This window comes from Cryptomeria japonica, chromosome 6 (assembly GCF_030272615.1).
Source record: "Cryptomeria japonica chromosome 6, Sugi_1.0, whole genome shotgun sequence".
Classification (NCBI taxonomy): Eukaryota; Viridiplantae; Streptophyta; class Pinopsida; order Cupressales; family Cupressaceae; genus Cryptomeria; species Cryptomeria japonica.
Window position 1 is genome coordinate 502,429,660 of NC_081410.1, and position 72,089 is coordinate 502,501,748.

The following is a 72,089-nucleotide window of genomic DNA, read 5'->3' on the forward strand; positions in this document are numbered from 1 at the left end:
TTATCTATTGCATTCCTTTCCCCCAAAAATCTTTCGGACCTGTTTAGAGTCTTTTTCATCCCTTATATAGCCACAACAGGGTTTACAATAAAAGCGAGAAACATGGAAAAACTCACTTTTCCGCCTCGTGAAGTTTGGCAAAATTATCAAATGAAACTATCTTTTCAAATTCCCAGAAAATAGAGCCTATTGTCTAGAAAACATGAAACGGTTTTAAGAAACAAATTCTTTCTTCCAATCAGAATATGCCATAATGAAGTGCTGGATAACAGTATTATGTGGAAGCCCCACGTGTGCTATATGCTTTTACCACACCTCCTTTTCCTTGGTAACCTACACAACCTTATCAGAGTGACTATCCAGATGTCCAAGGCATAGGAAGAGAAGCGACTCAATTTTAGCGATAATAGTTAGGTCATCTGAGACCAAGCCTTTAGCCTCCTTCACATAGTTAATCTTTTTCTCAAAAGATTTTGTTATTGCTTCAACCGTTTCTAGTGTCCCATCACTTTTTAGGCACTTAATTCCAATGCATAGGAGCTCATTTCGCATGCAGGTGGTTAACTCTGCAAGTTGGTCTGCCAATTTCATGAATTCTTCATATGCCTGTTTTATCAAAGAATTCCTCCATTCAATGTTCTTTTGGTAGACATACAAGATGCTATCATCCAGTCCTGGCATTGGTTTTTCAACCAGGAATTTCATAACTCCGTAAGTCCATACTTCTCGCATCTGTGCAACCTTTGTTTCCCATTCCACCTCTTCATTTTTCCAATTACTTATTTTTGTCTCCAATTCTTTCATTACCTGCATTGCCCCATTATGGACTTTATTCAGGTTCCCAAAATACTCAGATCCAGATTTCTGCATCTACTCAAACCACTCCATTACGGTCTCCATTATTAGTCTACATTTCTGTATTTGTTCCAAGGTTTTCTGATTGGTTGGGGACTTTGGATCAAATGACGTAGGCAGTTGTGACAAGGGTTGAGGATTCAGACTATTATTGCCTCAATGTACTCTGCCATTCTGTGCAACATCTCCTTCATTCGATGTCTGTCCCTTTCATCTTTCCAAGTCCTTGTGATAATCTTCTTAGTTGAAGCTTCAAGATGAAGGACATCTTTCACACTAGTAGCAGTCCCTATATTCACCTTTTCAAGGGCAAAAACCTAAACTATAGGATTTTCTATCTTAGCATCTGTCAATGGATGTGCAATTTCTGCCACCCAATTTCCACCATCAATGTCAAAATCAATTTTTGACACAGTCTTTGATTTCTTGGCTTTGGGAGTCTTTCCCAAACACTTACTCACCATATCCTCTATTGGAATGGAGGTAGGGACTATATTTCTCTTCTTACTGCCAAGCATATTATCCAACCAGACTAGGCCTGTGGAAGCTGGAGTCTTTCCAAAATCAGTTCCTACATCTTTTTCATTTCTTATTATTATGGTAGAGTCCACCTAAAAGTTTCCTATTCTTGTTGGTTGGTGTCCTCATCATCTAGATTTTGTTGCTCTAAACCTGGATTATTTTGAATGGCATCCATTTCAAGATCAACCACTACTGTGTCTGGAGGTGAGGGTTTTCTTTTACTCCTAGCTTTAGAGTGGGTAACCCTAACAGGTGTCAATTGCCCTTTGCTTTGTAATGCCTTGCTTTTCTGCTCACCTTTATCCTTTCTGTGAGAATGACCTACATCACATGATTGGATAAATGTATTAGAAACTAGGCTCTTAGAGGATGAAGTTGAACCCCTCTGCTAACTTTTTCTCAATCTGTGTTGCTTACGCCATTTCTCCATTCTTAGTATGACCATGAGGGTTCTAGTCTGAATATCTTCCTCCTCATTTTTCTCCCAATTTATCTCCGAGATTACCTCGGGCTGCCTATCTTCAACAAACCATGAATTAATTAAATCTTTTCCATTATCCACAACATGAGCAGTGTCCATTTCCAGACCATACTCTCTTACTTTTTGCACAGTGAATCTTAGGTGGGCTCTTCTTTGGACTTAATACTCAGCCTCACAGTCTACCTAGAAGTCTTCTAGATTCGGCATATGCTAAAAATGTTTCATAATTGTAAGATGAGCCATTGCAAAGCCTTTAATATCAAAGTTAGTGCGAGGAACACATAGTTTTAAATTGAACTGTTTGAACTCTAGTTCAAGGTTCAAGGCATCTGAAACACTATTGCAAGCATAATATGTTAGTTCAATAGGGAAAGAAACCCCTGTTTGATGCTTTTCTCTGTATTTCTTTTCTATATAGGCAAGCTATCTACTTACTTCCATTAGCACCTGTCTATCGAAGACATACCTTAGCAATTTATAGGGTTCTCCTTCAAAGCCACCAACCCTCAGATAAGTGAATCTAGAAAACTGAATGTAGAAACTGCCATAGGTACTTATAAATTGCATAGCTTCCTCGGTCAATCTTTTATGCATGTCTCCTCTTAATTCAAATAGTATCCTGCCCAGAAAAATATTTTGAACTTAATAATAATTTTCTGCTACCTTTTTCTTGCTGTAAATGTGGATGGTACTCATAAATTTTCATATCATCCTGCCAAATTTCATGGAATAAACCTCTCCATTGGCGTATACAAGCTAAGCAATATATAACATAGGAAGACATATAAAAATTCTTGTTTCCAAAGCAGCTTAAGCACTCATGCATTCTCTCTACAATTAACTCGGCCCAGTCTATATATCTTTTCTCACCAAAAATAACCTGAACAAAGAAATACATCCAATCTTCCCCAGTAATAGGCAATCTGATTTCACTGCACCCTATGTAAGAGAATGATTATATCCCTTACTTCTTGAATCATGTGATCATGGGTTAATGGGCTTGGCAACCTAGAACTCCCTTTTTGGAATTTCAACGGCCAATTCCTGGCAATAACACTTCGGTAATAGGCCCTTTTTTCTAAGAAAAGCCCTTGTGACTTAAAAATAGTCCAGTCCTTATATTGTTCTTTCTCAGGAATTCTCATTATTGTGGCAATGGTCTGCCAACTAATTACCAGAAAACTTTTCCCCTTTACATCCCTAATACACCTCTCGACAGGGTCATATCTACTCATACATTTTAAAACTAATTCTGGACATGATATGGCAGGGGAAAATGCTGTAGCTTCAATTAACCCACTATCTAGAATTTTTTGCATTAAAGGGGTATTGGCAAAATTACGTGTTCTTTCATGAAATTCCTCTAAATTTACTGACAGAAAGAAGGTGTCTCCTATGTCCGGTAGGGAACAAACTAAGCTAGATTTTAGGTCCGGCTGAGGTGGTTTCAGTCTCATCTTTACTCAATAACCAAGAAAAGTGTACAACAAGAAGAAATTACTGAACTAACTGAAATACTGAACAACACTTTTCAATTTATGCAATTTAACAGGGAGGAAAGAAGAACTTTGAGCTCACCTTTCATGCAGAACCGAAAATTCACACAAAGTTGAGAAAAGAAACTACCGCCGCCGCTATTCCCCTACTGACTGATTTGAACAAACAATAGAGGCCAATAACTTATTTTCAAAGAAACAGACTCATACCATAACCTGAAATGTTGGCTCCACGACTCTATGATTCCTGCATGCATGATTATCCATGCCAATTGTGCCGAAAGGATTTGATCCTGACACCTTATTAATTCCCGCATACCTTCTCCTCCATGCCAATTGTGCCGAAAGGATTTGATCCTGACACATTATCAATTCCTGCTTACCTTCTCCCTTCATATCTTTTCTCATCATGATTATCTCTAGTACGGATGTCATTATCATTCATTACCTTTGAGGTTCATCTTTCAAATCCAGAATATTTATTTATATGCTAATACTTCATTGCTTTGTCTTCAAAATTATCTATCTTCAAACTTTGAACCCTGAACCATTAAAAAAAAGTAGTTCGGAGGTTCAAGTTGAAGACTGCACTAGAGAACAAAACATTCAGTCAAACAAGGACTCACACTTTACGAACATGACTCACAAGGACTTAATACAACATGTTTGAACCTTGAATGCTAAACCTCCTTTTAAAAGGTTCAAAGGTTCAAGTTTAACAACTATTACAAAGTTTATTGACGCCCTATTGAACACAAAGCCATTACTTCATAAACCGACTTTGAACTTTGAACCACTTTTTGAAAGGTTCAAGTTCAAGAAAGACCAGAAAATGAAAAATTTCTTTGGATGCCAAAAATTTAAAGGAGCAGACTAACAAGTCTGACATGCATTATCAGAGATATTATTCATTCTAACACTAATGAGTGGTACTACTACGCAGGGGGAGTAATCAGCTTTGAGATTTAGAGGTTTATATTCTTGCTTTGATATTTTTGTCATATTTCTAGCATTAATGTCAAAGGGGGAGTGATAGTGATGTGAAAAATAAATACAAAACTTTACAATGATATTATTCACAGGGGGAGATTTATTGATATTCAGGAGATTATTGGTTGTCTTCCACAAGAGGAGACTTGTTTTGCATTTCTTGGTACTTAGATGTTTTTCACATCTAGTGTTTCCATAAATGCCAAAGCAAGATATTATTGGCAATATGGATGAATTGATTATGTGTTGCATTGATGTTTTGTCATTGATGTCACCACTACCTATTATGGTTGGTTATCAGGAGATAGATTTTGGTTACTGGCAGAAGATCTAGTGTTATCGACAGAAGGTACTATCTATTGGACACTTCCGGCATGTTTGGATCAATGAAGTATGATTGATTTTATGTGTTACATGTTCCTCGAGTATTTTTTGGTTATTTTGTATTGACTTGGTGATCGGATGTTATCATACACTCTTGTAAACCCTTATCGAGATGGGTTTAAGGTTTTATCGACAAAGCTTTCATTGAGAATCTTGGATAGAATGCTAAGTGGTGTTGGTGCGGCTTCTAGATGGATTTTAGGATGCTGAAGATGTTCTTTGATCATTCCTCAACTGATTCAAGACATGTCTTTGGCATGGTGGACCTAGATTAGGTCTTGTACCTATCTAGGTTATGGACTGGTATCATGTTAATGCGTTCTCTACATGTTACCACGATGATTTATGGATTGGTTATTGTTGTTTTGGTCTAAATCTGACATGACATATCATTGTAATATGGATGTATGTAATGATCTTATTGTAATATCTTTTAGGTGGCCGACCTAATTGGTTTATGCCTTAGGGTTGGTATAAATTGATGTAAGATCTCATTCTAGATCATGTTCATGGTCATGGAATGTAATATCATATGCGAAGGACATTTGGATGATCATAGGTGATCAAATTGGGTTTAAGGAAGAGCTAAAAGGCCTCTGGTATTGAGCTTAACAAGGACTGTAATCAGGCATAATTGATGTTATCTCTGGCAGTTCATTATTCTAGATTGTTGTCCATTTATCTTGAGGTGGTTATAACCTCTCTGTAGTCAGGGAGACTCTTTTGTAATGAATTGTACGCTCTAGGGAGTGTGCCTTCCTACATGTGCAGGGCCCTCATTATATCACATACTTTCCACAGAAGTATCATCTGACTGTGGGTAGGCTTCCCACCATGGTTTTTCCCTTTCTGGGTTTTCCACGTACAAATCATCATGTTATGTGGTATGGTTGCATTGTATTAATTCTTTGTTTAATTCTTAAGTTTTAATGCTTACCGGTATCAGTTTCTGCTATTCTGGTATTCAATGTTTATGTGATCTGGTTAAAGGTTATTAAGTGGTTTAATTGATATAATATGTTAACAGTTGATTCACCCCCTCCCCCCCCCTCAATTCTTCACTGGTTATCCTAACAATGTCCCCCTATGGATGACAAGCAATGATCTCCTGCATATAGCTCCGAATATCAATATCTCTCCCTTTGTGAATAATATTTCTCCCCCTTTGACATTTACTTTTGTACATCGATATCGGTCCCCCTTTGACATCAATGCTAGAAATCTAACAAAAATATCAAAGAAAAAACATAAGCCTCTGTTTATCAAAGCTAACTACTTCCCTTGAGCAGTAGCATCCTACATCATTGCCAAAATGAGTAGTATCTTTGATAATGCATGTCGGATTGATGCCAAACTGCATCAACCAAGTCTCTACCGGAGGGGCATAAACTCCCAATCTGTCTCTCAAGTACTCAAATGATTCCTTAGATAAAATTTTAGTGAAAATATTTGCAATTTATTCTTTAGTGTTCACATAAACCAGTCTAACTTCATTTGTTTCCACCTTCTCCTTCAAAAATTTATACTTGATAGATCTGTGCTTTGTCTTAGAATGAAATACCGGATTCTTTGATATATCAGTAGTAGCAAAGTTATCACAATGAATAACTACTGGTGCATCACAATCCACCTTTATATCCTTCAACATTTTCTTCATCCATAAAACTTGTGTACAATTAGTAGCAGTAACAACATACTCATCTTCAACAATAGATAAAGAATTACATGACTGTTTCTTGTTGATCCATGAAACCAACTTCTTTCCAAGAAAGAAAGCTCCATCGGAAGTACTTTTCCGGTCATCAACATCTCTAGCCCAATCATCATCTGTATATGCACATAAAGTAAAGTTATCATCCTTAGGGTACCACAAGCCTTATTATGATGTACCTTGCAAGTATCTAAAAATCCTTTTCACCACCATCTCATGATTTTCTCTAGGATCACTCTGAAATATTGAAAAAATACAAACAACACTCATAATGTCAGGCCTAGTCTTAGTTAAATAGAGAAGACCTCCAATCATAGATTTGTATCTTGTAGGATTTACCAGTGCATAAACATCTTTTCTTGTCAATTTCTCACTTGTAACCATAGGTGTACTTACCGATTTATAATCTTCCATACCAAATTTCTTCAACACTTCCTTAGCATATTTAGTTTGAAAGATAAAAATACCTTTTTCAGTCTGAGTAATCTGCAAACCTAAGAAAAATTTCATCTCACCAATCATAGACATCTCAAATTCTTTCTCCATATTCTTAGAAAATTCTATGCATAACTTATCTTCACCTCCAAAAATAATGTCATCAATAAATACTTCAACAATCAGTATATCATCATCAATTATTTTATAATATAAATTACTGTCAGCACTGGGCCCTTAGTAAAATGAAGCTTCAAAAGATATTTATCCAACCTTGTATACCAAGCTCTAGGTGCTTGTTTCAATCCATATAAATCTTTCCTTAACTTGCAAACCATATATGTATCATCTGATAGTGAAAAACCATCAGGTTGCTCAATATAAACTTCCTCATCAAGATCCTGATTAAAAAATGCACATTTGACATCCATTTGATAAACCTTGTAGTTTTTATAAGCAACATAAGCAAGAAATAATCTTACAGCTTAAATCATAGCTACAGGTGCAAAAGTTTCTCCATAATCAATTCCTTCCTTCTGAGAATATCCTTTACAAACCAATCTAGCCTTATTCCTTATAACTTGACCATCTTCATTCAATTTATTCCTAATAACCCATTTAATTCCAATAACATTTTTATTTTTAGGTCGGGGGTGTTATTTTTCTCAATCTGATCTAATTCTTCTTCCATAGCTTTTAACCAATGTTCATCTTTACATGTCTCAATTACTGATATCGGTTCAACTTGTGAAATTAAACATACCTCATTAGTTTTTAGTCTTCTTCTTGTCATCACTCTATTTCCTTTATCCCCAATGATTTGATCTTCGGAATGATTTAATCTCACATACCTACGAGTCTTCTAACTCTCTATTCCTCTTCCCTGTTCTAAAGTTACTGTAGAATTCTTTGATGTTTCTGGAGTAACTAGTTCAACTTTCTATTTCGGTAAAGGTGCTACCGGTTTAGATATAATCATTTCCACTGTCGGTTCCTTCTCATAAAGTCTGATTTGACTTTTGTTCAGTTCATCTACTTTGACATTAGCACTCTCCACAATTCTCTGCAATCTCTTGTTATAACATCTTTATCAAAAACATCTATATGCTTTGCATTCATTGGAATAACCAAGAAATATGCCTTCATCACATCTAGGATCAAATTTCCAATAGTATCATCTCTCTTGATATAACATTAACTACCCAAAATTTTGAAATACTTAACTGTAAGTGTATTGCCAAACCATAATTCATAAGGCAACTTACTAGTTTCTCCTTTGATATGTAAGTTATGTTGAATGTATAAACTGTTGTACTCACTACTTCTCTCCAGTAGATATAAGGTAGATTAGCTTCCATCATCATGTTACTATTTACTAAGTGGTCATTAGTTTTATGTTCAAAGTCATCCTATATACCCTAGTTGGTTAATACTACAGAAAGATTTAGTCGGTAAGCAGTAAGGGTGTCGGTTACAGAAGAAAGGCTAGTCACCGAGGTGATATATACCAAGCTGTCTACTGAGTAAATTACCTATGTACACCGAGTAGAAAAGAAGGTACACAAAGTTAATTTGAACCAAGTGGAAACATGTTACTAGAATCAATGAACCTAGACACATATGTGGAAACATGTTACAAGATTTGAGAACAAGGAACCGTTATTTCATAGGGAATTGCACTTGAAGATTTTGTATGATTTTGAGGAAGTTTATCCAATGAAATAATTTCTATGTTTATTCATTTGATAAAACATGTTTGTATAATCGATGTATGAACAAGATCTCCGCCTTACAGATGTATATAAAAAGTGATTTGAGTATCTAACAAAATATGGTGAGTTGAAGATAAAATCTTGTGAAAAGATAAGATGTGATGATTGAGCAGAGGTATTCAGAGGTCACCGAGAAGATTTTCAGAAAATAGTTTAAGGGATAGAGAATACAGAAGAGGTCACCGAGTTGATCTATCAATTACCGAGGTATTCTATGAGCATGGTAATTTCATATTGAGCACATAGAGTCTGCTATAAAATTTCAGATGTAAAGTTACAAATATTTTGTAAAAGATTTTGAGTTGTGTTAGAAACCTTTAACAAGGTAAAAGACTCTAACAAGGTTTGTAAATTGTAAAGCTCTAACCAGGTACAACATTTTGTAAAAGTGTTTGTTAAAATCCTTTAGCAAGGTAGATCTAAAGATCTTGATACTCCTAACAGAGTAAGCTATCAGAAATAGCTAAACATGTAGCTCTAACCAAGCAACCTTTATTATTGTAGTAGTGAAGTTGTGGGTGCCATCCCCACCGCATTTTTTCTCTCTAACCAAGAGTTTCTATGTAACCAAAATCTTTGTGTTGTGGAGTGAAATGTGTATGGATGTAATTTCTATGATTGTGTTTTGGCTTTAAATATTATGAGATCAACTATATACAATTTATGTTTATCAGTAATATTGTTTTTAAAGAAAAGTTTTGAAGTACTGATTCACCCCTCCCCTCTCAGTATATTAGCTTTCATTGTTGAACCTAACAATTGGTATCAGAGCTATACTCTTGGAAAAGGGTTTTACAGCCTAAAGAGAAAGATCTCATCAATGGAAGGCTATAAACAATCACATAGAACTGTGAATCTCCAAGAAGAATTGGATCATGCTAATCAAGTGATTGTAGACATGCAGAGACAAATGCAAAAATCACTAAAAGTAAGAAGAAGATTGTTTGATGAATTACAGGACTCATAAGAGTTGGTGGAACAAATTGAGACATCATCTGAGAATAGCATATTAGAAGAGTCTGAAGAAATGATTATAGAATTGAAAGAAAAGAACAAAGCACTGAATGATCAGCTTAAAGCAATGAGAAGGGAACATGAGTATTTCAGCACACAGATGACTGAAAATCTTGATGCATTGAGAATAGCTAAAGATAACATAAAAGGTATAGAAAGAGAAAAACAACAGCTGGAAGCATTGGTATCTAAAAAGAATAAATGAAATCACAAGGATGACTAGAATTCAACATAATCTATTTGATCAATTGGGTCATGCATATCATGAAGCAACTCTGAAAGAAAATGAGACCCAAGCATTGAAACTTGAATTATCAAGATTGACTGATGAACTTGAAGCAGAAAAGAAGTCAAAAGAAACACTAAAGAAAAGTTATGAAGCGTCAAGAATGTTGGATGAGCAACTAAACACAAGATCACCCAATAAATCTACCAGACTCATTTACAAAAGAAACAACTCTACCGACAAAGCAATCAACACCACCAAGAAAGGAAAATCATCAAGGAAGGCTGGAAACAAAGATAAGTTGAAATATAACAAGCCTATTTGCAACTACTGTAGAAAACAAGGACATACTGCCAACATGTGTCGAATCAGAAAAGGTAAGCTACCAAATGTCACTAGGTCTAATAGTTATTGTTACAATTGCAATAAGTATGGTCACAAATCTAAACAATGTAGAACAAAGTCTGTCACCAATTATCAGAAGGCAAAATTCAAGGGATTTTGCAAAAACTGCAATAGATATGGACACAATACCGAGAAGTGGTGGTTTAAGAAGAAAAACTACATGTGGTCTCCACACCGAGCAAATGATAGAAGCTACCAAACTCATAGAGATCTCAATTGACAATATACTGTAGTACCATGGGATTACAATACAAGAATATGGTGTGAATGATGTGGAAGGTATGGACATATAAGTGCAAATTTTATGATAATGTTTGGAATGAACAATCAGAGATCATGGAGAAATCCTGGAATGGCATGATTTCATTGTCATAAAGTTGGACACTTGGCTAAAGATTGTAGAGATCAACCCAGAGGAGATACTAAAGAGATAAGAATCAAATTACAGAAAATCTGGAAAATGAAGGAAAATGAATCAAATAATGAAGAAAGCACCTTACCTACCGAGTTAGGTGCATCTACTTCCAATTAATCAATAAAGGTATGAAGGGATTGTGCCTTCACAAGGTTAGATCTTAATAGTTCCTATTTTAATCATGGAAATAACTCCAAAATCTACATAGCTAAGATGTATTAACATTTCTGAAATTGTATCTAGTCCTATGATTTACCAGTGAAGTTGGTAAATATAGTAAACCTGTCTAGTCGGTAAAAGAATTTAAGCAAGTTAGTCGATAAAGTGTAAACAAGTGCATTTAATGCTTATCTTACCTAACCGCACGAAGCCTGATAAGGTAAAGGGTGTATTTAAAGTTCTTTGTGCAGTCATTTTACACTTACCAGTTTTCAAAGAGCAGAGCTAAGAAAATCAAAGGTGATCAAACATTTCAAAGAGAATTCAAGGTATTTTCACACAATCTTAAATGCATTTTCAAGCAAGTTAACCGATCAATATCAGTTGTGAATATTTGCAATATATTTACTAAGTCAAAAGCATTTTTTGGTTAGTTGAAACCCTAAGCTATTTTATTAGTAGAAATCCAAAGTTTGAAATGGCTCCCAAGATGCAAAAACCAGTTGTAGTTGAGACTATTGAGAAGCCCTCGCTGAAGTATTCCTTACCTCCCAAAGTGGCATATGAGCTCGGTGAGAAAACTGCATTTTCTCTTATTCTAAATAGGGTTCTATTGGTTGAAGATGTCAGATTTTATACTAAGTGCCATGTAGAAGAGCTAGGTCATACCAAAATTAAGGACATGTATGATGAACTTTGCACCGATGGAATCCTGGATAGTAAGTATGAGCATATCAAGGTTAAGGGATTGACCGAAGCCCTAACCTATCCTTGATTTTTCAAACCCCAATGGGTCAAATTTGTTTTGAGCAGAGTGCATGATGAATTTATGTGGTTAGAAGACCAACCATTCAAGATCACCAAGGATATTATTCACATAATCACCGGATACCCTATATACGACCATGACCGAGCACAGAAGATGATTTCACAGAAGGAACTGATAACCTTAACCGGAGTTGAGTCTGATTGCAGAGGTCTTAAGTTGAATAATGTAATAGATATAGAACTAAAGTTTGCAATTAGAGTCATCGGTTATTGTTTCTTTCAGTTGGTGAGAGAGAACAGTGTACCATGTGCAACTATGGATTTGGCCTATAAATTTGTGAAAAAGGGTATGAAAATTGATCTATGTGAAGTATTGTTGAAGAATCTTATTGAGAATCTCAACACAATAAGGAAACCTAAGAAGAATAACTCTGCTAACACACTAAAGTTTGGGTCACTCTTAGTGTGCATGTTCTTCTATTTTTAGAAGTTCTTTCCCTCAGTCGGTAACATTGTTTGGGAACTACACCAACCGATCACCCATCAGATAAATGATTTTATCAATCAGCTAGGTGATAACTTCAATGACATAATGGATGACTACCTTAATAAATTTCAGGAAAAGATGCATAACAGGTACAGGATCCCACCTCAGCTAGTGGAGAAATATAAGGATACTATATGTTTTGAAGTGGACACCAACTATTGTTATGTCAATGCAGTAGAACCCAAAACTCAATCTTTACCGCCTATGGGTTATGAGATTGATTTTGAGATCACTCAATAGCAGATAGATGCCTTTTTGATAGTTCCAAGGCACTCGGCCGAGATTGATATGGTACCTATGAAGAGGTAAAAGAGAAGGTTAAAATGAGCATAGTTGTACCAAAGGCTACTAGAAAAGCCACTAAAATGATAAAAGAATTAACTGAGAAATTTGGAGAAGGTTCTACCTCCACACCTACTAAGCCAATAGGTAGGAAGGATGATCAACTTTCAATTGAGGAAGAATCTAAAGCTCAGGAAGCAACCATCACTCTGAGCACGGAGTTACCAAAGGGCAAAATATTGAAAAGGAAGAAACAAGATACATCTAAGGTATCACTGACTCCACCAGTGAAACGACCTAACACTAGATCATCTGCAGTGTCACCCGGTAAGAGGCAGAAAAATGTTGAATTGCCTAAATTTATAAAGACTTATAGAAAGTTGACCAGGAGACTCATTTTGAATAAGGAGTCAAGTGACACAGAATCTAAAGACAAAAATAAATTTCAGATTGTTAAAAGCAAAAAGGAAGATGTACACAGTGTTGACAACTTTTGTGCCAAATTGAAACAATATGGAGGATTCGGGTCAATTAGGTATGTTAAATATGACTCCCAGACAAAAGAAGAAAAGAGACAAATAGAAGAGTCGGTTGTATGTACACTTCTCAAATTCTGAGTAGTTCCATTGGAAGTAAATAACTTTCTTCCAAATGCATTATACTCTCACATTGACAACAGATGGAAATATGCTATGGACTCGGAGAAATAGATAAGAGAAAGAGTTTTAGTACATCTCTTTCCATACATGTTGGTAGATGATCTTAGAAATCATTTGAAAAACTACCAGACAAATTTTCAAGTGAAGCATAGAGCCTTGAAAATGGTGAATGGACTTTATCTTGAAGCTGAAAAGGAAACCAAAGAAAAATGGCAAGAAATCTTCAGAATTCAGACTGAAGAACCTCAAGGTGAAGTAGAAATAGTTGACATTACCGAGCAAGATCCTACTTCAACTATTCAACAAGATGAGGATGTCATGGACACTGAGGTACAGGAAGGAGAAATGATAGAAGGAAATGCCCATGCCAAACAAGTAACTAGTGAATTAGTCTTGGAATAGGTTAAGTCCTATCCTCCGGTAACTCAACAAGTGACAACCGAGATACCTCAGGACACAGAAAAAGGCAAAGAGGATCATAAGGATACACAAGGTGAATCTACCTCTCAGGCCACAAGCGAGAAAACTTCTCAAGCTCCTGCAAGCACTGAAACTACTACCACTGAGACCCCAAGTAAGGAATCACTGAAGGCTACAATAGAGGCTATAGAAATTGATAAAAGTGTTGCTCACATCGAGCAACATACTGAGGAAGATCAAGCCTTCAAATCCATTGTACTCATTCAACCGGTGAAGGCATCATCATCAAAGGAGAAGAAAGAAAAGAAGCATAGTTTCAAGATAGATCTGTCAAAGCCTATTGTGCTACCAAATGTTGACATTTCCAAACTCAAAGGACAAGCACTTATTGAATTTGGTGAGTTGTGCAAAGCCAAAGCAGAACAAGAAAAACAGATAGCCATTCAAAAGAAGAACTGAGTACTTCAAAAGGTTAAAGAATTATTGGCATACATGCTACCTGAAGCTACTGTAAGTAAAGATGCAGCCATCCATATGCAATTGGATGAACTACTCACTCAATTGGAAACATCAGGAATAGAGGCATCAAAATACCTTAGCAAATTAAAAGACAAAGAGCTAACCGCCAAAATGATTGAATAAGTGCAGAAAGCCATTGCTATAGGTAAAATCAAGCTTGTTGGATTCATTGCTGAGTTGTCCCCTCAACTCAAGCACATTATTTATTTATTCCAGATATTATGTACATTTTCATTATTTATTAAGGATATCAAGCAGAAGACCAAAGCCATTGAAAAAGAGATTATCGATCTCTCAAATAAATTGACGATCGAGATAGATTCTACTCAAAAAATTTATACCAAGCTACAAACTTTTATGGCTCAACAGTTAGAACTTAGGAATGAAGAGCACAAAATAAGGATGGATATTATGACTCTTCAGACATTATTTATTCCCCATCTGTCATCAGTACAAGAGCAGATCAACTGAGCTACCCAACTATCCACACAAGCAGAGGGAAGCACTTTAGATGGTTCGATTTCATTGTTAGCTGATATTAATGCTCAGAATTCTTTAATGGAAAGTGTCAAGAGTGTACTTACCAACGCTCTCAATGATGCTCATACTAAGTATAAATCTATTTTTGATTAGTTGCCCCCACTAAATGGTAACTAGTTTTGATGTTTGTCAAAAAGGGGGAGTGTACCGAGTATATACAGAGTATCCGAGTGTACAGATGAAATTGTCAGGGGGAGCATGGAACATCAGGGGCATGCAAATCATTTTTTTTTCAACATATTGATAAGGGGAGTATGTATTCAAAGTATATATTTGAACGAATGTATATACTGTCATTTCAGTCACATTTTGTCAGTATATAGATTTTGTGTTATGACTTTGAAAGGAGTTTTGTCAAACATACCAAACTAATGTCAAAAGGGGAGATTGTTACTATTTACTAAGTTTTCATTAGTTTTATGTTCAAAGTCATCCTATATACCCTATTTGGTTAATACTACAAAAAGATTCAGTCGGTAAGCACTAAGGGTGTCGGTTACAGAAGAAAGGCTAGTCACCAAGATGCTATATACCGAGCTGTCTACCAAGTAAATTTCCTATGTCCACTGAGTAGCAAAGAAGGTACACTGAGTTAATCTAAACCAAGTGGAAACATGTTACTAGATTCAATGAACTTGGACACATATGTGGAAACATGTTACAAGATTCGAGAACAGGGAACCATTATTTCATAGGGAATTGCACTTGAAGATTTTGTATGATTTTGAGGAAGTTTATCCAATGAAATAATTTATATGTTTATTCATTCAATAAAACATGTTTATATAATCGATGTATGAACAAGATCACGACCTTAGAGATCTATATAATGAGTGATTTGAGTATCTAACAAAATATGGTGAGTTGAAGATAAAATCTTGTGAAAAGATAAGATGTGATGATTGAATAGAGGTATTCAGAGGTCACCGAGAAGATTTTCAGAAAATAGTTTAAGGGACAAAGAATACAGAAGAGGTCACTGAGTTGATCTATCAATTACCGAGGTATGCTATGAGCATGGTAATTTCATATTGAGCACACAGAGTCTGCTATAACATTTCAAATGTAAAGTTGTAGATATTTTGTAAAAGATTTTGATTGAACTATTTTGAGTTGTGTTAGAAACCTTTAACAAGGTAAAAGACTCTAACAAGGTCTATAAATTGTAAAGCCTCTAACTAGGTACAACATTTTGTAAAAGAGTTTTTAAAAATCCTTTAGCAAGGTAGATCTAAAGATCTTGATACTCCTAACAGGGTAAGCTATTAGAAGTAGCTAAACATGTAGCTCTAATCGAGCAACCTTTATTATTGTAGTAGTGAAGTTTTGGGTGCCATACCCACCACAGTTTTTCTCTCTAACCAAGAGTTTCTGCATAACCAAAATCTTTGTGTTATGGAGTGAAATGTGTATGGATGTAATTTCTATGATTGTGTTCTGGCTTTATATATTATGAGATCAACTATATATAGTTTATGTTTATCAATAAGATTGTTTTTAAAGAAAAGTTTTGAAGTACTAATTCACCCCTCCCCTCTCAGTACATTAGCTTTCATTGTTGAACCTAACACATCATTTTTCTAGCAGCATCCAAGATAGTTTTGTTTTTCCTTTCCACAACTCCATTCAGCTGAGGTGTTTGGGGAGCAAAAAATTGCCTTCTTATACCATGATTGTCACAAAAGTTATTAAACTCACTGGATGTGAATTCTCCACCATGATCTGATCTCAAACATTTAATCTTCAATCCTGTCTCAATTTCCACTTTTGCCTTAAAGATTTTAAACTTTTCAAATACTTTAGATTTTTCTCTCAAAAAAGTAACCCACATCATTTTAGAATAATCATTAATGATTAGCATGAAATATATATCACCATGAAAACTTTTAACTCTAGCAGGGCCACACAAATTAGTATGAATAAGATCAAGAACATCATTTTATTTATCTTGTATACTCCTAAAAGAGATTTTGACCTATTTACCCATTTGAAATTCCTTACATACCAGATTATAGGGCTTCATAACCTTAGGTATATCCCTAACTGTCTTAGTTGAATTGATGTTTACAATGCAATCAAAATTCACATGAAACGACATTTTATACGATAGCCAACTTTCATCAATCTGTGTAATCAAACATGTCTTCTCACCGGAGTTCCAATGAAATATGTTACCTTTTGTCTATGTATCGGTTGCAATCTCCAAGCCAAATCTGTTAATGATTTTGCATTTTCAATCCTTGAACTGTAATTGAAATCCCTTATCTACCAATTGTCCTACGCTCAAAAGATTATGCTTCAAACCTTCAACATAATAAACATTGTCAGTATTGTTCTTACCATCCAATGATATAGTTCCTTTTCCTTTGATCATACACGCCTTGTCATCTCCAAATCTAACTAGTCCACCATCAAATTCTTGCAAAGACAGAAACTTTCCTTTATCTTTAGTCATATGATGTGAACAACCACTGTCAATTACCGATTCATCCTTGTCATCAATTTTAGTAGCAAGTGCCTTCTCTTCAAGTACATTCTCTTCCACTGTCAGATCATCTTCCTTGATAGATAGGAACACCCATTCCTTCCCATTATCGGATCCACTAGCAGATTCTTATGTCAGTTCATCATCTGAATCAATAATGACTTCCTCATCTTCTATGTAGCATGATTTGTCTCTGTTTTTCTTGTATTTATACTTGTTCTGATATCCAGGGTTAGTCTTAAATGATCTTTTAACTCTTTCTTCAAATCTTGAATTCCTTTCAGGACATCTAGATGCAAAATAACCAATTTTATTACATGCAAAATATTTAAAAGGTTCTTTTCCTTCATACTTACTTCCTACCGGTCCTTTTAGTACTCTTCTAGCAAATAGTGCCTCAATTTTCTTAAACTCATCATCTTCTCTCTTCATATCTTCTAACTCCTTTGTATATAAAGCTTTCCAGTCTTGCTTACTAGTTGTAGATGATGCATGAAAAGTGGGTTCAGTCTTCATAGCTCTATAAGGTCCAAATTCCTCAAGCTCAAAAGAAGATAGTTTCCCAGCCCAAGTATCTCTGTTGACAGATGTATTATCCACTATTATCAATTCATTAATAGTAGTAGCCTTCATTTTGTAAGCCGATGGTAGGGCTCTTAGGACTTTAGAAGTAATTTCATCTTCACTCAGAGTTCCACCACACCATTGAATTCACATAACAATCTCATTTACCCTTTCCATGAATGCAGTAATCCTTTCATATTCTTCCATCTTTAGGTTTTCATATCTCACCTAGTAACAATTAAGTTTAGCAATATTCAATGTAGGGTCACCTTCATTTAGAGTCTCCATCTTATCCCATATAGTCTTTCCAAATGATTTGTCTGTTAATCCCATTATTTACTGACTAGAAAGTGCACACAAGAGGGCTTATCTTTCTCTACAATCATTCTCAAGCTCCTTGTCCAGGTTTGTCGGAGGAGGATTGCCAGATCCCAGATTATAGGGTGTGACACCATTTTGTGTGATCTCCCAAATCTCCTTGCCAAGACATCTTAGATGAGTCTCCATTTGAATCTTCCATATTGTGTAATTTTTTCTATCAAGCCTTAGAATATCCCTTCAAAAGATAGCTCGAGAAGAACTGGATGAACTTGAACTGTTAGTTGTCATAGGATCTTCCTCAAGCAGTTAATATTTCTGTAGAGAGGACCAAAGCTTTGATACCAATTGTTAGATAGTTCAGATAACCGGAAGACAACTGAGAGGGGGGGTGAATCAGTTGTCTCATATTATAGGAGCATTCAACAATTAGAACTTTAATACCAGAACCCAAAACATTAATATAAGAATAGAAGTTAATCCAATTAAGCATAAACAACAATCACAAAATAAAATCCATCTACACAACACCAAGATTTGTACATGGAAAACCCGATAAAGGTAAAATCCATGGTGGAAAGCCTACCCACAGTCAGATAATACTTCTACAATAAATATGTGAATTACAATGAAGGTGCCTGCACTTGCAGGAATGCCAACAACCTAGAGCACACTGCTCATCACAAAAGGAGCCTCCTTGACTACATATAAATCCAGACAACAATCTAGAGAAGTGTTGAATTGCAAAAGATAACATCTCCTATGCCAGAGTACAATTCTTCTTAAGCTCAATACCCGAGGACTAAATCCTCTTACATAAACCCAATTCGATCTCCAATGATTGATCAACTCCTCTGCCTAAATGATATTACATTATTCGCACATTACATTCCTTGACCATGACCTCTTACATTAACCACGATGATCTACAATGAGATCTTACATCTTATTTATACAAACCCTCAACCATAAACAATAAGGTCGGCATGATACAATAAACAAATTACATAATTACAAACCATGTCGGCCTTAGACCAAACAAGTAATATCAACACATAAGACATCCCAGAAATACATCAATATGTCCTTTCCACACATTACATTAAAGTCGGTCCATAAACTAGATCAATCAGGACCAAGTATAGGTCCACACACTTCAATAATGATCTCCAAATGCTATCTCAAACATGATAACAAACAACATCCTGAAACTCCATCAAAAACTACACCAACACCACTTACGTAACTCATCAAAGATCTCCACTAAAAGCTATGTCAGTGAAACCCTCATCGGAACCATAAACCAATCTTCAAAGCAAGCAAGATAGCATCCAATCACTAGACCAAAACCAATTGACCAAATATGGGTTTGAGTATCATGAACAAGACAATTCCATCACCAGATTATATTGGAGCCTACCGAATCATGTCGGATCCAAGTTAACCAGAAACCACTCATCCTACCGGGATGAGAAGGCTATGGGTAAAGCATCCAAATAACTAGTGTTGACATCAATGACAAAACATAAATGCAATACATAATCAATTCCACCAAATGGCCAACAGATCCACTATGGCCGAAGCAAGGAACCTGAGAATGGCCCTTGATGATTATGAGTCAGCTTCTGGTCAGATGGTGAATAGGTAGAAAAGTTCCTTATTTTTCTTCAACACACCGAAGCCTAGGCAAAATAAAATGACCAAAATTATTCAATGCAGAATTGAAGCTCTACCCTCTATTTATCTGGTTCTACCTCTAGGTCTTAAGCCCCTTGACTCCTTTTGGAATGCATTGGTTGACATATTTAGTTAAAAGATAGCTAGTTGGAAGGGTTCTCTTCTCAATCAAGTAGGTAAGATTAAACTTCTTAAGGCTACACTCCAAAATTTCCCAATCTATTCTTTGAGTCTCTTTAAAATCTCAACTAAATACGCAGAGGTCATTGAAAAAATTAAAACAAAAACTTTTTATGGCCCAGATTGGAGGAAAGGTAAAGAATGCTGCTTATTAGTTGGGATTCGGTCTGTAGACCTAAAGATTCTAGAGGTTTGGGTCTCAGGAAAATTAGAACCATGAACAGGGCTCTCCTTACAAAGAAAATTGGGAGAACCTTTTCTTCTAATAGTGAATGGAATAGAATCTTAAAAAGAAAATATTTGGCCAATAATGGATCTCTTAAATCCTTTCTTGAGTCCACTAATTTGCCACGTGGGTCAGATCTCTAGAATGATATGGTAAGAGGAAGGAAAATTATTGAGATAGGTACAGGCTGGAGTATTAGAGATGGGAATCAAGATAGGTTTTGGGAAGATAAATGGATTATGAAGGAGCCCTTAAATTCTTATGAGAGCTTCTCGACATGGGTCTATACCTACAAAAATTTATTTGGATTTTAGGTCAAGGATTATTGGAGGAATGGTGGGTGGGTGTATCTCTACTAGGTCAACATGGACCTTTCTCCTATTCAATCCACTTTGTTGGTTGTTAAAATTGGGTTGAGTCAATAGGGGGACCATTTCGTCTGGAGGCCAAACCCCTCAAGCTGCTTCTCAGTGTCTTCAATTGTCTCTATGATATCCTTTTCTTCCACCCCTCCCCATGTATGGGCTAAATATTAAATCAAAAACCTTATTCCTAAGATCAATATCTTCTTTTGGATTTCTCTTCAGAATAAAGTGTTGATAGTTAACAATCTTTGTAAATCGGGCTTTCAAATCCCCAACCGATGTTACTTATGCAATGAGGTGGTGGAATTGGCTAATCATATCTTCTTCCATTGTTCGTATGTGGCTTCTATCTGGGGAAGAGTTACATTGTTCTCTAGAATTTATCTTGGGTCTTTCCTGGATCGTTAGAAGACCTGTTTGTCCAATGGTATGCTCCCTCTTTAAATCACACTATTCATAGATTGTGGTCTTTTACCTCCCCCCATGTTGTCTGGGGAGTGTGGAAAGAACAAAATAAGAGATTATTCATGAATAAGTAGGATCCAGAGAATATTGTGTTTGAAAGAATATACAGATTAATCATGGAGAATGTGAACAACATACCTTCTAATGAGAATAAAATAGAGATAGTTGTTTGTACTTCCTATGATCTTAATATGGTGAGAGAGTGGCATATCAAAGGGGATATCTCTAAGGCTGCTAGACAAGGAATAATGGATTGTGAAGGTGTTAGTTGGATTCATTCCCCTAGAGGATGGATAAAAGCTAATTTTGATGGGGCAGCCGAGGGCAATCCTTGGCCTGCTGGGAGTGGGGTGGTGTTAAGAGATCACCATGGTAACTTTGTTTTGGTTGTGGCACTCCACTTGGACTCTCACTCTAGTCACATAGTAGAAGCCATAGGAGCATTCCAGGTCATTGATCTTGCTAGAAAATTGAACATCAAACATATATGGATTGAGGGAGACTCAAAAAACATTATCGAATGCCTTCTATAAAATTCCCCCACTCATGGACCATTAAAAGTTGGATCGATGAAGCCAAATACCTTCTTTCAAACTTTGAAAATGTTAAAATTTCCCATGCATTTAGGGAAGAAAATGCAATGAATGATTATTTTGCCAATGAAGGATTCAAGCTCACTGGTTAGCGGATGTCGCACTCCTATAATAATTTAGATGTGGATGTTAAAGCTTTATTTGGCTATAATGTTATGCATGGAAAATTTGTTATTTCAAATAATGATTAAGTGGATCAGAGAAGGGTATTCTTTCATCATTGGTTACATTTACAGTGCCTTAATTACCTTTACAAGTTGTGAGGAGTGACACATTTTTTGGGTGCCTTCGTTCTATTGTAGGATTTTTGCTAAGTTTCTGCTCTGCTATTGCGAACAGAGAAGTCTCTGAAAGAATGGGGGGTAAAAGGAAGAGGGTGGAGCCTAAAAGTTGTGAAAATCACTAGAAAAACCAAAAGGTATGAAGGAAAATTGATAGAGGAGGTTTGAAAGCTTTCCTTAAGAAACTTCATGGTGCTAACCCTGACATTGTGAAGTATTTTGTCAAAAATTGGAAGGAGGAAGGGATCATTCTCTCTAGAAAAAAAGTGATAATTAATGAGGGTCTTACTAGGGAAGTTACTGGCCTTTCAATAGAGGGGATGAAGTTCTTTCATGATAGAAATATCTTTGACGAAGCGGCTATCAAATTTCTAAAAACCGACGAGGAAAGGGAATAGCTTGCCAAAGTTTTGACTAACTATTTTGAGGCCAACATCATTAAGAAGTTCTCGAGGGAGGTACTCAGGGTTGTAATGGAATACATTATAGTGGACGAGAGATTCACCAGAGTCTATGGTTACCATTTCGTCCTCCTCAACCACTTTTGGCACAAGGTCAGGGTTTCTTTCCCCTACTATTTGTTGTTTTATCCAAAACATTATATTCTGGAACACCGTAAAAGCCCTAGGAATTTCTCTACCCTACATGTTGGTCTCTGGTGCAGGAGCATCCTTCCAAACTCTTCCTCTTTCTTTTTTTTTTTGGTGTTATGCTTCTTTAGAAGCCATTGTACATGAATAAGAGCCATGAGCCCATGTGTGCTAGACTAGGTCCTAGTTTTAGGCCCTTAGTGTTTTTGTTTTGATTTCTTATGCAAGAGAGGTTGAGTGTGCATGGAATGTGTGTTAGGCCTTATTGGAATGTTGATGTCCTTAGGATAGCCCAAAATAGGCTTAGGAGTCATGAAAAGAAACAATGGCAAAGTTGCTCAAAAGATGAAAAAGTTTCATGACAACTTTTAAAAGTTGTCAAGCAACCTTTCCACCCAAAATGGTCATAGACCCTTGTTGTGTGTGGAGAGCCCTAATTTTGGCACACCAAATAAGGTATGGGTAGTATAAGTATTTGGAAACCCTAAATTAATGGGTTGGATGTCAGACATTATACAACCCTAGCAAAAAGACCAGACTGAGACTGTAAAACTGTTACCAGTCAATTTGAATGAAGCAACCAAGCAAGTTAATGGATTGAGATACGTCCAAAACTATTTGGAATGTCTTTCATGGTGTAAATAATTTCATTTCAAGCAATTAGTTTAGGTGTTTATTTGCAAATTGAGTGTGTTTGTAAATAGTTTGTAAATTATCTTCTTACTGTCCATTTTTGGATAGGATTGTGTAAATGGCTGCATAACTCCATTTCCCATTGTGGAACCACCATGAAACCATGGGGAATGAGAGTGAAAACCTTGTACCATATTGAAAAACAAGTAGGGCCCTTAAAAATGCAGGTAGGCCAAGCAAAGACCCACTCCTAGGAAAGAGTGGACAGTGCCCGGTTAGGAGAGGTTAAGTGGCAGAGGTCTTGGAGAGCAAGGTTGGATAGAGGAAAGTACACCCTTTGGAGGAGGTGTAGAGGAGTGTTTGAAGCATCATTGGTGTGAAGGAGGAGCCTCCACCAATCCAGAAAAAGTGGCTAAAACATGAAACACTCATTGTGACCCAGGCAGACTACAAAACCCTCACAAAACCCTTAAAAACCCCAAAATTTGCCCAAGGCACTGTACGACCACTTGGAGGCCCATAACCTAGAAAATCCTTGAGCCCTTGCCAATTGAATGGTAGTCTATTTTGGGAGTTTGGGTTGTGTATGCAGAATTTGTGAGAGAAATCCCTAAAGGGCCGGGTAGGAGGCCTAATTAGTCCTAATCCTTGTAGCCCTGTTTTGTAAGCAAAGACACAAAACAGTGAAATCAGTAGAAAGGATGAAGGTAGAAACTTCTTGGGGGCACATGGAGGGATGTAAAACATGGTTTAAGACCTGATTTAACCTTGCTAAGACCTTGGAAGGTGTGGAACAAGCCTTAGCATTTATTAGCCATAGTAAGGGATTTTGAGTCTCATGAGTAGATGAGACCTTAGGAGCAGCATAGAAACTCATTGGTGGGTGGATTGGGCAAGGTCAGGGGATACCTCAAGAAAAGGAAGTCCTAGAGACCCTAGGGTGTGAGGAGAGCACTAGGTGATCCAAGGAAAGGATCCAAGAGCATAGACTAGGCTAGTCTATCCCAAGCACCAACCCATCAGATTGGTATCAGAGTAAGTAAAAGACTTGTTGGACTGTGTATGTCTCTATATACTAGTGAATCAGTAGGGGGGAGCAGAATGGTCAATAATGCAGAGCTAGCTAGAGAGGTGGAAGAACAAAGGGAGAATAATAGACTCCTTGAAGAAGCTATGAGCGCGATAAGGGATAAACTGCAAGAAGTGGTGGATCAGAGGACACAAGGACCTTGGGATGAAGACACCAAGGGTAAAGGAAAGAAGACTATAGACATAGATGACATTATCCCTGAACCAGATCCCTTGTTCAATGAAGAACCTTTTGTGAAGGCTATTAAGGCCTTGAACACCAAAGCCTTTGAAGGATTGCCACATTTCAGTGGAAGAATGGACATAAACACTGTTATGGAATGGATTGAGGGCATGGAAAACCACTTTGAGTGTGAAGGAGTGACAGAGGCTCAAAATGTTAAAGTTGCCAAATCAAGATTAAGGGGAGCAGCTTTGATATGGTGGAAGTACCTACAAGAAGAAAGAGTTAGTATGGGAAAGCTACCTATTGTAAATTGGAAAGCTATGGTGAGTAAGATTAAGGAGAACTACTTACCAGAGGATTATGAAGTCCAACTTCATAAAAAGAGAAAAGGATTGAAGCAGAAGGATCTTGATGTGACCTCCTACATAGAGGAGTTTCAAAAGCTATGTCTTAGATCAAAGGTCCAAGAAGATGAATCTATTAAGGTGGCTAGGTATCTAAGCGGCCTAAAGTGGAACATTCAAGAGGAGATAAGCCTATGGACTCCTACTACTATTCAAAAATGTCATGAGCTTGCTACCAAGGTAGAAGAGAGGAACAAAAGGAAAGGAGACTCCAATAATAGGGGTAGAGGTAGAGGTAGAGATCAAGTGAATCACCGAGGTGGTTATCAAGGCAAGACAAATGAGCAAAGGAACCAAGGAGAAGCCAAGTTGACTGAGCATGGCATTGAAGCCAATCTCAGAGGAGGACATTCTAGAGGAAGAGGTGCACAAGGTGGTCCAAATAGGGGTAGAGGTACTGGCAGAGGGAACTCCTATTTTGCAACAATGAAGTGTTACAATTGTGGACAATCGGGACACCTGACATATAGATGCCCTGACAAGCCTACATCATCAAATAGTGGAAAGAGGGTTGCATATGCACATGAAGACTCTTCAATAGCAAGATACCTAAGGTGGACCATATTGAATCGAAGATTGGAGAAAATCTAATGTTCAATAGGGTCTTGATAAGATAGCCAGAGAAGAATGAACCTAAGCATAGGAGAGCATTGTTTAGGGTGAGGTGCAAGATTCTTGGTAAATTTTGCAAGGTGATAGTTGATTCAGGCTCAACTGACAATATCATATTAGAAGAGGCAGTCAAGAAGTTTAAACTCACAAGGATACCCCACACTAACCCATACAAGGTGACATGGTTGAATCATGAGCAGAGTGTTCTAGTCAATGAGCAGACTTGGGTAGAGTTTTCTATTGGAGGATACAAGGATAAGATCCTTTGTGATGTGTTACCTATGGATGCATATCACTTATTGCTAGGAAGACCCTATCAATTTGATAGGAAGGTGATCTATGATGGAGAGGAGAACTCCATTTCCTTTAAGAAGGACAACAAGACCTTCAAGATTCAGTCTTTGACAGAGAATGAAGAGGGAACTTCAAGAACACCTAGTGTTTTATTGGCTACTGGTAAAGAATTTTTAAACTTGCTACATGAGAAGGAGATAGTGAAGTGTGCCATCTTTGTGAAGCCAAAGGAGGGAGAAGAAAAGTTGTAGGCAGAGATACCCAAGGAGGTGAAGCACATGTTGCAAGAGTATAAAGACATAGTGAGTGATGGAGCACCTACAACACTCCCACCAAGAAGGTCTATAAGTCATCAAATAGACTTTGTTCCCAATGCATCCTTACCTAACAAGGCTATATATAAGCTTACACCTGATCAGAATAAGGAGGTAGCAAGGCAAGTGCAAGAGTTATTGGAACAAGGATTGATTAAGAAGAGCATCAGCCCATGTGCAGTCTTGGTAGTGCTAGCATCAGAAAAAGGAGATAAGTGGAGACTTTGCACTAACTCAAGAGAAATCAATAGGATTACCATAAGGTATAGGTTTCCTATTCCTAGAATAGAGGATCTAATGGACTGTTTAGGAGGGGCTATGTATTTCACCAAGCTAGGCCTTAAAAGTGGTTATCACCAGATAAGAATTAAGGAGGGTGATGAGTGGAAGACTGCTTTTAAAACCACAGAAGGGTTGTATGAATGGCTTGTGATGCCATTTGGACTCACCAATGCTTCGAGTACCTTCATGAGGTCAATGAATAAAGTGTTGAAGAATTTCACAGGCAGATTTGTGGTGGTGTACCTAGATGACATTCTCATCTATAGCAGAACCAAAGAGGAGCACCTTGAGCATTTGAGGTTAGTCTTAAAGAGCTTGCATGAGGAGAAGCTATCCATCAACCTAGAGAAGTGTGACTTCCTAAAGCAAGAGCTGGTCTACTTAGGAATTGTGGTGTCTAAAGGAACCTTGAAGATGGATCCAAGCAAAGTGGAGGCAATCTTGAATTGGCCTGCACCTAAAACAGGGATTGAGGTAGAAGTTTCCATGGATTAGCTCAATTCTATAGGAAGTTTGTGAGGAACTTTAGTGGCATATGTGCACCAGTCCTTGACACCATCAAAGGAGGCCTTAAAACTAAGTTTAAATGGACTGAGCAGGCTAACAAAGCATTTCAATTGTTGAAACAAGAAGTAGCCACAAAACCTATCCTTCTCCTACCTACGTTTGATAAGCTATTCACTTTGGAGTGTGATGCAAGTGGAATTGTAGTAGGTGGTGTGTTGAGTCAAGAGGGAAGACCCATGGCATTTTTCAGTGAGAAGCTTAATGAAGCAAAGAAGAAGTACTCAACCTATGACCTAGAGTTGTATGCATTAGTGCAGTCACTAAAGAAATGGAGGCATTACCTACTCCCAAAGGAATTTGTAGTGTTCACAGACAACTAGGCATTGAGTTACATTAACACTCAAGAGAAGCTAAGCAATAGACATCTGAAATGGATGGAATACCTCCAATCCTTCACCTTCACCATCAAGCATAAGAAGGGGCAACTTAATAAGGTGCCAGATGCATTAAGCAGGAAGTTGTTGATAGTTCAAGAGTTACAGTTGTAGAGCATAAGAATAGAAGGTTTCAAAGACCTCTATGAAGGAGATGAAGACTTCTCATCAGCTTACAAGGTTTGCAAAGAGTTTGAGAACCATTTCCATGGTGAGTATGCAGATTACACTCTCCAAAATGGTCTCTTGTTCAAGGGTAACCAGTTGTGTGTACCTAGAGGATCCATGAGGGAGAACCTCATCCAAGAAAAACATAATGGCAATTTAAGTAGACACTTTGGAGTCAACAAAACCTTGGATTTAGTACAGAGGTACTATTATTGACCAAAGTTGCAAAGAGATGTAAAGAGGTATGTAGAGCAATGTGGATTATGTCAAAGAGAAAAAGGAGGATCAAGCAATGCTGGTCTTTATCAACCATTACTGGTCCCTAACAAACCTTGGGAATGTATAAGCATGGAATTTGTAGTAGGACTTCCCAAGACTAAAACAGGTATGGACAACATCTATGTAGTAGTAGATAGATTTTCCAAGATGAGTCATTTTATACCATGTAAGACTACACATGATGCTAGCTATGTTGCACATCTCTTCTTCAAAGAGATTGGTAGGATTCATGGACTCCCTTTAAGCATTATTTTAGATAGGGACAACAAGTTCATAGGTCATTTTTGGTAGACATTATGGAGGAGACTAGGAACTAACTTGTCATTTAGCTCAGCTTACCATCCACAAATAGATGGTCAAACTGAAGTCATCAATAGGGTGTTAGGCAATTTGTTGAGGTGTCTAACTAAGGAATATGGTCAGACATGGGACCTAATCATTCCTCAAGTAGAGTATGCATATAATGACAATGTGAATAGAACCACTGGTAGAAGACCTTTTGAGGTTGTGTATGATAGACATCCAAGGGGAGTATGTGAGTTGAGAGACCTTAGTACTTTGGAAATGAAGAGCGGGCAAGTAGAGGACTTCACTCAAACCATCAAGGAAGTTCAAGAGCAACTTAAGAAGGCCATCCTTGAATCCACTCAAAAATTGAAGGCCAAAGTGGATGAGAGAAGGAGAGAAGTTCAGTTCAAGGTGGGTGACTATGTGATGGTACATTTGAGCAAAGCTAGGATGAAGAGAGTAGGACCTTGTCAAATTCTAGCAAAATATGGTGAGAACGCCTATAAGGTTGATTTACATTTAGACTTAACCATTTCACTAGTCTTTAATGTTGCTGATCTGGTAATGTACAAGGGAGAGATAGTGGGGCAGACTGAGAACCAAGCTAAGGTATTACAAGAATTGGATGTAAATACCTTACCTCAAGTGAAGAAGCCCAAAGTAGAGGAGATCTTTGAATCAAGGGTGAAGAAGTCTACTAGACACCAAGTCTACATGGAGCACTTAGTGAAATGGGCAGATCAACCAATATCTGAAGCTACATGGGTGGAGGAGAGTAGGTTCAGGACACTTGGGATAGACCTGGCTCTCAACTCTTCTTCTATTTCTTAATTGTGTGCAGAGGGGGAGTATGGTGTAGGAGCACCCTTCCAAACTCTTCCTCTTTATTTTTTATTTTGGTGTTATGCTTCTTTAGAAGCCATTGTACATGAATAAGAGCCATGAGCCCATGTGTGCTAGACTAGGTCCTAGTTTTAGGTCCTTAGTGTTTTTGTTGTGATTTCTTGTGCAAGAGAGGTTGACTATGCCTGGAATGTGTGTTAGGCCTTATTGGCATGTTGATGTCCTTAGGATAGCCCAAAATAGGCTTAGGAGTCATGAAAAGCAACAATGGCAAAGTTGCTCAAAAGATGCAAAAATTGCATGACAACTTTTAAAAGTTGTCAAGCAACTTTTCCACCCAAAGTGGTCATAGACCCTTGTTGTGCATGGAGAGCCCTAATTTTGGCACACCAACTAAGGTATGGGTAGTATAAGTATTTGGAAACCCTAAATTAATGGGTTGGATGTCAGACATTATACAACCCTAGCAAAAAGACCAGACTGAGACTATAAAACTGTTACCAGTCAATTTGAATGAAGCAACCAAGCAAGTTAATGGATTGAGATACGTCCAAAACTATTTGGAATTTCTTTCATGGTGTAAATACTTTCATTTCAAGAAATTAGTTTAGGTGTTTATTTGCAGATTGAGTGTGTTTGTAAATAGTTTGTAAATTATCTTCTTACTGTCCAGTTTTGGACAGGATTATGTAAATGGCTGCATAACTCCATTCCCCATTGTGGAACCACCATGAAACCATGGGGAATGAGAAGGAAAAACTTGTACCATATTGAAAAACAAGTAGGGCCCTTAAAAATGTAGGTAGGCCAAGCAAAGACCCACTCCTAGGCGAGACTGGACAGTGCCCGGTTAGGAGAGGTTAAGTTGCAGAGGTCTTGGAGAGCAAGGTTGGATAGAGGAAAGTACACCCTTTGGAGGAAGTGTAGAGGAGTGTTTGAAGTATCATTGGTGTGAAGGAGGAGCCTCCACCAATCCAGAAAAAGTGGTTAAAACACAAAACACTCACTGTGACCCAGGTAGACTACAAAACCCTTAAAAACCCCAAAATTCGCCCAAGGCACTGTACGGCCACTTGGAGGCCCAAAACCTAGAAAATACTTGAGCCCTTTCCAATTGAATGGTAGTCTATTTTGGGAGTTTGGGTTGTGTATGCAGTGTTTGTGAGAGAAAACCCTAAAGGACCAGGTAGGAGGCCTAATTGGTCCTAATCCTTGTAGCCCTGTTTTGTAAGCAAAGACACAAAACAGTGAAATCAGTAGAAAGGATGAAGGTAGAAACTTCTTGGGGGCATATGGAGGGATGTAAAACATGGTTTAAGACCTGATTTAACCTTGCTAAGCCCTTGGAAGGTGTGCAACAAGTATTAGCACTTATTAGCCATAGTAAGGGATTTTGAGTCTCATGAGTAGATGAGACCTTAGGAGCAGCATAGCAACTCATTGGTGGGTGGATTGGGCAAGGTCAGGGGATTCCTCAAGAAAAGGAAGTCCTAGAGACCCTAGGGTGTGAGGAGAACACTAGGTGATCCAAGGAAAGGATCCAAGAGCATAGACTAGGCTAGTCTATCCCAAGCACCAACCCATCAGTCTCATTCACCTCAGTCATGAGCACTTTGCTAATATGCCTACTCCCTCTAATCCCATTTCTACTTTGGACTCAGAAGGCTATGATACTGAAACTAGTCCGTCTGAGGGTAATTCTGATGGTTACTTTGATTGGGAAGAGGAAATTACTCCCCCTTCTAAGAAGGCACCTAAGAAATCTCCTTTTAGTAGGCCTTTGGGCAAAAAAGAATTCTCTATGAAAACCCATTCCAAAGCTAAAAAGAAGGTGAAGGCCCCTCCTAAGAATAAGTCAATTTCTTACTCCGAGGACTTGTTGGAAGACTCCTTTGATACCTCTAATCCCTCTGAAGGACCCCACTCTTCTCACCCTTCCACTAATAGAGAGAATAGGCCTAGATTCCCTAGAGACCTCAAACCTGAAAACCATTACTTTAAACTGGACAAAGAATTTCTAGATGATATCTGGGCAATTGCCAGAAATGGCACAGTGGACCTCTTTAGAGTTTTAAAATGGGTCTTTCCTGAAATTAAAGACATTAACCTAAAGAACAGGGTGGTGTCTAGCAAACTAGATGATTTTAGAGAAAAAGGGAAGCCTCAGAATGCTAAAGGGGCGGTATGGATTGAAGAAGAGAAGTTGTCAATGGCAGATTGTCTTCAAAGAACTGCATGGAACATGGAAAAGATGAAAAAAGAAAATAAGAAAAAGACCATGAAGCTTAAAGGGAAAATCAGTAAAATTGGGGAAACAATGAACACAATTATGAAGCAAAGACATAAGATTGTGAAGAATTCTGTGGCCACTATGAATACACTGGTAGATAAGTTGGACAAGTCCCAGCAGGGTTCCTTGATCATGGACCTCGATGCTGATAGAGAAAAGGGCTAGGAAGAGGAGTCATGTCCCTCCAAGAGAGCCAAACCCAACTTGAAGAGAAAGGTAGAATCTTCCACTCGGGAGTTCTAGGACCTAAAGAAGCGGCCCAAGAGATGAACATTCTAGAAACTGAGATAGCTGAGACTTTAAAGTCTTTAGGTTAATGTTTCCTTGGTTTTAGCTTTTGTTGTCTTTTGGTTTGGTATGTTGTCCTTTTGTCTATTTGACAGCTTTTCTGTTATGGTGAACTTTGTATGTTTATTTTATTTTATCCTATAACTCTATGGTTTGGGGTCCCTATAAAACCCACTTTTTCCCTAATCAAAAACATAAATTTATAAATTTTATTTGATTTCAAGGAAAAATAGAAATCTATAATATAATGTGGTCAAAGAAAAAGGTTGATATGCTATTAATAAAGAAATTGTACATTTCGTTAAACACTATAGAGTTTCAAAACAAACAAAAACATATATCTAGACATAGAAGCTTGAAATTTATAAAAACTTGAGTCATTCAATAGATCGCCAAGGTTCAGAATACTTTAACAACTTTGAAATGGATATCTTTGAACATGATATTATAGCTTGACAAATAAATAGCATTATTGGCTAGATTTTTTTAAGATAAAATGTATGAAATTTCTTATTATAAATCAAGGATAATAAGATTTATTTCATTGTTGAGGTTCTTTTGTTGAACACCTATGTTTATCTTTATACTTTTTCACATTGATAACTCTACATCTTCATAATAGTTGTACATTTGTTTTTTTATTATTACTATCACATTTTTGTAGCTATCAAAATTTGATAGCCATCAAAATAAATTCATGTAGTATATTATCAATATTGTAAATATTTAAGAAAAGTATCCAATATTGTATATGAAGCAATAATTACAAGGGTGAAAACTAGTTGGCTTTTCTTGGGGCATTCACAAAGATGTTATATTGCAGATTTTGGCTTGAAGTTTTCAATTCACCTCTATTTTTATATGAGCAGTGTCGCCCTTTCCCCCACTCCCACAACCACTCCACCATGATCCCCTGACCATCCCATCACTATCCCAAAATTTGGGCCCTTGGTCTCTTGGTCCCCAAACCTCATCCCTGCATCCCTCTATTCCCCTTGTTACTTTTACTTTTATGGCAGTGTGGTTTATATTTACTTATATAACAAGTAAAAAAAAATTAAGTACTACAAACAAGATCAATAATTTTAGTCATGAAGTTGAATGACTTGTAAAGAGTTTATTAGAGACTCAACCTTGTTGAGTGTAACACCCATGATGTATTAAAATAATGGAATTGAAATTGTACTCCAAATGACTTCAAATAAAATATATGTACTTCTATCCTTACCCTTAATTAGAAGAGATTGATTATTGATATAATTTAAATTCATACAGCTAATATAAACAAACTAGAAAAAAAATTAAAATTAAAATAATTGTCAACTCTCCTATAACACTTGTTCCTAATTACAATGCCCCCGTTCTCTCGACATGACAGCACATCAATAGTATATTTTTAAGTGCACAAACGTTGCGTAATTGATAGTTTGTGTGTCGTGGGTTGAGTTTGTAAGCCTGCATCGCGCTGCCTTATGACACCATTTTTGCTTGACTTTTTCTTATAAAATTAAATAATTACTATCAATAGCAAATTGTCATGTTAAACAGTTTTATAATTACTATCATTTTGGCAACTTACGAACCAGGGGAATGTTTAATTGTCATGTTAAACAGTTTTAAAATTTCATTGCCTAATAATAGCTTAATACTCCACCTATTCTCTCCTAAAACCTCGGATCTCGTATCCATCTTGAACGTGCTCTTCTTTTACAAAAAATGGTTATTGCCTTTTAAGAGCAATTGCAGTCTTAAAAATAGGTCCACGAGATCTTTGATTTATGAGCTTCATCTTCCACTTGACAGCCCAAATACAATTATCAATTCACTACACCAGCCATTCTTCCAATGGGGTGAATCCACTACAAAAAGAAATTTATAAAGTATTGCAGAAACAAAAGTCTAAGATTCTTCCGAAGCAGTAGGGAACTTCAGTATCATCTGCATTTAGAGATAAATGTTTAAGTAATGGAGAAAATAAAGTCACAGATTCTTCCATCACACTATATAAATGCTTACTCTTGGTGTTGTCCTTAACTATTGAAGCGACCTCTGCTATTGAGTTCTCCTCTCATTCTTTAGCAGAGAAGCCCGATCGATTTCTTATGATGGGGTTCATTGAAAGGTTGGGATTAATGGCTTTGCTTATAATTGCAGTCTTTGCAATGATAATAAGCAATGTAGAAGGAGAAATGGCAACGCCGTATTCAAGGAGGGTATTAAGGAGCAGGTTTCTTACACAACAAATATCAGCAAAGAGTGTGTCATGCAGTGAGTACAAGGATACATGCAAGAAGAATAATATTGCAGGTAAAAATAAATCCATGTGCTGTGAAAATCGCTGTTATAATTTGCTAATAGATCGCAACCACTGTGGGTCATGTGGTGCCGCTTGTAAGTTTGGATATACTTGTTGTAACGGTAAATGTGTTGATTTGGCCAAAGATAAAAAGCATTGTGGCAGCTGTGGTGTTAGCTGCCCTAAAAAGAAAAAATGCAATTATGCAATGTGTTCTTATGCTTAGCTACTTAAGCTACTTTGCTACTTTGTAATAATCTGTCACTCACTTACTGACAGTTGAATTGGTAAATAGGATGAGGCTTTCCTGATCTAATTAACATCTCCTCTCCTTTGTTGTTAATTAGATTTGTTTGTAATGTTTATGCGTCGTAAGTGTAAGCAATAATTTTTTTTTTGCATTTAAGAAGCAGGTGGGCAATGGATTGAAATAGTTTAGTGTGAGCTGTTTCAATAATGAAACAATTATGTGGGTGGTAAAGGCTGTTCATCATAAAATCAAAATTGACATTCTAGTATGAGATATCTTTCATAAAACATTTATTTTTTTATTTTTTTGAGTCATTTATCATCCTGATGATGAATCATAGAGTGTGATTCAAAACATTGATGTAAAAAATAGAATCATAATCAAATCCAGAAATTGCAAGAAGAAAAAGAAATACTGTTTATTTATTGTCATACTCAGAAAATTTAATCAAAAGTTTGTTTGAATTGTTTATAATATTTAATTTCCTTTATAAAGCCATCCCACAAAATGAAATATTTTTAATATTCATCTTTGAATATAAGTGTATATACAAATTGTTTTTAATTTATATTCTCCTATATCTAATCAATTCTATTAAATAATCTATTAAGATTTTTCTGTTTTTGAATTTGTAGGATAAAAAATGTAAAGATTATAAGAATGAAGAATTTAAAATTTTGAATGCATAGAATTTAACAAATATGCATCATTAATGAACACACCAAAAACAGATGTTATAATCTTATTTTTTATTTTTCTTATATATCATTTGTTGCACTTTGAACATCTCTACATACTTGATTATAAAACAATTTAAGTTAACATTTTTATCTATTAAAATAATTAATAGTAATTAAAAAATTATGTACTTAAAAAGAAAAGAATGTGAGAGGACCTAAATTTTCATTTCCCAATTATATCTTCATACTCTCACTATTCCAAAAACTATCAGGTGCATGTTTGAAGTGTTCTTTTAGAAAGTGGTAATTTACTTTTTAGACGGACTCTAGTTTAAAATCTTTATTCCCATTCCAATTGATAGCCAATAATATCAATAAACAATTATGATTTCATCACACAAGTCATTCCTCCAATGGAGTGGTTCCACCGGAAAAGGAAACTTATAAATTATTACAAAAACAAAAGTCACAGGTCCTTCTGAAGCAATACAGAGCCTCGATGTAGTTTGCATTGAGAGATAATCGTTTAAGTAGTGAAGAAAGAAAAGTCTTTGATTCATCCATCTTAGAATTTTGGGACAAGTTTCTTAATGATGTTGCTCTTTTCACTTTATAATTGTGGATTTACTTCATTATGTAAGAAAGGAATTCAAAATAATAAATGAAAATAGTAACAAAGTATATTTATTATTTTAGATAATTGTAAATTGAATAAGATTGAGTTAAATAGAATTCAAACAAAAATAATGTCATGAAATGTGAATCTTATTGTTGATGTATAGATGAGTTCAACAAAATCATATTGTTTATCTAAATTTATATTGAAATATCTATTTATCAAATATGGTAGACTTCTTTTTGAGAAGCTTGCAACATAATTTATATTTTTTTAAATGTGAGATGAATCATGAGGTAGGTTCATTAAATGAATCTATGGTTGAGATTGGTGAGGGGTTTTCCTATATTATAGAAGGCATGATGAGTGGTTAAATAATATAAATGGTGAAAATGAAATGTGATTAAAATGATTATGATAATTAATTATTTTGTTACAACCATAAAAAAGGTAATAAATATTTAACTACTAAAATGAAGGGTTGAGATTAAAGGTAAACAAATGGATTGGTGTTATATAATATTATTAAAAAGGGTAGAAATGGGTTTGTTTGTGTATTAAATGAAAAATGTGAAATTGGGAAAACATATTTATTTTTAATTTAAACATGGGATGCAAATTAAACTAATTAAATAAATAGCAGAGCGATAAGAATTTAATTAGGTAAATATTGTATTTAATTATTGAGGATGATTTTAGTATGGTTTAGTCAATTAACATTGTGATATTTAAGAAACATAATGAATGATCTTAAAATGTCTCATTAGGAATGATGACAAATTTTAGATGTCTATGTTTTAGGCCACTTCAAAATGTTATTGCAACTTCCAAGAAGTAATGAAATTTTAAAGGAAGTAAATATGCAAACTGTAGTAGGATGATAGTGGCGATAAGTTTTGATTAGATTAGCATAGGAAAGGGCACAAACGTATTACATAACCACCATAAAGGAAAATAGAACAAATCTTACCAAGAATGAGATTAACCTAAAACAAAAAGAAGAGTGTTTACATCAAAATAGACAAGAAACAAAATGTAATGCCCTTGTAATTTTCTTTTCAGTATTTGTACTTCCTAATGTGGATATGGTTATGTGCCTATGCTTGTGCCGTTTGGATTTGGGTGTAAATCATTTTGTGGAGCTTTAATTTTATTTTGGATTTTTCATTTGTTGCAGTGTGTTACCTTGAGTGCTTATCTTATGCTCTGTTTGATATATGTTTCATGATTGTTCAGGACTCGTAATATGTTGGTCTATTTTTTCGATGATTATGATTGGAATGTAAAAATCTTGACTTGATTGGTTGAATTAAAAGTAGGAAATTATGGTTATGTTATTTTATTTGATTAAAAATATTAAATGTTGCTTAATGCAATTGATGATATTTATGTTAGATTTAGTGGGATGACATGATGAAGATGATGCTATGATGTTGACTATTTGGGGAGTAATTATAAGTTTATTGTTGCAATTATATAATATTGATGTGGTTAGTTAGTGTAGTTAATTAGATAAGATTGTTATTATTTTATTTTAATTGTTGATGATAATAGTGTTAGTAGTAATTAGGTATGTTCTATTTGATGATGTTATATTCATTTGATGAGATATCATTTTACTAATGATACTACTATGTGACGCCAATAGAGGAATGATTAGTTAAATTTTAGTTATGATATATTATATATGTATGCATAGGTATATGTATGTTTTGGTTGATGCGGGTACAAATCATCGAGTCCACCTAGTTCCATAGGTCTAAGTGTGCCCACATCTCTAATGGTGGTTATAACAGATAGCACAACTAGCCATTAATGTCACCCAACCAAAGCCATCATTCCTAATTTGGACAATTTTCCTTTATTCATATGATTATACCTCTTTTTACCATTTTTATAATGTCTAATTACCCCAATGCATATTTGTGAATTACCAGTAATGAAATTTGTTTGCGCATAGGTAGTCATATGTGAATTATCATCAATTAATGTGAATATATTTATGATATTTTAATATTACTATGTTAATTTAATATTTAATTGTGAAATATGTCTTACAAGTATTCTTTTTAATTGGAATTTTCCCAATTGGACATATGGGTGACTTTTGGGGTTAAATTTGGTCTTCTAGAGTATTTAAATTAAAATTTTAATTTATTTTATGTTGCTATGAATTTTAATTGTTTAATGGTTATTTGACATTTTTGAAATATTTTAACAAGGCTTATTGATGCCTCTTTTTTATGAAATTTATTGGGGTGAGTTTATGAATGTGCAAGAATTAGTCTTACTTGGTTGTTTATTTATTTTATAATTATCCTTTTTGGGGTCGATTTCTATAAAATGGCTCAACGTCCTCTTCAATTTTTCAGGATGCTGCCTTTATGGAGATCATGGAGACCTTGTTGGGGGATACCTTCCTTCATGTAGAGCATACATATGAGACCAATGTTGACATTATGTCAATGGTTGTTGTATGGGGTTTGAAATTGGACCGAGATGAAGAGGAGATAAAATTGGTCATGAGAAATTGTGTTCATGAAGACTAGACTCACAGGTTGTGCTCAATCTTGGAGTAGGCTATTTCAGGCGAAGGCTTTGACATCCGTGAGGGGGTAGAGAGTGATGAGAAGGTACACAAGTTGTTTCCCTTCATGCATTGGGGGATTGGAAAAAATCAAGATGAAAGGTAAGCTCAACTAGAAATTGGATGGGATTCACTCTATTTCTTTCTATAGGAAAAGATGATGACATCGAAGGATGGTACAATAGTGGCAAAGAAGAGCTCGGGAGGCTTAGGGAAGTGGAAGAATATAGGGAAGGTGGTTGTAGGGATGGGTGGTGATTTTGGGTGATGTGTCTAATGGTTCTTTTTTCTAGGTGTTTGTAATTGCTGGGCAATTCTCATAGCCATGTTTGTATCTTAAAATATTAAATTTTAGCATTTACAGATTGTGTATTGATCTAGCCTTTTTGTGTTTAAGGCTGATTTTGGAGTAGGGATTTCTATGTTTTTTGTAATGTTGGATGCCATGGGTGTGATACTTTCGAAATGATGGCATAGGCTTGGATGGGGTGTTATAGTGCTAGGGTATTTTGTAGTACTGATATGCATGTCATACATATTCAAGCAATTTGGATACAAATTTTATACTCTTTCATTTAATACTAATAAAATAAAACTATTACTAACCAAAAAAAAAGCTAGATACAAAAAATTTTCTACTATAATTTAGAACTTTAAAATTAATATAACTAAATCACTATAGTCAACTATAATTTCTCTAAATTATCAAATAACAATAAAGGATCAATATTTCTCACTTTTGGAATAGAATATAATGGTAAAATAAAATTCATATAAATAATATATAATTACTATAAAATAAGAAAAAAACACATTTAAAAAGAGGTTACACATTTAAATTAAAAATATAGATTACAAAAACCAACTATCACATTTCCATAGGTGGATATTTAATAATCATTAAAAAAAAATGTTGCGTAGATTATCAATATTGTAAATACTTGTAAAAAACCATCAATATTGTATATCAAGGTAAAATTGTACAAGGCCGATGATAAGAAATTAGATAAGTATTTTCCTTCTTTTCCAATTCTATAAATTGATTACAAGAATATTTAAATTCAATACATTTCATATATTGTTAATTTTACTAACTTAACAATTCATGAGAGATGGGCGGGAACGTGTAAGATGTTGGGAATGGACGAGCTAGGGTTTCTATGGGTGAAGACTCAAGTGAAGAGGATGAGGACAATGATGAAGATGGGCTGGGGGAAGGTCTTTTCCTTTTAGCTTGAGAGTTTTGTTTAGCCCTGCACGTCGGTTTTGCTTAAATTGGTTGCAATTTTCTAAAGAGTTGGGTTGTCTATGGTGGGGAAGGAGGTGATCTATTCCTCCATTTTTCCCCCGATCTCCTTGGTAAGGGTTTGGGACTACAAGCTCATTTTGGGTGCTGGAGGTGGGGCTATGTCTGGTTACAAAAAGGTACGACTGTGTTGATGGGTGATTTTGGCTTTTTGAGTGAGCTAAATGTTGTGCAGCTTTGGAGATGGAAGCCCGAGTCTTTTCAGGTTGGGGTTTTCTATTTCTGTGGTTGGTCGGCTATGAGTTTCACTATTGGCCATTTGCAGGAATTGATTATGTGTTGCATTAATATTTTGTCATTGATTTCAACACTAGCTATTTTGGATGCTTTACCGACACTCTTCTAGTCCCAGTAGGTTGTGTTGTTTCTGGTTGATTGGATCTGGCATGATCCGGTATGCTCTAATATGTTTGGGTTATGGAATTGGCTTATTCATGCTACTCATGTTCATATTCAGTCAGTTGTTTTAAGTCGGGTGATTGGATGTTATCTTGCTTGTTTGGAAGCTTGGTTTGTGGTTTTGGCGAGGGTTTCACCGGCAGAGCTTTTCAATGAAGATATTTGATGAATTGTATAAGTGGTGTTAGTGCGGCTTCTGGTCAAGTTTTCAGGATGCATGGTGATCATGTTCAAGCCTTGGTGGATTGGGATCATTTCTTTGGCGTGTATGGACCTAAATTGGATCCTGGTGTTATCTAGGTTATGGACCAGCTTAATGTAACATGTGGATTGAACCTCTCAATGTGTTTCCGGGATGTCTTATGGGTTGGATATTATTTGTTTGGTCTAAGGATAACACGTTTTTTAGTTATGTAATTGTTTTATTGTCTGTTTGCCAACCTGATTATTTATAATCGAGGGTTTGTATATATATGATGTAAGATCTCATTGTAGATCATCATGGTCATAAGAAAGGGATATGGATATGTAATGTGTGAATTATGTAATATCATTCAGGCAGAGGATTTGGTCGATTATTGGAGATCTAGTTGGGTTCATGTAAGAGGACTTAGTCCTCCGGTATTGAGCTTAACCAGAACCGTATTCAGGCATAGGAGATACTATCTTTGCAGTTCAGTCACTCTTCTGGATTTTTGTTTGGATTCCTATGTAGTTAGTGAGACTCCTTTTGTGATGAGCAGTGCGCTCTAGGCTATTGGCCTTCCTCTGAGTGCAGGCCCCTCAATTGTAATTCACATAATTACTACAAAAGTATGATCTGACTGTGTGTAGGCTTCCCACCGTGGTTTTTCCCTTTACCGGGTTATCCACGTATAAATCTTGGTGTCATGTCGATGGTATTTATTCTCTATATATTGTTTATGCTTAATTGGTTTAAACATTCCAGTATTAAAGTTTGGGATTCTGGTATTAAAGTTTTAATTGCTAAAGGTTCTGGTAATTTGTGACAACTGATTCACCCCCCCCTCTCAATTGTCTTCTAGTTATTTGAATTGTCTAACAATTGGTATCAGAGCTCTGGTCCTCTTTGCAGAAAGCTTAACCACTTGCGAAAGATCCTATGGCAACTAACAATTCAAGTTCATCTAGTTCATCTGGAGCTATCTTTCGGAGAGATATTCCTAGGCTTGATGGAATAAATTACATGGTATGGAAGATTCAGATGGAGATTAATCTGAGATGTCTCAGTAAGGAAATTTGGGAGATCACACGGAATGGTGTTACACCTCATAATCTGGCATCTGGAAATCCTCCTCCAGCAAACTTGGTTAAGGATCTTGAGAATGATTGTAGAGAAAGAAAGACCCTCTTGTGTGCACTTTCTGATCAACAAATAATGGTATTAACTGACAAATCATCTGGAAAGGCTATATGGGACAAGTTGGAGACTCTCAATGAAGGTGACCCTACTATGAAGATTGCTAAACTTGCTGTTTACCAAGTTAGATATGAAAACCTAAAGATGGAAGAATATGAAAGGATTACTATATTCATGGAAAGGGTAAATGAGATTGTTATGGGAATTCAATGTTGTGGTGGACCTCTGAGTGAAGATGAAATAGTTTCTAAAGTTCTGAGAGCCCTACCACTGACTTACAAGATGAAGGCTACTACAATTAATGAATTGAATACAATAGCTAATAATTCTATCAACAAAGATACCTTGGTTGGGAAATTATCTACTTTTGAGCTTGAAGAATTTGGACCTTCAGGAGTTGTGAAGTTTGAACCTATTTTTCATGCATCTGCATCATCAACCGGTAAGCAAGATTGGAAATCTTTATATCCAAAGAAATTGGATGATTTGAAGAGAGAAGATGATGAGTTTGAGCAACTTGAAGCACTATTTGATAGAAGAGTACCTAAAGGACTGATAGGAAGTAAGTATGAAGGAAAAACACCTTTTAAATGTTTTGCATGCAATAAGATTGGTCATTTTGCATCTAGATGTCCTGAAAGGAACTCAAGATTTGAAGAAAGATTTAGAATACCTTTTAAGCCTAATCCTGGATATCAGAAAAAGTATAAATACAAGAAAAATAGAGATAAATCATGCTACATAGTGGATGAGGAAGGTGTTACTGATTCTGATCATGAACCGATAGAAGACTCTGCTAGTGGTTCCGGCAATGGGAAGGAATGGGTGTTCTTGGCTATCAAGGAAGATGTTTCGGCACTAGAAGAGAATGTGAAAAGAAGGCACTTTCTGCTAAAATTGAAGACAAGGATGAATGGGAAATTGACAGTGGATTTTCACATCATATGACTGGAGATAAAAGGAAATTTCTATCTTTGCAAGAATTTGATGGTGGTTTGGTTATATTTGGAGATAACAAAGCATGTATGATCAAAGGAAAAGGAACTATATCATTGGATGGTAAGCATAATATTGATAATGTTTATTTTGTTGAAGGTTTGAAGCATAATCTTTTGAGTATAGGATAATTAGTGGATAAGGTATTTCAATTACAGTTCAAGGATGGAAAATCCAAAATCATTAATAGATCTGGTTTGAAAATTACAACCAATACATAGACAAAAGGTAATATATTTCATTTGAATTCTGGTGATAAGACATGTTTGATTGCACAAGTTGATGAGAGTTGCCTATGGCATAAGAGGATATGTCATGTGAATTTTGATTGCATTGTAAAGATTAGTTCAACTAAAGTAGTTAGAGATATACCTGAGATTATGAAGCCGTATAATCCAGTATGTAAAGAATGTCAAATGGGAAAATAGGTCAAAACCTCTTCTAAGAGAATACAAGATAAATATAATGATGTTCTTGATCTTATTCATATTGATTTGTGTGGCCCTAGTAGAGTTAAAAAATTTCAAGGTGATAGATATTTCATCCTAATCATTGATGATTATTCTAAAATGATGTGGGTTACTTTTCTAAGGGAGAAATCTGAAGCTTTTGAAAAGTTTAAAGTCTTTAAGGCCAAAGTGGAAACTGAAACAAGATTGAAGATTAAATATTTGAGGTCTAATCATGGTGGAGAATTCACATCCAGTGAGTTTAATAAATTTTGTGAGAAGCATGGTATACAGAGACAATTTTCTGCTCCCCAGACACCTCAGCAGAATGGAGTTGTGGAAAGGAAGAACATAACTATCTTGGATGTTGCTAGAACAATGATGATGGAATCTAGTCTACCTCATATCTACTGGAGAGAAGCAGTGAGTACAATGATTTATACATTCAACAGAGTATATATCAAAGGAGAAACTGGTAAGACACCTTATGAATTATGGTTTGTTAATACACCTATAGTTAAGTATTTCATAATCTTTTGTAGTAAATGTTATATCAAGAGAGATGATATCATTGGAAAATTTGATCCTAGATGTGATGAAGGCATATTTATTGGTTATTCTAATGAAAGCAAAGAATATAGATGTTATAGCAAGAGATTATAGAGAATTGTGGAGACTGCTAATGTCAAGGTGGGTGAGCTGAATAGAGATCAAATTAGAGTTTATGAGAAAGATTCAGTGGTGGAAATGATTATATCTGAACCAGTAGCACCTTTACCAGAACATAGTATTGAACCATTTACTTCAGTAGTATCAAAAAATTCAACAGTAACTAAAGAACCAGGAAGAGGAACAGAGAGTCAGAAGACTCCTAGGTATGTGAGATTGAATCATTCAGAAGATCAAATCATTGGGGATAAGAAGAATAAAGTGATGACAAGAAGAAGATTGGAAACTAATGAGGTATGTTTAATTTCTCAAGTTGAACCGGTATCAGTAATTGAATCATGTAAAGATGAATGGTTGTTGAAAGGTATGGAAGAATAATTCGATCAGATTGAGAAGAATAACATATGGACTTTAGTTCCTTGGCCTAAAAATAAGAATGTTATTGGAACTAAATAGGTTTTTAGGAATAAATTGAATGAGGATGGTCAAGTTGTAAGGAATAAGGCTAGATTGGTTTGTAAGGTATATTCTCAGAAGGAAGGAATTGATTATGGTGAGACTTTTGCACCTATAGCTAGGATTGAAGTTGTAAGATTATTTCTTGCCTATGCTAACCATAAAAACTACAAGGTTTATCAAATGGATGTTAAGTGTGAAGTTTTGAATGGGGATCTTGATGAGGAATTTTATATTAAGCAACCTGATGGTTTTTCACTTTCAAATGATACAAACATGGTTTGTAGGTTAAGGAAAGATTTATATGGATTGAAACAGGCACCTAGAGCTTGGTATGCAAGATTGGATAAATATCTTTTGAAGCTTGGATCTCCTAAGGATAATGTTGACAATAATCTATATTATAAGGTCACTGAAGATGATATACTAATTTTTGAAGTATTTGTTGATGACATTATTTTTGGAGGTGGAGATAAGTTGTGCATAGAATTTTCTAAGAATATGGAGAAAGAATTTGAAATGTCTATGATTGGGGAAACGAATTTTTTCTTACGTTTGAAAATTACTCAGACTGACAAAGGTATTTTCATCTGTCAAACTAAGTATGCTAGGGAATTGTTGAAGAAATTTGATATGGGAGATTCTAAACCGGTAAGTACTCCTATGGTTACAAGTGAGAAATTGACAAGGAAAGATGTTTCTACACCACTAAATCCTACAAGATACAAATCTATGATTGGTGGTTTTCTTCATTTGACTCGGACTAGGCCTGACATAATGAATGTTATTTGTATTGCATCATCTAGATATCTGAGTGATCCTAGAGAAAATCATGAGAGTGCAGTGAAAAGAATTTTTAGATACTTGCAAGGTACATTTGAATATGGTACCCTAAGGATGATGAGTTTACTTTATGTGCATATACAAATGTCGATTGAGCTAGAGATGTTGATGAGCAGAAAATTACTTCCAGTGGAACTTTCTTTCTTGGAAAGAAGTTGGTTTCATGGATCAACAAGAAACAAGCATGTACTTCTTTATCTACTGTTGAAGTTGAGTATGTTGCTGCTACTACTAATTGTACATAGGTTCTATGGATGAAGAAAATGTTGAAGGATATCAAAGTGCATTGCACTAGATTGGTAGTTATTCACTGTGATAACTCTATTGCTATTTACATATCAAAGAATCTGGTATTTCACTCCAAAACAAAGAACATATCTATCAAGTAGAACTTTTTGAATGAGAAGGTGGAAGAAAATGAAATTAGACTAGTTTATGTGAACACCAAAGAGCAGATTGCAGATATTTTCAATAAAAATTTGCCTAAAGAATCATTTGAGTACTTGAGAGATAGGTTAGGGGTTTCTTCCCTTCTAGTAGAGAACTGATTGGTGCTTTTGGCATAAGTCCAGCATGCATTATCAAAGATATTATTCATTCTGGCACTCATGTGGGGATGCTACTACTCTGGGGAGTAGTTACCCTTGTGGTTTAGTGGTTTATGTTTTTGCTTTGATATTTTTGTCATATTTCTGGCATTGATGTCAAAGTGGGAGAGATATTGATGTGAAAAACTTAAGGAGTTGTATATATTATGGGGGAGAGATATATGTGAAAAACAGAGCTTTATAGAGATATCATTCATAGGGGGAGTTTGGTCTTTGTTTCAAAACTTCATTGCTATATCCTTATGTGGGAGATTGTTGGTTGTCTTCCATTTGAGGAGACTTGTTTGGCATTTCTTGGTACTTAGATGTTTTTCACATCTAGTGTTTCCATCAATGCCAAAGGGGGATATTGTTGGCCATTTGGAGGAATTGATAATGTGTTGAATTGATGTTTTGTCATTGATGTCAACACTAGTTGTTTTGGATGCTTTACCGACACTCTTCTCATCCTGGTAGGTTGTGTGGTTTCTGGTTGGATTGGATCCGGCATGATTTGGTATGCTCCGATATGTTTGGGTTATGGAATTGGCTTATTCATACTACTCATGTTCATATTCAGTTAGTTGGTTTTGTTCTGGTCATCATATGCTATTCTACTTGTTTGGAAGCTTGGTTTGTGGTTCTGATGAGGGTTTCATCAACAAAGCTTTGAAGAATATCTTTGATGAATTGCATAAGTGGTGTTGGTGCGGCTTCTGGTGGATGTTTTCAAGATGTTGATGGTGATCATGTTTGAGACTTGGTGGATTGGGATCATTTCTTTAGTGTGTATGGACCTATATTGGGTCTCGGTGTTATTTAGGTTATGGATCGACTTAATGTAACGTGTGGATTGGATCTCTCAATGTGTTTTTGGGATGTCTTATGGGCTGGATATTATTTGTTTGGTCTAAGGCCAACATGTTTTGTAATTATGTAATTGGTTTATTGTCTCGTGACCGACCTAAATGTTTATGGTCGAGGGTTTGTCTATATATATGAGATATAAGATCTCATTGTAGATCATCATGATCATAGTAAAGAGATATGGATATGTAATGTGCAAATGATGTAATATCATTCAGGCAGAGGATTTGTTCGATCATTGGAAATTGAGTTCAGTTTATGTAAGAGGATTTAGTCCTTCGTTATTGAGCTTAACCGAAACTGTATTCAGGCATAGGAGATGTTATCTTTGCAGTTCATTCATTCTTCGAGATTGTAGTCTGGATTTCTATGTAGTTAGTGAGACTCCATTTGTGATGAGCGGTGTGCTCTAGGCTGTTGGGCTTCCTACAAGTGAAGACCCCTCAATTGTAATTCACATAATTACTACAAAAGTATTATCTGACTATGGGTAGGCTTCCCACCGTGTTTTTTCCCTTTACCGGGTTTTCCATGTATAAATCTTGGTGTCATGTGGATGGTATTTATTCTCTAATTATTGTTTATGCTTAATTCATTTATCTGTTATTTTGGTATTAATATTTTGGGTTCTGGTATTAAATTTTTAATTGTTAAAGGTTCTGGTAATCTATGACAACTAATTCACCCCCCCTCTCAGTTGTCTTCTAGTTATTTGAACTATCTAACATCACTTTCTTCAGGTTTTGTGGGGCTTCCACTCTTGTGGGTGGTTTGGCTGTTTTGGGTGGCATGTTGCTTCTGTTCGTTGGTTTTTTTGTGTGGACCCTCTATTCTCTCCTAGTTTATTCCTTGGTGAGGTTTTTTTTTCTCTTCCTATCAGTTCTCATAGATCTCTATATGAGGTGTTTTTATCTCCTATGGAGGTGGAGTGGTAGCATGGGTTCTGGACTGTGTTTGAGTTGTCTGGGTAATCGAGATGCTCTCTTTCTTGTCCTATTGAGGTGGCCCTTTCTCCTATTAAGGTGGAGAGTAGTTGTGGGAGATTTTCTTAGTTTCTTTTGTTCGCGTTTTTGGTTGAAGGAGCCGGTCAAAACACTCATGGTTTCCTTTGTAGACAATTCTAGGTTTACAGGTTTTACAATGTTTCCCAAAAGGGTTTGCTAGTTGTGGGAGGCTGTAAAAACCCTCTTGGCCAGATTGCTCTTTCAGGACAAGATCTTAGTTTTTGGGCCTCAGGAAGTTGTGGGAGCTTTATAAAACCCACTTTCTTATTGACGTGTGTTCCTTATTGTCCCATTGAGGTGGTCCTTTCGCCTATTGAGGTGGAGAGTAGGTGTGGAGGACAATGTTCGTTGTTGCAGTTCATGTTGCTGGTTGAGGGAGATGGTCTCAAACCTCATAGTGGTCTTTGTAGATGGTTCATTCATAACCATCCATAAAATTCTTCTATTTATAAATATACATACCATCAATATTGTTATAGAAACTTGAATACTCCTCTCACGAACCGTATAATAGGGATAGCATCCTTATACCTCTCATAATTTATCAATTTTTTTCACTACATTAAAACATCGAATAACCTAATGTTTAAATCTCATCACTCTATCTAGTTCTATAGCTTTTAAGTGACGAGTCATGTTAAAAAGATATTACATAAACCAACATTCAACTCAAAGTTTAGTTAATAAATATATAGGCATAATGGTTCAGTCCTTTTAAATAAGAGAAAGCTAACTAAAATTAAGATTTAATTATTGAGAAAATACAAATAATAATTATAAGTTACAGCCTATTGATATATCTATTTAGTCTATATTTAATTATAGAGCAAGGATGAAAAATAATTTTCTAGATTTGAAATTTTAACGACTCGTGAAGAGTTTATTAAAAATTGAGTCTTGTTGGATATAAGTGTTAGGAATCGGGAAGGACAACTGAGAGGGGGGGGGGGGGTGGGTGAATCAGTTGTCAATAAATTACAACCCAAAATAAATTATTCCAACTTAAAACCCACTATCGATAAAATGGATTAACAGTTTTATTAATACCGGTATAACTTAATGTATGAAACAAAAAGAGAAACAACATCCACAACACATGACACACATATTTTGACGTGGAAACCCTGTAAGGGGAAAAAACACAGTGGGAAACATTACCCACAATCAAATGATACTACTATAGATAGTAAGTGAATACAATAATAGGGTCTGCACATGCAGGAAGGCCAACCACCTAGAGGTCACTGCTCAATCACAAAATAAGAGTTACACTGACTACACAGTTGGATGGTTAAATCCAATAACAATGTACTACTTCAATAAAGCATTTGCAATGCTGGATTCAGTAGCGATTTAAGCTCTGACCATGAGTGCAAAACACCTTCATAACCTTTCCTTCAACTTTCAAATAATATCTATGTGATTCGCTCAAGGATCTTCATATTTTCGGTCTTCACAATGATCTTCAATATTCGCACACACTCACAATATGATCTTCAATAAGATCTTACAATTATTTATACAAAACCTAAGACCTCATCATTAGGTCGGCTCCCTAAAGATATTACATTTAAATCAATTTACAAAATAAGCCTTGATGCAATACAATATGTTGGCCTCAATACATTTACACATTATCCAATCAATAAACCATTTCCAAAACGTGTCATGCAGATCTGGAACATGATATGTTGTATTAGTCCATAACCTAAACATATCTGCCGGTAAAGGCAAATATGTCAACCCGATCAGACCAATAAGCAAAACACCAAATGTAAACATCCAATCCATATCTTTGACATAACCAAATGATCTCTAGATGATAACAAGTCATTATCAACTTCCTGACCTACCGGTGACTGTGCATAAGCCAATATCCATGCTGGGAGCACAATTTGTTGGTTCAACAACAAACCAATATAACCAGAATGTCAAAACAACAATGTAAACCTCCATGAAGATAAGTGTTGACATCAATGACAAAACCAATGCAACACATGATGAAGTCATCCATAATACCAACAATAAGACCCATGATATATTAAAGAGATAGGATTTGATTTGTACCTTAAATGACTTTAGATAAAATGCATATCTTTCTATCCTTAACCTTAATTGAAAAAGATTGATTATTCAGATAATTTAAATTCATATTACTAATATGAAAAAATTAAAATGATAATAATAAAGAATAAGTAAATAAATCATCCTCTTAAATGTGTCATAAAAATAACCTTATTGAAAAACTTCCCTGTATATGTCAAGTCTTCCATAACACTAGTTTCTTAATTACAATGCCCCTGTTCTCCCAACATGACAGCACATCAACAGTATATTTTAAAGTGAACAAAGGTTGCGTAACTGTTAGTTTTCTACTTTCATTCTTTATGTGTCGTGGGTTGATATTTTTTAGCCTGCATAATGCTGCCTTATGACACCATTTCAGCTTGACTTTTTCTTCTCAAATTATATAATTACTATTAATAGCAATTTCCGCTATTTATGAACACAGAGAATGTCAAATTGTCACTAAATAGTTTTTAAATTTCATCGCCCAATTATAGCTTCATACTCCATCTATTCTTTCGTAAACCTAGGATATCATACGTGCTCTTCTCTTGAAAAATGGTTATTGCCTTTTAAGAACAATTGCAGTCATAAAAATAGGCCCACGAGATCTTTGATTTATGAGCTTCATTATCCACTTGACAGCCAACAAACAATTATCATTGGTAAATGTGTTGATTTGGCCAAAGATAAAAGCCATTGTGGCAGCTGTGGTTTTAGCTACCCTAAAAAGCAAAAATGCCATTATGGGATGTGTTCTTATGCTTAGCTACTTTGCTACTTTGTAATAATCTGTCACTCACTCACTCACTCACAGTTGAATTGGTAAATAGGATGAGGCTTTGTTCTATTTTCTTAGATCTAATCAATTTTATTAAATAATTTATTTAAAAAATTTAGGATCAAAATATTAAGAATTGTTAGGATGAATTTTAAGTTTGGAGTATATATAGGATGTAACAAGTATGCATTGTTAATAGACACACCAAAAATAGATGTTATAATTTATTTATTTTCATTCTTCTATGTCGTGGGTTGCGATTTTGAGTATCTCAGTATGTTTGCTTTTAACATAATTTTAGTTGACATTTTTATCTAATAAAATAATTAACAGTAATGAAAAAATTATATATTCAAAGAAAAGAAAGAATGTCCTTCACAAATAAACTTGAGGGGACCTAAATTTTCATTGCCCATTTATTTATGTCTTCATACTACTGCTATTCCATAAACTATTAGGCGCATGTTTGAAGTATTCTTTTAGAAAGTGAGTATTTATATTTTTGAGTGATTATATTCTAAACTCTTTATTCATATTCCAATTGATAGCCAATAAACAATTATGATTTCATCATACAAGTCATTCGTCCAATGGAGTGAATCCAGGAGAAAAGAAAAATGTATAAAATATTACAGAAAGAAAAGTCATTGATCCTTTTGAAGCAATATAGAGCCTTGATGTAGTCTACATTTTGAAATAATTGTTTAAGTAATGAAGAAAGAGAAGTCCCTAATACATCCATCTTAGAATTTGGGAGACTTTTTTAATGTTGTTGCTCTTTTAACTTTTCAACTGTAGATTTGCTTCATTATGAAAGCAAGGAACTCAAAACAATAAATGAAATTAATAACAAGTATATTTTTAATTTTAGATAATTGGAAATGGAATAGAATTGAGTTAAATGGAATTCAAACAAAGACAATGTCCAAATTTAAATCTTATTGTCAATGAAAGATTAAAGTTATGCTAATATAGGTGTTCATCTAAATTCTAATTGAAATATGTACTTATCAAACATGATAGACTTCTTTTTGAGAAGCTTGCAATACAATTTATATTTTTTTAAATGTGAGATGAATCATGGGGTAGGTTCATTCGATGAATCTATGGTTGAGATTGTTTAGAGGGTTTTCCTATGTTATAGGAGGCATGATGGATGGTTAAATTTTTTATTTATTTAATGTGAATGATGAAGAAACAATGTGTGTAAAATGGTTATGATAGTTAATTATTTTGTTACAAGCATAAAAAAGATATTAAATATTTAATTACGGAAATGAAGGGTTGAGATTAAATAAATAAATGGATGGTTGATATATAATATTATAAAAAGCGGAAATGATTGTGTTTGTGTACTTAATGAAAAAGGTGAGATAGAAAATGAATGTTTATTTCTATTTTAAACATTAGATGCAAATCAAACTAATTAACTAAATAGTGGAGCGGTAAGGAATTCATTAAATGTGTTACTTAATTTCTTAGGATAATTTTTGTATGGTTTAGTCAATTAGCATTGTAATTTTGAGGAAAAACTATGAATGGTGTTAAAATGTGTCATTAGGAATCATGACAGCTTTTAGATGCTTATGTTTTATCCCACTTCAAAATTTTATTGTGACTAATAGGAAGTAATGAAATGTTAAAGGAAGTAAATATGCATGCAATGATTGGATGATAGTGGTGATAAGTTTTGATTAGATTAGCATGGGAAAGAGCCCAAACCATTTACATAATTGTTATAAAGGAAAATGGAATGAATCACACCAAGAGTGAAATTAACCAAAAAATAAAAAGTAGAGTCTTTAGATCAAAATAGACAAGAAATTAAAAAATACAGAACCAACAAGCTACCAGCCAATAGATTAACTATTAATAATGAAATTCAATAGCTTCATTTCTTGCCATTCTTTCTAAACCATATCCAATTGGTCCTTGAAAAAGTAGTGTTTAGAATCTAAATCCTAAATATAACTTGCACTAACTAGGCTCTACACTGACCTAGGTTGGGGAGTTAGGAAATTTGATAAGATATTTACATTTCTTATGTCCCTGATTTGGAAGGCTACTCTGACCCACAAACACCACTTCTCTCCTCCTCCTCTTCTTCTCATTATTCTCCTTCTAGCACTTGAGTTCTTGCTATAAAGCTTCAATGGTGAGGTTCATTATATTTATATAATCCTTCTACTAATCTATTAGCTCTTTTATGTTACTCAAGTGGACCTCCTATTTTTGTTTTAGTTTGACCACTTTAGCTTCCAATTGGGGGTTCTTAGCCTATTGCTTTATGATTTGAATTTCCTTTGTCATAACCTTGTAGAATTTAAATCTCTCAGTGATTATTCTAGTTTTTTCCCCAAGCATTATTATCAATTTATTCATTTCATCATTCCTAGGCTTTCTAAAAAACTATCTTTTCCAACACCCAAATTTTGTGTTTGGCCTAATGAATTTGAGTCATTTACCACTTCAAGAGATCCATGCGAGTGTTTAAGGCCTTACAAACCTCCTTAGTATTTTATTACAAAACTAATACATAGGATACATTGTCTGTGAGTTGGTTTGAAGATTAGCACCTCCTCTGGCTTGGTGGATTCCTCTACAAGGGGTGAAAGAGGAGGGGGTTGTTGAGAACAATTTTGGTTAATGGAATCAAAATTTTCAAAGGAGATAGAATTATAACTAGAAAAATTGTCATAATACTCTAAATCCAACACATGCTCAAAATCCCAACTCAAGGGTTCATAAAACCTCAACATTTGTTAAATCTTTTTTTTTTTGAGCCTCAATGGTGAGGTCGACCATAATGACCAAGGAAGAAGTGGAAGCCCTAAGGGATAGATTCAAATTTGGAAGAGGGGCCAAATTAATGTAAGAGGAAGTAGTTACTAAGGTAAGGAGTTTACGATTGGTATATTGCACAAGAGTAGATTGATTAACAATTATATGTATAGGGTTAATGGCTATAGAAAGAGCTAAATTGTACTAAAACAGACACATTCTTAATCCTTCATGAAGCAGTGGTTTCCTAGACCAAGCAGTTTTTTATATTGACTCTTCTAAAGAAGTAAAAAACTAGAAAGAAAAAATTAATTTGATTTGATGCTAAAAGTGGTTAAGGATTAAAAATAAGGAGGCATGAAACCTATTGTACCTACACTCTAGGGTGAGATAGTGCATTAAAACCTCGGCAACTCTTGAACAAGCCTTTAAGACATCCTCACAGTTTAATCAACTTTACAAATGGTTTGCTTTCTCACCATTTCTAAGAAAAATACACATAGCCTCCTTATAGTCTCCTTTGATTTTCAAGGGCAAGAACACTCCATCATTTGGGATGCTCGTTGCTGGTGCAACTAGCCTCCCTTAAGACTTTGAATGAAGTTCCACACACCATGATACACCCTTCTTCCATGAACAAGAAAACTCCATAGATAAAGTAAGGTCAAAAACTTGCTTAGATAGGATATAGGGAGTAAAGTTTCATGCATCCAAAATATCCTAGACTTGCTAACCTTTATCAACATTCTCACGCTCTTTTGGCTCAATTTGAACCAAGTTGCTACCCATTTTTTTCTTAGTTGTAAACACCAGAAAATAATAACCAACACTTCAACCAAAGGAAAGAGACAAAGTTAGGTGGAAAATTGGTGACTAAACTAAACTAATTTAGGCTTTAATATGAATCCAAAACATGTGACGCAAACCAATGACAATGAAACTTTAAATTGAAATGTCACTTTTGTTGAGGTGTTGATGAGTCCTAGTTTATGTCTTTATTTGCAATTATTTAATGATGCTTAAGACTTTTATATATCCACTGTTAGGATTTCATGTTATGCTTTAACTGCCTTTTTGAGCCTATATGTTGGTCATGTTGTCCTTAGTCTAAGACCTTTGTTGTGATGATACAGTAAGCACTATAAATGAAAATATAAGTATTAACTTTATCTTTAAATGCTGATAAATATGTTGCAATGAATTGTCATGAACCGTAGTTTCAATAATATGTTATTAGGAAAATAATGTAGGCTTTTTTATAATGAATAGAAATTGGAATGAATATGAACGTTTATTTTGATGATAATGTAGTTTGTATGCAAATGATAATAAATGATTTGTGCACTTTACTCATGCAATATGCAATTAGATGGCTAGTATTATCTTTATTGGGGATCATAATTACTGATGAATTATTGAGTTCAAGTAATGCAAGAACATGTGAACAAAAATGAAGGCGAGAACATGACTTGGGTAGAGTTGTCTTAGCTTATGACTTCAATAAACTAGAGGAATCTCACACACGACAATATAAAAGTGTTTGTGCAATTGTGACTTCGTCAATGCATTATTTTAAATTAAAATGATTTGAGTAATTGGTAGTCGTTATATTGATTTCGTCTATAAATTGAAAGTTAGATGGATATTTGTAGGAATCATGTAGGTTAACTAATTAATTGAAATTAATTAGCTAAGAGGAAGATTTGTGAGGATTTGATTTTTTTTAGAAGAATAAAGAAAGGGATTGATTTATTAAATAAATCAATCATATGCTATAGTGACAATATTAATTATATTTAATTAGTATTGAGAGGAATTTGAATTAACATAATTAATTAATTAATTATGTGAGGAATTAAAAATAATTAAAATAATTATTTTTAAGTGTCTACAAGATGATTTCGTGTTCTAGCATAGGAAAATGCAAATATTTTATGATAATTATTGTTGATGTGATTACAATTGTATGGAGTTCGTATGCATAAAATTCGATGATTGTTTATAAGTTATGTTGTATTTGAAAGTGAATGAAATGATCATGTCAATTTGAAGTAATAGTTTATAAGTATATATTACCATATTTATACTAAATCTTTTTTTAAATGAAATCGAATGTTATATATATATATTATTAATTTATTAAATATCATAAAAGTTTTTGTTAGGATTTCTTTTTATTTAACATTTAATAATTAAGTGCAAAGTATGTATTATTAAATATATTATTGTTTATGTTTTGAATAATATATATTAATTCTTATGCATTGAATAGCAAAGCTGGTGGGTAAGTTGATAGCCGACTTAACAGAACTACAGTCAACTTCTCCACACGATGGCTCGCGACCTTTGGGGAAGGAAGCAACTTGGCACAAAGTTCCATGACAATTTGAAAACCGCACATCTCTCCATATCCCACGGTGGTAGTAGGAAAGACTGTAGTCTCTACGGTGATAGTGGAGAAATAAAACCATCTCCTTCATGATCCAAGGTCGACTCAACTGCAGAAAACAACAGTTAGAACCCGAGCACCCAAACGTGTCGATAAGATAGTTAATAATAGGTAGATAGACTGGGGAGTCTCTTAGGAAGGAGTAGATGTGGGGAAGTGAAATGAAAGACCTGTCAATGATGCAGCCAAGGTGTCAAACCCATATCAATATCTAAGCCAAGAATATAGCAGATAATATAGAGAAAAATAGTTTAAATAGAGGCAAGGGCTTGAGAGAAAGGGTAGAAAAAGATAGGAAGATAGAAAGTTAGAGAAAGTTAGAGGAAAGTAAGAGGAGAGAAAGATAGAGGAGAGCAAGATAGAGGAGAGACAAGAGAGATTAGAGAGAAATTTAGAATAGAGATAGTAAATAAGAATAGAGAGGTAATCCAAGAGAGGAATAGTGGAAGAATCAATAGAGAATTGTGAGCCATCAATCAAGGGAGAATTAAGCTAACATAGAGGAGGCACGTGAGACTTCACCTCAAGGAAGCATAAGGAGGTAGGATTTACATCTAGTTTTGGTCATTTTGCAATTAGAAATGATAGTGAAATGGTGCTATGGCTAGTAGAATGAGATTTGATATATGACATTCCATGTTTACATTCAATTTGTTTTAATATTCTTTTGAGTAGTCATAGAGGAAAACATTAGGTGGTACATGGGACGAAATAGCTATGAAATGCATGTATATTGTTAAAAAATGGTATTTAGTGCTAATGGGTTAGAAAAGATAATCATTTAAAGAATGTGCACTCAAATATAACTCACTTATATGAAAAGATTCATACTTTCTCTACGCCTTCTTAAATTTAAACTTAGTTGAATTATATTTTTATTTAGAAATGAAATTATGTTTTCTTACCAAAATTGCGATATAGTTATTCTACGAAAGATTGTTTTCAGATATGTGCGAATGAAAAAGTGCTTTATTTATGAACAAAAGTATTAGGAAAGATGTTAGTTTTATTAGACAAAAGATTGTTTTCTTTTTAAAATTGTATTCTTGATTTATGTGAACCAAGCTAGATAGGCTTGTGTATGGGGAAAGTTACCTTCTAGGACGAGTGCTGAATATGGAAACTTAGAGAGAATAGTTTACTTTTCCAAACTCTCTATTTTTGCTATGCATGGCATTATACTCAGTCGAGTAAACCAATTGAATACAGCATTGAAATAGATGGAGTTCTTTTATTTATACTCTCTACCATATCCTTGATTGATCTTGCTTGTTTCTTGTTAGAATTAGAAAAATGAAAATGTATGAATCATCTAGGCATGCACCAGATTCCATCTTGTCTTTCGAATTATTTTGCTAAGCAATTCGTGCAAGGGCGAGTATTCTTGATTGACCAAGAATTCCGGGAAAGCGTAAGCTTCAAGGTTGGGCGGAAAATGCGCCTAATTATTGTTCTCGTCTTCATTTGAAGGACTCATTTGAAGCAACTCAGATTAGAGATCAACGGATGCTCTCTCTTTCATTTTATGTTTTGATTATACTTATGGCAATAAAAAGCCTAAACATGGTATAAAGATATTGTAATGAGATATTTATACATTTCGTTGTTATGAAAATTTCCTTATCTTCTAATAGATCTATTATTGTTATTTCGATTTAGCAAGCTTGGTTTAAACTTTAAGAATGAAATAGACTTATTATCTGATTTATGAGTTTATTTATGAATAAAGAGTATATTATGTCTTATTTGGATCTAGAATAATTTACGTCTTTACATGAATAATCATGAATGTGAATAGATGTCTCTATACTTACGATGATGATGTAGCTGCATGAGAAGACTTTTATGTTCAATCTGGGCTTAATTATCAATAGTGTGGCATCATTCACTAGGATTGGACATCGAGGCAAGAAGAGGTGAAAGGTTGTTACAACTTGGGCACCAGCTATTTGAGGTCATTAAAGAGCCTTCAAGGCTAGTTATGAGCTATTAATGTCTCTTATTAATAACCATGCTTGATGATTTTAACAAAATCTTGATTCATTTTGAGGGTTGCTAAGATTGAGAACACTTTATCAACTTGTAAAAGGATATCTTTGAACTTGACATCATAGCTTGACAAAAAAAGTGCCATTATTATGTATATTTAAAAAAAAACTAAAATTTTTGAGATTCATTTAACAAGGTTTATTTCATCATGGAAAGTATTTTTTCACATATTGTTATCTTTATATTTTTCCATATCGATAACTCTACATTTCCATTATATTTGTACTACATTTATTTCTTGAATATTACTATCACATTTTCATAGCATCAATATAATAACCATCAAAATAAGGTTCATTGAGTAGATTATCAATATTGTAAATACTTAAAAAAAAATCATCAATATTATAAGTCAAGCCAAAATTGTACAAGAGTGTCAAGTGATGATAAGCAATATAAATATTTTCCTTGTTTTTCTATTTTATAAATAGATTGGAAAGATATTTAAATGAAATATATTTCATATATTGTCAATTTTACTAACTTAATTATCATTCATTTACCGTCCAAAAAATCCATCCATCTATGAATAAGCATACCAACAATATTGTTATAGCACCTTGAATACTCATCTATAACTAACCAAATATAAAGAAATAGCATCCTTGTACCTCCCACAATTTATCAAATTCTTTCACTACATTAAAAGATCAAATAAATTAATGCTTGAATATCATCACTTCTATCTAATTCTATAGATTTTAAGTGGCAAGTCATGTTTAAAAGATTTTAGACAAACCAACATTCAACTAAAAGTTTAGTTCATAAATATATAGGCATAATGGTTCACTCCCTTCAAATAAGAGAAACCTAACTAAAATTAGGATTTAGTTATTAGGATAATACAAATATTTGTCATAAGTTATAGTCTATTGATAGTATCTATTTATTTTATATTTACTTACAAAGAAAGTATAAAAAAATTCAAGTACCGGAAACAATTTCACTAATTCTAATCTTGAAGTCGAGCAACTCATAAAGAGTTTATTAGAAACTAGGTATTGTTGGATGCAAAATCCATCATGTTAAATTGATGACATTAGAATTGTATGCCAAATGACTCTAGGTAAAATTTATATTCTTCTCTAGGTAAAATTTATGTTCTTCTATTCTTAACACTTCATCAAGAGAAATCAATTATTCATATAATTTGAATTCATACTCTAATAAAAAAAGTAAATAAATAAATAAAAATTATCCTCAAAAATATGTGAAAGAAATATTTTATTGAAAAAATCCCCTTATGTCAACTCTTCCATAACACTAATTTATTAATTACAATGACAACACATCAATAATATATTTTAAGTGAACAAAGCTTGCGTAATTGTTTGTTTTCTTTTTTCATTCTTCAGGTGTATCGTGGATTGAGTTTTAAGCCTGCCTGCATGCTGCCTTATCACACCACCATTTTAGCTGACTTTTTTCTTCTCAATTAAATAATTCCTATTCATAGCAAATTTAGCTACTTATGAACAAAGAGAATGTCAAATTGTCATGTTCGCTAACCATTTTGTAAATTGAATTGCCCAATGATAGCTTAATACTCCACCTATTCTCTCGTAAACCTTGGATCTCGTACTCATCTTGAACGTGCTCTTCTTTTACTAAAAATGGTTATCGCCTTTTAAGAGCAATTGCAGTCTTAAAAATAGGCCCACGAGATCTTTGATTTATGAGCTTCATCTTCCACTTGACAGCCCAAATACAATTATCAATTCACTACACAAGCCATTCTTCCAATGGGGTGAATCCACTACAAAAAGAAATTTATAAAGTATTGCAGAAACAAAAGTCTAAGATTCTTCCGAAGCGGTAGGGAACTTCACTAGTATAGTCTGCATTCAGAGATAAATGTTTAAGTAATGGAGAAAGTAAAGTCACAGATTCTTCCATCACACTATATAAATGCTTGCTCTTGGTGTTGTTCTTAACTATAGAAGCGACCTCTGCTATTGAGTTATCCTGTCATTCTTTAGCAGAGGAGCTCGGTTTCTTATGATGGGGTTGGGATTAATGGCTTTGCTTATAATTGCAGTCATTGCAACGATAATAAGCAATGCAGAAGGAGAAATGGCAACGCCATATTCAAGGAGGGTATTAAGGAGCAGGTTTCTTACACAACAAATATCAGCAAAGAGTGTATCATGCAGTGAGTACAAGGATACGTGCAAGAAGAATAATATTGCAGGTAAAAATAAATCCATGTGCTGTGAAAATCGCTGTTATAATTTGCTAATAGATCGCAACCACTGTGGGTCATGTGGTGCCGCTTGTAAGTTTGGATATACTTGTTGTAACGGTAAATGTGTTGATTTGGCCAAAGATAAAAAGCATTGTGGCAGCTGTGGTGTTAGCTGCCCTAAAAAGAAAAAATGCAATTATGCAATGTGTTCTTATGCTTAGCTACTTTGCTACATTGTAATAATCTGTCACTCACTTACTGACAGTTGAATTGGTAAATAGGATGAGGCTTTGCTCATCTAATTAACATCTCCTCTCCTTTGTTGTTGATTAGATTTGTTTGTAATATTTATTGGTCGTATGTCTAAGCAATAATATGTTGTATTTAAGAAGCAGATGTGTAATGGATTGAAATAGTTTATTATGAGCTGTTTCAATTATGAAATGATCTTGCAAGTGATAAAGATTGTTCATAATACAAACATTGATTTTAGAGTATGAAATATTTTTTGTAAGGAAAGTATTTTTTATTTATTTATTATCGTACTCAGAGAAAAATCAATCAAAACTTTGTTTGTATTATTTATATTATTTAATTTTCCTTGTAAAGCCTTTTGTAAGATGAAATATCTTTAACATTCATCTTTAAATATAAGTGAATGTACAAGATGCTTTTAATTGATAAATTCTATTAAATAAATAAGTTAATAAAATATCTTTTGTTTATTAATCTTGAAGATAAAAAAAATTAAGGATGGTTAGAATGATGAATTATAAGTTTTGCATATATAACATGTAATAAGTATGCATTATTAATGAAAATTATTTTATGCCATGTCTTATAACATTTTCTTTTCTTTATGAAAGGAAGGTGGAGGATAGGAGGTTTTTATTGTTCGTATTTTACCTTTCATTGTTGTCCTTGATGTCGGCATGTGGTGATTAAGATGCCAGGTTGGATCTTTGACTCCTTGATCTATGTGTAGGTCTTTACGTAGTGACTTCTTGTCTGCGGGTACTTGGTTTTAACACTTGCCAATTATGACTTAAGTTTTGTTGTGGTTGAGTTGTCCCACTTGGCAGTTGGTTTTCACGAGAGTTACTTGATTAATAGCATTTCACTTGGCACGTGGGCAGTTTTATCTTATTTAATATCTTTTCACTGGGCACTTGATATTTTCCGGATTTGAAACATCTTTGTTATTTACTTTGGGGCTTGTATGTCATACTTTAGCTTTCTTTTGAAAGCATCTTCGAACCCTTGTCCCCATGTATGTTTGTAGCTTCTACCAGATAGTTTCTTCATTGTTTCAGTTGGCTTGGTTTGAATCATCATCATGAACAGGAAAGTGGTCATTGAGCAAAGGTTGGTTTGGTTTGTTTCATCATCAGGAAAGTGGACTTTGAGCAAAAGATGTATACGCTCCATACAGGTTTTTCAGTTTCTTCTGTTTGACTTTTTGCCGGCATAGTCAGGTATTCTTTCAGTTTAACAAGCAAATGCCAAGATTCAGATTACCATTTAATTAAAGGGTTTATCTTTAAACAATTGGTTAAGAAGTTAGTTTCATAACAACTCTTCAGTTATGAGTATTTCATTTTCAAAGAAAGGCATTTTGTTTTAGTTCTGATATTTTTGAAGACATGCACATATATATATTTAAAATGGAAGAAGTGCGTGTGTGAAAAAAAGAAGAGAAAGTGTTTAGAAACATTTCTCAGTTGCTCTGTATTTTTTCTGTTGTGCCGAATATGGAAAATAAAGTAAGAGAGTTTTGAAAGAAGTCTTTAAAGAAGTGCTTTTGTGATTCTACAATATTATGTTTGACAGTTTATAATCTTGATCAACATTGTATTGTTCAATTAGCTTTCATTGGAATTTTCCTGTAAGTTGTCATCAAGGAACCGCAGATACAATGCTGTTGTAGGGTCAGTGTTGAGAGCAACTTCTCATAGGTTCTTAAAATTGTAAGATGTTGAGTGCAGACTCCATCAAGGCACTTTGTCTTTGAATTTGTTTTTGAGTTGTGGTTGATATTTAAGAAGGTGTTGAGCAGAGACTCCACTATTGTGATAAGTTGAAGTTTTTGAGATGGAATAAAACTGACAGGTTACGAGTGGTTTTTTATACCCCGTGAGGGTTTTCCACTCATGAAAGTAATGGTTCTATGAATTTTCATCACCTTTTATGTTCCTTCTTTCGGTCAGGCTCTGATACATAATGTCATTCATTTATCTGGAAATTAGTGTCAGTAAAAATTTGCTATGATAATTGCATGTGATTTTTTTTTTGGTTCATTTGTTAGCTGCAAAAAGATGTGTCATAAAGAGCATATGCAGATTGTTTAGTTAATGGATTTTTATCTTTCTTCTTTGATCTTGAAGCCACTTCCAACATTTATAGTATATTTATTAATTACGATATCAATTATTCCTTTCTCTCTATTAAAAAAATTTATGTTATTAAATCTCATTTTCTATCAATTTATCTTTTATTTTTCTAAAATCTGTATAAGATCATAATTATTTGTATCTTTGAATTTGATATATTGTTTACATACAAATTTCTTATATATAATTGTGCCAAAAATGTATCTTCTCTTAAAAATATTATTTTAAAAGAGTATGAATATTATTTGCTAGATGTTATTCATTCTATAAAATACTAGATTCATGTTGTCAATTAATGTAGAGCCATTATAGTGATTTTTTTCAAATGTTATTCGCATATGGATGTCAATTTGGTACCTTATTTTTTTACATATTCTCCCAATCCAAAAAAGACACAAATAAGATGTTAGTATTTTATTTTTCATTCTTTTTCTATGTGGTGGGTTGTACTTTTGGACATCTTTGAATGCTTTCTTATATCATGACTTTAGTTTACATTTTTATGTAATTAAATAATTACCATTCATAAAAAAAAGTGGGTACTTAAGAAGAGGAAGAATGTGGTTAATAGTTAAGCTTGAGATAATCTAAATTTTCATTGTCCAATTATATCTTCAGTAACTCCTACTATTCCACAAATTAAGTGTTCTTATTTTAGAAAACGGTCAGTCTAAACTCTTTATTCATTCTCCAATTGACAACTAATAAAAAAAGTGTGATTTCTTTACACAAACCATTCCTTCCATTAACCAAATCCACAAAAAATAAAAATAATTTTTTTTTATAAAATATTTTATAGAGAGAAGTCATAGATTCTTATCTTTTCTAGCAAAATGAGGATGCCCTCTATTTGCTTTGTCCTAGCCTATCCTTGCAGTCCTTAAGACCGTCATAATCTCAAATTTTAGTATTTACAGTCAAAATTTTATCATAAATCAAAGGAGTATTGAAAATAATTATAAATTTTTCTTTGGAGTTATTTAAATTTCAAAAATTAGTGAATTATTTTATTGGATGATTATTTGATCCAAAACTAGTTTTATAACATAGATTCTCTTACAAAACATAATTTTTCTAGAGACCCTATGCTTTTTATTAAAAATGAGTAATAAATTAAAAAAAATAAAAAATTATAATAAATATAATAAAGAGTGCTTCAGATGACCATAGCCATTAGGGGATACATGAGATCAAGGCCCCAATGGCGACAATTGTAGAATTAGCGCAGAAAATCTACAACCGATAACAAAAACCTTCCAGTTCTTCCACCCAAAACCAATCTTTATTGACTTTTAAGCTACCCTAACCCACCCCAATTCACTGTATATCATGCCACTTTTCTTTAACAAAAGAGATAGAATCAAAGTTCGAAGAAAAAGGGAGAATTTAATAAGCTATCAAGACCAGTCTTCATGAGAAATCCTAAAAATATCTCATATTCAGTCGTGGAATGCTGTAGGAACACTCGGGGAAAGAAGTAATCGACACTGCCAAAAAATAAACCTCGGTTTGTTTTCTTCAGTTTTAATTTTGGTGTTAGCATCTCTCCATTCAATTTGCAGTCAGTAATTTTTACGCTCACATTTATTTTGGGTTCATTGGATATGCACAAATGGATTTGTGAAAAGGTTTCATAAACTTGAAAGCAAATTAATTGGCTTGCATAAAAACAAATTACAAAGCAACCTTAGCCACATCCTCCAAGTCCGTACCAACATGGGAGTATAGAAACAGACTTTGGACACCTATGAAAGCATAACAGATGAGAATTCTTGTCAGATGTTGTAATTGCAACTGCCATGGTGGATACATTTGCAAATGCAGAGGTGAACCGTTTGATGTAAGACATTGGCAAGAAATGGCTTTGATACGAGTTTTTATTGAAGAAGACACATATTTGATTGAAATGGATTCATTGGAAAGAGTTTTATGACCATTCAGCTCTCATTCCTCATAAAACAGCGAATGGACATCGAAGAGGTAAACAAAAATGCCATAGGAGCCCAGGCATAATCCATCGAGTTGCAAGTTTGAGAAGTCTGAACTGAAAGGGCAAGGACCCATTGGGATTACTCCACACAATGAACTAAATTGCAGATGCCTATAAAAATCTAAGAAAGGGCGTCGGTAACTTATTATGTGTGGCCCAAGAGAAAGCAGTCAAACGGGTGGGCAGAGGGAAGAAACATTGAGCAGAGGGGTCGTGTATATAATAGAGGTTGAGAAGAGTATTTTGTGAGTGGTGTCCAATGAAGAGAAAATATGAAGATATCGGCCCAGAAAGACAGATCCATGTGATGGGAAAGCGTGGGGCTACGTAGAGTGTTGGTTTGGGTGCTAAAATACGAGATAGAGCATTGCAAGGAGATGAATGATGGTGTAGAGATTAGCAAAGAAGTTCCATGTTACAGATTTTAATTGAAGAGAAGCTGTGTAGTATGAAGAATAAGAGTAGTCAACAGGCACAGATGAGTTTTTAGAGTAAACAGAGAGAACTTGGGTTGCCTATATACCCATTTAGTATTTGAATATGAAGGTCCATAAGAAGGCCATGAATAATCTATTGTTGTTTTTAGTTCTGAGTTGATATCTAGGTAGAGGGGAAGCTTTTTCATCTTCCATCATGGAATCCATTTCACAAAACACCTTCCTCCAACCCAACTCGCAAGCTTTCTCTAATACTTCAAGAATAGATCAATCTTCCATCTAATTATTAGAATGTACCACCATGTAGATGGAAAAGAAAAACTAAATATACCCCCTACTATCATGCCCAACTCCACCAATCCAAGCAATGCCTAGGTAACCAAGTAAAAAAACATCAATGTTTATTTTGAAGGAACCATCAAGAGAGCTACACCACTTACCTACTTGGTTCAACTTCCTAAAAGGTTTTTTCCTTTTCCCCAAACAAGCCAGAGAAGCAAGTGGACAAAGACAATAACTCTCCAAGATTAAATTGGGCTGAAATATTTTTTTAAGCATGCTTTTCACCTTATAACATACTTTAAACTCTTCAAAGATCAATGTATCTCTAGCTAGATCTACCAAATGATGATGGAAGGGATCAATACTGAAGTTACAACTAGAAAGAAATTAAAACTCAATGGATAGCCCAAATTCTCCTACAAGTCATGAAAATAGGAAGCCTACAAAAAAATATAGCCTCTAAATCTTCCACTAAAGCCTCCAAATTTCTGCAAAGAAAGAACACTAGAAGAACAAATGATTAGTACTTTCCCCACTGCAAACAAATAGGAAGAAAAAGGATGGGCCAAAAAATCCTATTTTTCTAATATTTTCCTAGAGGAAGCATTTGCTTTGGGACCTCTAAAATAATTTCACTTTTTAAAGGACCATAGCTAGGGGAGATAAGTAAAGATTGGGGGGTGGCCCTCCCAAAAGTTAGTCCAAAAGAGAGTACGCTTGCCCTTATGAATAAAACCAAAAATCTCATCCTTAATAAGAGTGATCCCCTTTTTAAAAATGCTCAAAATCATGGAGCCCTTATTAGTCAATTACATTCATAAAATGTCTTCATTTTTGACTCCACCCAAATATTATAGTTAAGGATGCGAACCCAAGGCTGATCCAAAATTTTGCACCACCTCTAATATAATTTTGCTACTAAAGCTTGACTAGTTAGCTCAAAATTTCAAAGACCTATACCACCATTCTCCTTGGGTTTAGGCTACTTCTAGCTCACCAAACTCCATTTCTAATTATATGGATTTTCTACCCATAAAACATTTTTCGCAAGGGCATCATACTCCTTAAGGAAACTCCTAGGCCTGAAGATAGCACCAAAAACCTATGTAGAGGGACATCTTGTAAGAAAGAGGTTAGAAGATTCATCCTACCAGTATAGGATAACCATCAAAAGGCAACATTTGTCCAAGATCTCCCTCTAATAATTTTCTAAATACAAATTACAAATACATAGAGGGATGCCCAAATAATCCATGAGAAATTTTCCAATCTAGAAATGAAGAATATTGGCAATTCTACTTTGGATCAACACAAGCATAATATAAGGAAGAAAATATTATGCTTGTCGTTGTTAATTTGTTGATTAGAAGTACATAGATATATATCAAGAGCCTTCCTAAAATTAATAGCCTTGTTATTTCTATAAAAAGCCAAAAGAAAAATGTCATCCACAAATAGTCATTTTTGAGAGCCTAATTCTATCCATGAATGAGACTCGTTTCCTTATGATGCTTCAATAGCCTACCTAGACTCTCATCTACTAAGATAAATACATTAAGGTATGTGGATAATGGGTCTCTTTTCTTAAGTTCCCAAGAGGAAGAAAAGGTAGTTGAGGGGGGAGTCATGATTAGAATAAATTAATAAATAAGTGAAAGTAACATAGGTCATGACCCAATACATCCATTCTAAATGGAAACTAAAAGGCAATAGAATATGCCAGAGGAAATAACTCCTAACTCTATTATAGGCCTTAGACATATCCAATTTAGTGAGTATGACCTTTGTTGGCAATTGACACTCATCCAATGGCTTTTGATGGTTTATTATTGGTATAGGGCTGTAATTGATGGCAACTCTTCATGAGATTCACATCTGGTAATCACGGATCTTGATTTCTGGAAGAGGATGTCAGCTAGTAGCCAGTTAACCAGTATTTCAGGATGAACAAAGCAGTTTTGGTCTGGAATCTTTCTAGTGATTGTGGAGCTATGAATCATGTTTAGGATGATTGGACCGACATAAAGACATCATTTTATTGTTGTTTTGGTGATCCACATTTATCTTTAGTGATCCGGCCAATCCAACATATGACTACATGTTACATCAGCAAATCGACATGATAAATGATCTATTTTGTGATTGCGGATATATAAGACTAGTGTAGATGATCATTTTGGTGAAGGATATGATTGTATGCAAGTGAGTGGTGATCAAGAATCCATTTTGGCACAATTTCATGTGCACATTCTTGATCTGGTAGCTAACTATGACAGTGAACAGGGAAGAACAGAGAAGAACAACAAAGGTGATTTAGTCAATGTATTTGGAACTTAACTGGAACTCATCCAAGCATAGATTGATGCTATTTTAGAGTTCATTCACTGTAATTCAACTCAATATATGTTTTGTAAGGCAGTGAGCCTTCCAGGGTTGTAGCCCTTAATGTATTTGAGCAGTGAGCACTAGGCAATGTGCCTAAATGCTTGTGCATTCCTTATATTATAATATTATTTTGCTACTAGCCATAGTGGAATAAAATTGTGTGCTCAAATCCCACCATGGTTTTTCCCATTTGAGTTTGCATGTACAAAATCCGGTGTTATGATTTTGTGGTTGATTGTTTTATGTTCCTGCATTTCAGTTTCAAGTTTATGCTTCCAGTGGTTTAAAATTAAGTGTGAAGATTTGCTAACTAGTAGATCATTGATTCACCACCCCCCCCCCCCCCTCTCAGTGATCTTCGATTCCAACAATTGGTATCAGAGCCTAGTTCCTTTGAGGAAGCTTAACCACTTGAGGAAGATCCGAGAGATTGACTCAATGGATTATGGTTTTTAGAGATAGCTTAGTGTGACACTTGAAGATCTTGATGCACCAAGAAATTAGATAAGTTCCTTGAAAAGAAACTTGAATGATGCTGATGATTTCATTAACAACTTGAAGGATCAAGCTGTGAACACTTCAAGAGACAAAATGAAAGAATTGATGGACAAGCTGAAGGAGAAAGAAGATCAAATTATGGAAAATCAAGGTAAAGCTGATGAAGTTGACAAGCTTGAGAGAGAGAATGTTGCATTGAAGAATGAGATGCAATCCATTGTGATGAGACTAACTAAGGATATTGAGGACCACATGAAAAATGAAGAGAATCTGACACAATCATTGAAGTAAACAGTTGATGAATGCTTCAGGCTTACCTATGAGAATGATCAGTTGAATCTTGAGTTGACACAGTCAAGGAATAATGATAAAGAGCTTAAAAGACAAATTGTCTCCTTAAAGGATGAACTTGCTACTACTAATGACTACAAAGACAAATTCAAAGCTAGCTTAGCAAAGCTTTATGAGATGTTGGAAAGTCAGAGACATGAAAAGGACATGCGAGGACTTGGATTTGAGAAAGGAGAATCCTCTGGATTTGGATAAAGTAATGCAAAACCTAATAAGAAGAAGAGCAATAATCCTCTAGTAAGACAATGTAATGCCCATAAATTCAATGGTAGATGCTTTACTTTTGATAAATTTGCTTAGGTGGTGAATCAGTACAGAAGTAGGATGAATAATGGAATGAACAACATGAATAATGTTCCGACCTTTACCGGTCAGTGTTTCTTATGCAATAATTTTTGTCACAAGTCAAATATGTGTAGAGCAGTGTAATGTTTGAAAATGGTGAATGATGGAGATATCGAGAGGAAATCTTTTCTTCTGTCTGAGGAGATATAAAAGTTTCACTTCGGATTTCTCTTCAAACACATTTTCCGCATTACATTGGAAGAGGGGGTAAGATACACTAGATTCAACCTCTAGAGAAAGAGATTAAATTCTGAGTGATGATAAGTGAATCCTCTTTTCTGAGATTGAGATTTGAATTTATTGAATTGTGTACTTATGATCAACTGTAAAAGTGACAAATATCTAATTATAACTCAAGATAGAAGCATAGGATGAAGTTGTGCACCTAGAGCTCGCAATTCTCTGGTCTTCAATTTGGCTTAGGGATTCGAATCGTGTGTGTGAGGACCCTAATGTGATCACAATTGCAAGGGTCACAATTTCATGACACTAAATTTAGCCCCCACTTTAGTAGGAGTATACGAGTATGCCAATACTATAGGTAAAGTACAAGGAAACAAGATTGAAATACTTCTACCACATCAAGGAGGCAAGATGCACCAAGCCCCCAGTGGAATTAGGATCTTATGACTTCGATTGACAAAGTAAAATGGAAGATCAAGAAGGGAAAACTATGACTGCAAGTACCAAGGTTCCCCTCACTATGAGTTAGGAAAAAGATACCAAAATTATGAAGCAAAGCCAAGTTCACTAAATAATTCTAAGTATTGAAAAGGAAAATATGAGTGGAGTGTATGCCCCCACGTTAAAGCGATCGCGTGTGCCTTATTAGGAGCGATCTCTTTAAGGTAGGATACACCCAAAAGAGAGAGAAGAGAGTGAGCACGTCATCGCAACTATTTAGCCCACAAGTGAGAAATAAACCCAAGGATAATGAGCACAAAACAACAAGAATGAGGTAGTTTTTCTTTCCTCAAGGTCAATATGTTGTATGATAACTCATGTATATCATATATGTATATGTGCATATAATAATCGTCATTCCCCAAAGAAAGGACACTACCTTAGAAGAAAGGGAAGAGAGGATGTCTTTCGAGTCAACATGAAAGAGACCAAAAGAGATCCCAATGATTTGCATCATCCTCAAGTAGACATGACAGTAAAAGTAGAAGAACATAGATACATATAGAAGAATGGTCACAACAGAGAGAGAGAGAGAGAGAGAGAGAGAGAGAGATCCGCCTCCCGATATTGTTGATCACTATTTCGGGAAGGCGAGCGACATGCCAAAGGAGTGATATCGAGCATAGCAGATGGAGTTATCACAAGATACAAACAAGGACTATGCTCATGTGGTAAGTCACTTTGTTCGATTCTAGGAGCTAGGATTATTGTTTGTGAAAATTCAATTGATAAATTCTTATCCACATCAACATATTCATACTCATTATTAGAAGCATTAGGAGTTGTATTGCCATCATGAATAACATTTTCACTCATTTCCTCATTAAAATTTAGAGAAAGAGGAGCAAGAACACAAATAGGAGTAACACCATCACATGTTTTATGCAACTTATGATTTGGACATGTAGGTTGAACATCTTGCTTAAGAGAAAATGAAATCATGTCAACTATTGGAGTCCTGGGAGATTGATTATTTTGAGGGCCAACTTCACGATCTCAAACACAACATCTTCATTAGCATTCTCACACACAATGATTCTGTCGAGTCTTAGTGGAAGGAAGAGAAGGAGGAGGAACATTTGAAAAAGTAGGAATGTTTCTCTCCTTGATAGTTGAAGGTTTAGGCTGAACAAGAGGAGAAGAAGGCCTCTTCTCTCTATAAGAGGAAGGAGGTAGAACTGCACTAGATAAAGGAGGAATATTAGGTGTATGAAGGAGGCAAGGTCCATCATGGGAAGGAGGTATAGGTCTAACCTTAGGAGGAATATTGTTGTTCTTCTTAGGAGAAGGTATAGTCACATCCATAGGAATATGTTGAAGACCTTACTTATGAGGGAGATTAGTTCTATCGTTGAGGGGAAGGAATTCATCTTCAAGTATGATAGGAATGTCCATTATTGGGGATCTAGGTTGACTTAAGGTTAGGATTGTATCTTTCTTCCATTTTTTATAAGATTGAAAAAGAGCATCACTCGATGGAAGAGATTGAAATTGTTTAGGCCAAAAGAGATCAATAGGAACACTAGGGCTTCTTTTGGATGGATGAAATAAGCTATGGTTCATGGTTATGATTTCTCCATTGTGAGGAAATTTCAAACACTTATGGATAGGAGAAGCAATAGCCTTCATGGAAGATAGCCAAGGATAGCCCAAATTTACACGGAATTGTTTCGAAGAGGGTATGATAACAAAGTCAACATCCATGGATTTAGTATGAACTTCAACATGAAGGGTGATAGAGCCAATGGTAGGACAAGAGAATCCATCAAATAACTTCACCACTACATTAGAGGCATCATATATTGGTTTATGTAGTCGTTTAAAGTGAAAAGATATTCCTCAGTGATGACATTAACAATGCAAGAAGGATTAAAAAGAGCACCATGGAAAGGGATATCCTTAACCTTCACAACTATGTATAAAGGGTCATCGAGTTCTCTAATGATCTCACGAGGGTCAAATGTAATACATCAATCCTTAGTCGTATCTTGTTTTTCTACCATATTTACCATGTTTGGAGCCATAGAAATGAATTCCTCGGAGGAGAATGAAGTATACTCAGTCTTAATCACGTTAGAGGTATCAGAAGGAAAAGGATCAGTAAAAATTTTAAGATTTTGATTAGGAGGAGCTACTGATTTATTCCCTTTATCTTTCACACCTGCCACAGATATATCAAATCTTGAATCTTATTTTGCAATGCAAAACATTTCTCAGTATCATGACCAAGTTGATGATGAAATTGACAAAAGGAATTATTATCAAAATAAGGGGATGCAAGTTTAGAAGGATCAATTTGTTTTATAGAAGGAATTTTGATAACATTTATTTGCAACAATTCAGACATAATACTATGTAAAGATTCATTCAAAGGAGTAAACTGTCTTTCTCTTTTGAAAAATTTAGAAATAGAAGGCACACCTATTGTAGCATTCACATTGTTGTTGTTGATTGTATCATTGAACTTGATGAAGTTTTTTGTTGGTTTGAACTTCACAAACGGTTGTTGAACACTCCCCCCTATCACCTAGAGCCATCAGAGTAGATTTATCCATTTGACTCACAACTAGTTGATAATTGTGGAGTGTTGCACACAACTGCCGAAAGGAAGTAAACTCAAACAAAAGAATCTTTTCCCTAATATGTTTTTGTAAATTAGAAATGAAAATTCGTTGAATATCATTATCAAGTACATGAAAAGAAATTTGAGCACACAAATGCTTATATCTACCAATGAAATCAGTCACTTTTTCTTTAACATCTTGTTTACAATGCATGAAATTAGTCAAAGTGATTTTAGGCCCAATGTTATTTTGAAATTTATGGATGAAATCATTTTCTAGTTGTTGAAAATAAGTGATGGAATAAGAAGGCAAAGAGAAATACAATTGTAAATCCTTATCTCTTAATGTTCTTGTAAACAATTTTGCAAGCAATCTTTGATCATAAGCAAAATAGTTGACAAGGTTTGAAATGTTTTGACATGCATAAGAGAATCATTATTTTCATTATAGAGTTCCAATTGAGGGACGTCAACATGCTTAGGTGGTACGAATTTAACAATATCAAGAGAAAGTGGGCTCACAACATCAAAGGTGGGCACACTAAACTTGGATTGACTCATAGAAGCAATTCGTTGTTGTAAGGAAGACAAAGTTTGAGAAAGATTGTTGATGGTTGCTTCGGTAGAAGAATTGATGTTAGACATGGTTGATTGAGAAGGTGGTGTGATGTGATTAAAGGAAGGCATGGATTGAGAATAAGGTGGTGGGACATTATAATAAGTAGGCATAGGTGACGATTGAGTAGGAAATGGGACATTCAAAGGAGTAACAAAATTGTTGAATGAATTAGCCCCTTATGTCATATTGATTGGTTGAGGGATAATAGGAATAATTATGGAAAACATAGGTAAAGATGGAGGATTAAATGAAGAAGAGGGATTGCCCCCATGAACAATAGTTGTAGGAATGACATTTTTAGTTGATGTAGCCATGATGTTTGAAGTGAAAGTAGGAATACTAGCCATTGGAGTAGACAAAGGAATAGAATGAGTGATTTTATTCGAAGGTTGTGAATAACCTAAGTTCTCAGCACAAGTCTTTATAGCCATGACATTAGAATCAACAATATGAGCAATGCCATACAATATATCAATTTCATTCTTATCACTTTGAATCATGTGTTTAAGGCCTTCAATTAATGGAAGAGCTTCACTATTAGGGTATTCTTGGGACATCCATTGTTGAAAGTTATCAAATTGATTGTCCAATTTTGAAAGTTGATCTATGGAA

General features: G+C 34.8%; 2 protein-coding genes across 2 annotated transcripts; both read left to right on the top strand.

Annotated features, from left to right (window-relative positions):
* Positions 1-33,367: 33,367 nt before the first annotated feature.
* LOC131876672 (stigma-specific STIG1-like protein 3) lies at positions 33,368-33,757 on the top strand. The gene has a single exon (XM_059222115.1). The coding sequence runs from the start codon at positions 33,368-33,370 to the stop codon at positions 33,755-33,757; it is 390 nt and encodes a 129-aa protein (XP_059078098.1).
* A 25,007-nt stretch (positions 33,758-58,764) lies between these two features.
* On the top strand, positions 58,765-59,154 carry LOC131876673 (stigma-specific STIG1-like protein 3). The gene has a single exon (XM_059222116.1). The coding sequence runs from the start codon at positions 58,765-58,767 to the stop codon at positions 59,152-59,154; it is 390 nt and encodes a 129-aa protein (XP_059078099.1).
* The last annotated feature ends 12,935 nt before the right edge of the window (positions 59,155-72,089 follow it).

Bases quoted from the DNA above. Each gene is read 5' to 3' on its own strand.
- LOC131876672 (XM_059222115.1), top strand. From the start codon at position 33,368: ATGGCTTTGCTTATAATTGCAGTCTTTGCAATGATAATAAGCAATGTA.
- LOC131876673 (XM_059222116.1), top strand. From the start codon at position 58,765: ATGGCTTTGCTTATAATTGCAGTCATTGCAACGATAATAAGCAATGCA.